The sequence below is a fragment of the Lathamus discolor genome, chromosome 5 (assembly GCF_037157495.1).
Source record: "Lathamus discolor isolate bLatDis1 chromosome 5, bLatDis1.hap1, whole genome shotgun sequence".
Taxonomy (NCBI): domain Eukaryota; kingdom Metazoa; phylum Chordata; class Aves; order Psittaciformes; family Psittacidae; genus Lathamus; species Lathamus discolor.
The window spans coordinates 93,827,504-93,899,592 of NC_088888.1; positions in this window are offsets into that span (position 1 = coordinate 93,827,504).

Genomic DNA, 72,089 nt, shown 5'->3' on the forward strand with positions numbered 1-72,089 from the left:
ACTTCACACTAAACCATGTCACCCAAGGCTCTGTCCAACCTGGACTTGAACACTGCCAGGGATGGAGCACTCACAACTTCCCTGGGCAACCCATTCCAGTGCCTCACTACCCTAACAGGAAAGAACTTCCTCCTTATATTCAATCTAAACTTCTCCTGTGTAAGTTTGAACCCATTACCCCTTGTCCTGTCACTACAATCACTAATGAATAGTGATCCCAGCATCCCTATAGGCCCCCTTCAGGTACTGGAAGGCTGCTATGAGGTCTCCACGCAGCCTCCTCTTCTCCAGGCTGAACAGACCCAACTTCCTCAGCCTGTCTTCATATGGGAGGTGCTCCAGTCCCCTGATCATCCTCGTGGCCCTCCTCTGGACTTGTTCCAACAGTTCCATGTCCTCTTTATGTTGAGGACACCAGAACTGCACACAATACTCCAGGTGAGGTCTCACAAGAGCAGAGTAGAGGGGCAGGATCACCACCTTCGACCTGCTGGTCACACTCCTTTTGATGCAGCCCAGGATACGGTTGGCTTTCTGGGCTGCGAGCGAACACTGCAGCCGGCTCATGTTCATTTTCTCATCGACCAGCACCCCCAAGTCCTTCTCCGCAGGGCTGCTCTGAATCTCTTCTTTGCCCAACCTGTAGCTGTGCCTGGGATTTCTCCAACCCAGGTGTAGGACCTTGCACTTGGCTTGGTTATATCACTTGGCGTATCAACCGGACCACACAGCTTGGTGTCATCGGCAAACTTGTTGAAGGCGCACTCAATCTCACTGTCCATGTCAGCAACGAAGATGTTAAACAAGACCGGTCCCAACACCAATCCCTGAGGGACACCACTCGTTACTGGTCTCCAGCCAGACATCGAGCTATTGACCACAATTCTTTGTGTGCCTCCATCCAGCCAGTTCTTTATCCACCGAGTGGTCCATCCATCAAATTGATATCCCTCCAATTTAGAGAGAAGGATGTTGTGTGGGTCTTGGACTCAGCACTGACTGGTTTGGTCTACTGGTGTAATCCTGATGCTCAAAAAACCTTTTTATTGCAAACTTAGCTCAAGTTCCCTTCGCTCTTTTGAGTTTTGTTGCTGAACTAGGATAAAAATTGCATTTGTCAGACTTCATAGGTGGTCTAACTACATTCTCTAAATCCTTTTTTTTGAATCTAATCCGTAATGACATTCAAGAGGATGTTACTTACAGATACTGTAAACTGCGGTGATGTTCAGGGCATTAGCTAATAGGGTGAGTGGAGAAAAGAGGACATATTCTTTTGTTTGGTTTTTTTTTCATACTGAAAAAGGAGAAGAAAATACCAGAAACAAACAACCACGAAGCGCCTCTCTTTTTCTTCCTAAATATGGGTTTTCATTTCTTTACTGCAAACATTTCACCCATGACTTGAGAAGTAGTAAAAAAAAAGAAGTTGATGTCTTCTTATGAATTATTTGAGGGATAAAGTGCTTTCCTAAGAAAAGGCAAAAATAACAAGGAATGTCTCATTTTCAGGTACCTTCTAACAAAATCTAAAGAAAAAAAAGAAAGAAATCAAGGGGAAAGCTCCTATCTAGCATATCCAGCCTTCAGCTTTCCCTGTGTTAAAGAATGAGCCATCAAAATCTTAGCTGAAAGATTTCTAAATGCTCTCTAAGTAGACAGAGGTCATTCAAACATCACCCTTATACAGTGTCTCATGTGACATAGCAACTAGGGCAGGAGGATAGCCTGTATCTGTTCCTGACCACTCTTTTGGTTGACAATTGGGAATGCAAATTAGTGCTTATTTTTAACACTAGCTCTTGCAGTGTGCGTATCTGTTTAATTGGTCTGAACTAAGACTGTTGTGAATTTTTTGGAGACTCTTGAAATATACTTTATACTCCAATAACTTTCAGACACTTCACATCTGAGCTTTATTTAGACCTACACCTCTGGTATATTACCAACCACTTCAATTCCTCATTTTTCATTTCCATTAGAAAGATAATAAGACATTTTACACTTTTAAAACCTCTAAAAATATTTTGAGGTGTTCATATTTTCCTTTTATATATAATTTTTACTGTTTGTTGCTTTCAGACTTTCCTTTATACACTGTAGTATACAGCAAAAAGACTCTGAAGTGATATGCTTTGAACAGTTTATACAGTAAATGGGGTAGAGAAATGAGCAGAGATGGTACCACAGGAGAATTAATAGCTACAACTTATTTCAATTATTGTGTTAATGCAGAATTTCTCCCCAGGATTGGATTTAACCCTTCTCATGGACAGCTTGCCTATGTTTTCATAGAATCGCTTAGGTTGGAAGAAACATTTAAGATCGAGTAAGATCACAAACCTAGCACTACCAAGCTCATCATTAAACCATGTCCCTAAGTGCCACATCTATAGGTCTCTTACATACTTCCAGAGATAGTGGCTCAACCACTCCCCTGGGCAGTCTGTTACCATGCCTGACAACTCCTGTGAAGAACTTTTTCCTCATATCCAGTCTAACCCTCCCCTGGCACAACTTGTGGCAGTTTCCTTTTGTCCCGTCACGTGCTACTTAGAAGAGACTGAAACCCACCTCGTTACAACCTCCTTTCAGGCAGTTGTAGTGAGCAATAAGGTCTCCCCTAGGCCTACTTTTCCCCAGACTAAACAACCCCAGTTCCCTCAGACAATTCTCACAGAACTTGTGCCCTAGACCCTTCACCAGCTTCGTTGTCCTTCTCTGGCCCTGCTCCAGCACCTCAGTGTCTCTCTTGTAGTGAGGGGTCCAGAACTGAACACAGGATTCGAGATGCAGCCTCATCAGTGCTGAGTACAGGGGGATGATCACTGCCCTGGCCCTGCTGGACACACTATTACTGATACAGGCTGGGATGTTGTTGCCCTTCTTGGCTGCCTGGGCACAAGCTGGGTCATGTTCAGCCACTGTCAATCAGCAACCCCAGGTCCCTTTCAACTGAGCAGCTTTCCAGCCACTCTTCCCCCAAGCCTTTAGTGTTCCCTGGGGTTTTTGTGACCCAAGCGCAGGACCCGGCACTGAGCCTTGTTGAACCTCATAGTGAATCTGCCATTGTGGTTGTAGTCTAAGATGTGGATCTCTATATAGCTTCATCTAACAAAGCTTGGCTAGTCCAAATCCGTTTGTCATCCTAGTCACAGGGAAGGTCTTTCTGCTTGTGTCTATTACTAAGGCATTCTGCATTTGTCCTTTTTTTGTTACAGGTATAAGAAGGACCATTGGAACAAATCATATGGAAAAGCCAGGCTGGCAGGATTGCTTTCAGATTACGACTGGATTTTGGTTGATCTCATGATTTGATAATATTGAGAGAGATACTGTTTCATTTTAACATACTTTACTGCTGAGTCTTGATATGCTTCTTCCCAGACGTGTATTTGGTTTCCCTATCCAGTCTCCTTTATAAAAATCTCCTACAGGAATACACTTCCCAAACAAATAAGAAATGAAATAACAAAAAACCAAACAAGTTTTGTTTACTTTCTTTCACATTATCCCATAGCATTTGTATACCATTCATGCCAGTTGCACAAACGGCTTACTAACCTTTACTTATCCTAAGTTCGAACATAGCTCTGGCTTCGCTTCTTTGCTGTTTGGGTCAGCAGGCAGTGATTTCTCTCAATGCCATTGTAGCCCAGCTGTCTCCTGGCCTTCGGCACACACACGCTTTACCTCTCCTCCTCAGAGCTTTCACAGGCTACCATGCCCTGGGCAGTGTTTCTCTTTCAATTGACCATGCTGCTTGGGAAGTCATGTCAGAGCTTCAAAAAGCTTCCCACAGCTTTATCGTAACGACGCTACTGCTTGGCTTGGCTTTCCCCAACCGGCTGCTTCACAGTTCCATTTCTGCAGCTGTCCATGCCCTACTGAGACACAGCTTGCAGCCTTCTCTTCCTCTAGGTTGTCTGCTTTGTGACACTGCTCCCAGCTGTGTTTTTCTTCTTCTGATGGCTGAAGTCACAGGAAAAAGCATTCTTTTTAGATGCAGTTGTATCTATTTAACGTCTCCAATGAATACAGAGCCCCTCTGAAAATACAGTGCGCAAGTAATTGAAATTGTATTCAGATCTCTTTGAAATAATTGTGCAAAGGTTTAGTTACAGTGCAGCAATTCTACTGTTGCAGGGAGGAGCACACCCTGAACAAAACTCTGGCATAAGGCATGAAGTCTGACAGTCGGCAGTGATCCCAGTATGGAATCTAAAAAAAGAGGCTTTCTTCTGCCTTGGTATTAAAGATCTAGTCACTATTTAAGATGGCAAGATTTATGCTGAGATAAGATTTTTAATTTTCCCTTGTTTCTGCTATATGCTTAAAATCAGTTCTGCATTCAGATCCATTTCTGACCAAGTTAAATTTAATAATTTGAACATTGACCAGTAATAAAATCTGTGTATAAAATCAACATATTTGTTCTCAAAGGTTTGTCATAGGTACATGAATGTTGCTTTGTAGCATGGAAATTTAAGTTGGTTTTGACCTAGTTGGTCTACGGTCCAGTTCATTTTGAGTATAGCTAGACAAAATTGTTGGTTTATTAAAACAAATAAACACAAGCAGAACAAAATATGTTAGTTATTTCTATTGAGATTTCCTCTTTTATAACGTGACACATCACGTATGTGCAGCAATATATATTCATGTACTATAATATGCTCTGTGGTATGTTCACACAGTAGGCATGGAGTATTACCTTCAATTTCAAATCTAGGATTAGATTTATGTCATTTCCTGGATTACTGCTAAATAAAACCACAGCTAAGATGTGCTTTTTAGAATGACATGTGGTAGTTACTGTTGAATTTTTAACATCTACCCTGGCATGGCTTTGTCTTCTGCCAACTAGCAAGCACTCTTGCTGGAGATGCAAGGCATGATTAAGAGTAAGCAATTTGGACAAAGACAATCTGTCTCCTTTTATCTGACACAGATCTCCAGCACCAGCATACTTTGTACCTTTAAATACTCATGACTGTGAATGTGAAATAGTTGTAAAAACACATTTGCATGAGCTTTCCATAGCCTTCAAAGCATTTTAGATCCTTTAAAATGAAGAAAAAAAAAAAACAAACCAGACCCAACCAAACAAAACCAAATCCACAAGAAATGCTCTCCTCCCATACTAGTAGAAGTTTACTGTCAGTTGCCTGTTCACTGTGCGTAAAACTAGTGTGACGCAAAAGTATGAATGCTACTATCATGAATAAATTGTTACAGAGACAGAATATTATCAAGGAATAAATTAAGAAGTAAAAAAATTTACCTGTATTTTTCCTTTTTGAGGATATTTAAGCAAAGATATTGAAAATGGAAGTAATTACCATACAAGAAGGGAGTTTATGCACAAGTAATGTGAAGACTGAAGGATAAAGAACTATTGTGCAAGTCACAGTAATCCCTCTTGCCTTGCAACTGGAAACCTGCCCAAAGAAGTTGTGAGCAAGAAGCTACTTGTCCTACATGTAATGTATATGTTTTGCTACATGGTTTTATTTAATCTGGCAACAAATCACTTCTGTTATGAAAGGAAATGTTTGGGATTTATTTATTATTACTCCCTTCTATCTACAATTATTACTACAACAGTCTGAGGACAGCACTTCTCTTACATCTCTTTGGCAAGCCCAGCAATTACAGAAGCTACATTGGACATCCTACCTAGTTGTGTAAACAAAGCTCATGGTCTCCATATCTTCATAATCTATCGCCTTGCACAATCAATTTCCTCAGTATGAAGTAGAAAAATATCAGAGGTCCTTCTATACATTTTGTTGTGGCTGAGTTAATGATCTGAGGTGGAAGAAAGCTGCATTTGCTCTATAATAAGAAAGCTTATAGTAGATTATAATTAGTGTGTTTTATTTTAAGACTCTAAACCAAACAACACTGGAAAGCAAATAAAACAAAGCAAAATTAAATACCTAGCCAAAACACTGCTATGTTGATTTCAAAGATGGATAATTAAAGCAGTAATATATTTAGAAGTGTTTTGTTCATCTTTCTTTTTTTTCTATCCACATATGAAAGCACTGCATAAATCACGGTTCTATATAGTATTTTTTTTATTATTATTTTACCAAGCAGGAAATATTGCAGAGTGGCAAAAAGGACTTGCTTCTGTTACAATCTGAGTAACAACCTCTGAGTTATAGTTGTCAGCTGCCTCTCCCAGATCTACTTCTACAGAAATGACAGTTGCTCAACTATTCCTTGTCTTGTGCAGTTATTCTTCCAGAAGTGCAAAGTTTTCATTTGTACATGTGAAACTTCATCCTGGTTTTTGTACAGTATTTTAGGGTAGATGAAATTCTAACATGGCAGCCCTTCCTTATTTGACTTACCACGTTTCTCATAATGTAATATTTGTAGTCTCTACTCAATCATCTAATGAAAATAATAATACCAGACCTACCTTAAGACCCTGTTTGCCACATCTGTCTGGTTGGAAAGGTGGACCACTGATAACTACTCTCTAAGCATTATTTTTCCAACAACTATGCATTAACTTTGTAGTAGATTATTTTCTAAACTACGTTTTGTCTGGTTTTATGAGTATCATCTGAACAGTGCAAAACCTGAGACACTAATGTATGACATCTGCTGTTCCTCTCCACAAGACTTGCTACCCTGTCATAAAAGTAAATCGGTTTGTTCTGACATGATAAGCTTTCAACAAGACCACCATGGATGCTATTCACCTCCTTGTGGACTTTTAGTAACTTTTTTTACTCTGATGAAAACTTCCTGACTTTTTCCAGGAACTGAAGTTAAGATAACTGATCTACAATTTCCTGGCCTACCTTCCTCTGTCTTCTACAGTTTCTCAGAAAAAAAATATTACTAATGGCTCTGAAATTACTTCAGCCAGTCCTCTGAGTATACTAGAATGAATTTTCTCAGGTCATCACATTATTAAATGATTCCGTTTATCTAAGATTTGAATTTGTTTTTTTCTTATTTTACCCTGAATTGACACCCTACTTTAGCTTAATATGGTGCATTAAAGGCACAGCATACATGAAAGAATGGATTTCTGAAGGCTAGATTCAGCCAGTTTTAAATGGAATTAGGTTTTCACCCATGGAACTTTGTTCCTTAATTCAGTATGACTTCTTGCAGAGTAAGAGAAACACCTCAAGCCTCACATACCTCTTGCATATGGCGAGTACACACTTTTATTGTTAGCTTCAGGGAAGAGGAGGCTAAGACTTCCTGTTGTGAGCAACTGGTTTGACCAGATAGAGGTCAAATCTGTCCCTTGTTCTATAGGAGATGATTAAAGGTTTTTTTCTTTATTCACTCCAAACATATATATACACAAATATACCCTCACACACAAACACATGCGCATGCATGCATGCGTTTGTGCATCCCTCTACATATGTATATGAGTATACATATTAATTCTATTTGAAAAATTACTTTACTAATACATGCATGCACATACAGTTCTTTTAGCAATGGAGACAAATTCCTCACTTTCCCTTTTTATGTATAAGAGCTTCTGCTTCCATCAAGCCTCCTGTCATCACAACTAAACAGAGCAGATGTAAACCTCAGCTTCAGGAGTCAGAACTATTTTCTCCCACTTTGACTTTTTCACACTGCCAGACATTTCTCACTGTATTTTACATGGATTCGATATCCTTGAAGTTTTGCTTGAGTTTAAAGTTTTCCATTTTTAAACTCAGATCCAGGCTTAGCCAAATCCCTCCCAAAATAAACTTGGTAAACAATCACATTAATTTTTATTTATTTTTTTTTCTTGGGGGGGGGGGGGGGAGGATTTTCCTCATTCCCCCCTTCCTGTAATTCCATGATATTCAGCCAAAATTTGACCCAGATTAATTTTACAATATCATAGATTTTGGTGAAATTTTCTACTGGTAACAAACATGAAATCTAAGAAAATATTCCCAGTGTCTTTTCTATTCTAGATTTTTGACATAGCTCTTGTAAAATCATATGACTTTGAGATAGATAAAATTCTCTTCTTGCATCAAGGAAGCTTAAAAATATCAACAAATGCACTTGTTGCTAAAGTTATTAAACACACTCTGTAAGTCCTATTAAACCAGTCAAGGGAAAATATCTCAAATTCAAATAATACCTTCTCTTCAAATTCACTAACAACAGAATTGCACAGCTTCTCTCACTTCCATCTTAAAGTCTAACGTGAAACATCTCTTTAAAATGTATTCCTGACACCAATAAAATCAGCATGCTTTTAATAACATTAAGTGAAACCTTCTCCATGCTCAACTTCAATGCATTAGAATCAAGAGTAATGCCACTTTTAATTAAACTAGGTATTGCAAAAGATCCGTCCTCTCGTGCATTTATCCTCATAACCTTATTTCATATTTTCCCACTGAAGTATGTTTATTAATAGTGCTACAGAGATTTTGGCAGCTGGGCTTCTCAGATCTTCTAATAACCTTTTGAGCCTAAGATTGCTTCTTTTCATACTCAACCAAATCCTCTACCTTTAAGGAATGTTTCGCTTTTTTTCAAAGCCTTTCTTTTTTCTTTGACTACCCTTTAATAATTCTTCTGTTAAAAAGTACTGATGAATTGCTTTTCTGCCTACACTATCTAGAAATAGGCAAAATGGGCCACAGACATACCCAGAGAAAAAAGTTTCTTTGTATTGTCAGTAATAGCTTCTCAACTTAAGTTTGTTTCAATGTATTCACACTATAATCTCAAAAATTTTTAATCTTCCATAATAAGCAACCTAATTAATAGATATATTTTCAGCAACTACCGAAATCATTGACATATCAGTTTCAATTTATTTATAACTACATTTGTTTAAAATGCTAAAATACTGTTAGAATCCTAGTTACTCATTTCCCACTACAAAAATTATAGGTAGAATTTTCACACCCAGACTCTTCATTCCCTCTTCCATTGCCCAAACCCATAAAGACCAGTTATAATGCTCTTTTTCATTCCCCCGAATTTGTGGTGAATACTGATCAGGTTCTCTCTCAGAGCTTCTCTACACCATGTAAATCCTGCCCCTATGAAGAAACAATGAGAACATCAATAGTCCAGTATGTCCTCTGCCTTCTAGAGGTCTGCTCTGCCCCACCTTTGGGCAATTCATGGCAGGAGGAAAGGTTTACCTGCTTTTTGTAGCTGTTAGTCTTCATCCAGGAAAGATAAACTTTATTACTTCTGTGCTTCAGAAGTCCATGTTAATACTATTCCAGGAAAGAGAGAACAAGAGAAAGAGAAAAGGCGAAGCAAGGCAAGGTAAGCCGAAGCAAGGCAAGGTAATCCAAGGCAAGGCAAGTTCTGATTTCATAACTGTCTCTGCTTAGCACTGGCTTGGACAAGAACATATTTAAAGGTCCTTTCAACATAAATTATTCTACAATTCCATGATTCTATAAATCACATGTTCATGTACTACTAAGCAGAGATGTCTTGCACTAACCATAGCTTAGGAACATAATTTCTGGATCTAATATCCTTAAGGAACTATAAAGATACGGCTCATACCTCTACTCTCTGTTCTGCAGTGACATGATGAATCATTTTTCCTCTTTTTTCAAACCCAACCATGTCCTGACAAGAAAGGATGACAAGAAAAAGAAACAAAACCTTTTTCAAAACAAAACAAAGCACAATAGTGTGGCATGAAGTTGGAATCTCTATCTTCTCTCTTTCTGTGGTTTAAAAATATCAGTTTTCTGCTCCTACATAGACAAACTGAGTGAATTTTGAGTTCTCTCAAAATTATTTCTGGGCTCATGTGGTATGATATTCTTCTCCTGAGTATCCTAATGGCTTTCTCATGAGACATAACATTGAGGTCCTGTCTAGCTAAAGTGGAAGACACACTTGCTCAGATTCCAAGCAACTGTGTGATAATAACTCTCTGAAGGAATCATTTGAGGACAATTTCAGGCTGAACCTACCTGTTGGTCATGTGTATGTTTCTGAGATGATCAGAGATGAAGATCTCTGATAACTCCTCAAGTAAATGCAGGCAGTTTTGACGGGCTTTTAAAGTTTTGTAACAAGACATGCTATATAAACAGGAACTCAGAACATAGCTAATTTTCGGCCATTAAAAAGTACATTTGTTTTTATGCCAGTAATACAAGCATATCTTTTACAGGAAATTGCATTCTTGTTTCCTTAAACCTTCTTTACCACTTACTCATTATTTGATATCCTCATTTTTAGAGTAGCTGTGTTACAGCAGTCTAGAAAGGTACATATACTAACAGGATTTTTAACTGCAACTTCTAGGGAGCAAAATAGGGGATAGAAAATTGTCCTGAAGTATATTTTAGACTCAAAAAGGTGTTCAAAGATAAGAATGGAAAGAATAGAAGTCACAAGTATATTTTGTCTGCCACCAGCTGCTCAGATGTCTTAAAATCTCTGGAGGTATTAGTTACAGGACTCAGAAAAGCCAGCCTAGTCTGAAGTTATTGTTGCTAAACACAGAAAAGCAATATTATCCAGCTTCAGCACACACAGAGGCAAGGATCAGCTCCTGTCTAAGGCACTGATCTGAGTGTCACTTTCTAGCTTTTTGAGTCTCTACATACCTTCCAACCCCTTCACTTTTATTAGTGTCAGCTTCTCAGTGCCAAGATGGTAACCTGCTGTTGCTCTACCCACTGCCTGGCATAGGAGGATACTGATTTTGGCTGGAATATCTAGGCACCACTGTAGTACAGATGATAGTAATGCTGCTTCATGAATATGTTCCATATGTATAAAAATGTCCCTATCCAACTTTCTTATGCTGCTGCTCTGGTATCAGTTGATCAAGGTCTGAGTGAAAAGTTGAGGATCACAGGAGGAAAAAAAACAACTTGGGAAACAAGCACTGTGCATACCATGTACTATAACTCTCATATTATGCCGGCTTAGGAAGAGAGAATGAAGAGCTTTAATTCAATTCAGGACATTACAGAAGAACCAGAAAATGAGATGTAAGAGTGAACGGATGCAAAAATAAAATCTTAAAAGGTAAATGATTTTTTGCAGCAAAGTATAATGACAACTTTCCATGCATATACCACTGATAAATGCCAAGACTGTTTGTTGCAGCATGTAGCATTAACTAAACAAAGAAACTTTGTTTAGCCTTAGTCATAGAATCATAGAATAGTTAGGGTTGTAAAGGACCTTAAGATCATCTAATTCCAACCCCCCTGCTATGGGCAGGGACTCTTCACGCTAGACCATGTTACCCATGACTCTGTCCAGCCTGGCCTTGAACACCGCCAGGGATGCTGCATTTACCACTTCATTGGGCAATCTGTTCCAGTGCCTCACCACCTACGCAGTAAGCAGCTTCTTCCTCATATGTAACCTGAACATGCCCTGTGTAAGTTTGAATCCATTGCCCCTTGTCCTGTCACTACAGTCCCTCATGAATAGCTCCTCCCTGACGTCTTTGTAGGCTCCCTTCAGATACTGGAAGCTGCTGTGAGGTCTCCACACAACCTTCTCTTCTCCAGGCTGAACAGCCCCAACTTTCTCAGCCGATCTTCATATGGGAGGCGCTCCAGTCCCCTGATCATCCTCATGGCCCTCCTCTGGACTTGTTCCAAGAGTTCCCCAGAACTGCACACAATACACCAAGTGAAGTCTCGTGAGAGCAGAGTAGAGGGTCAGGATCACCTCCTTCGACCTGCTGGTCACATGCCTTTTGATGCAGCCCAGGATCTGGCTTTCTGGGTTGCAAGTGTACACTAAAGCCGGCTCATGTTCATTTTCTCATCGACCAGCACCCCCAAGCCCTTCTTCACAGGGCTGTTCTGAATCTCTTCTCTGCCCACTCTGCAGCTGTGCCTGGGATTGCCGCGACGCAGGTGTAGGACCTTGCACTTCATTTTGTTGAACTTCATAAGGTTGGCATCAGCCCACCTCTCACGCATGTCCAGGTCCCTCTGGACGGCATCCCTTCCCTGCAGCATATCAACCAAACCACACAGCTTGGTGTCGTTGGCAAACTTCCTGGGGGTTCATTCTCCCACGGTCCATGTCACTGACAAAGATGTTAAACAGGATTGGTCCCAACACTGACCTCTAAGGGGCACTACTTTTTACATGTCTCCAACTGGAGTCTGAGCCATTAATGACAACTCTTTGCTTGAGGCCTTCCAGACAATTCTTAATCCACCTTGGTCCATCCATCAGATTGATATCTCTCCAGTTTAGAGACAAGTACGTCATGTGGGCAAGTGTTGAATGCTTTGTGCAAGTCCAGGTATAATATTCATAGTGCGTAAGTAAAAAATGCTAGACAAGTTTCTGATAGTGGGAGAAAACTCCAAGAAGGAAAACAGTTGTTGTATTTCTGGATTCCTTCTCTTTTTAATGTGCTTTATATTCCATGTGAAACAATGAACATGCAAATTTGATTATTCGTGCAACAGTTGAGTGGATTTAGCAGTAACATGACACCAACATTACAGTCTTTAAAACTTTAATGTGTGACTTCACAGTATAATAAGCCTGTGATTTAAACGAATCATACTTACTTTTAATTTCTGCAGTGAGGGTAACTGAGAAGAACTTCTACAAATTACTGATATCTTGTCAGCCTGTCAGGACTTGTCTACATGGGAAATTACTTACCAAGAATTCCAGATGATAATTTACTGGAAACTAGCTGCACTGAGCTAGTCTCTGTGCCTGTGCCAGGGTACCTGTGCAGTGTGCAACACGTAAGGTATCACTGCTTTTAAAGAAAGATAACATATTTCACAGGAAAATCCATCATACTATGACAGTTTAGAAGATGGGAATGGAAATATACAAGAAACTAGCCAGAAAGAGTGAGCTACAGTCAGGAAACCATACAGTTCTTGCAGAGATAAAGTGCGTCCATTTACTTGGAAAGCTTTTTAGCGTGGTCGTAATCTGTACTAGCACCTCTGTTTAACATTTGGAATGGGATTGGCTTGTTTGTAGCCAGTTCAGATTATGGGCAAAACAATAGATCTTCATCTGCATCAGACCTTGCAGATTTACTCTCAGAATTCAGTAAGGGCAATCACAGGAGACACAGAAAATGAAAGGCAACAAGACAAAGCAGCTAAAATACTATAAATTCATACCTAGTTGTATAGACAAATCCAAATTCATTCTTAAATACAGCAAAGTTCATAGTCTATGCTTACTGCTGGAGCTGTTGTTTGTTATAGTAATGAAGGATTTAAATGCCACTTTATCATTGTTACACAGTATAAATTCATAAACTGTTTAGCCGCAGGAATCAGTGAATCCATCAGTCTAATAATATTAAATCATTGTATTATCTTTTCTGATAAATTAGAGATTTAAAAAAAAAACAACCCCAAACCAACATGTTCTTTTGTTTCAACTATGAAGAAACCAGTTAAAGACATCTGTGGACTAAAACTTGTGAATAATTTCAGAGTGCATACTTAGGATCAAAGTTTAACTCAACTCAGTGAAAACACTGCAGTTTTGATGTCCTGTTGTCTTTGATACTTGGGAAATGAGGTGCAGAATACAAAGAATGGAGACACTTGCACTGACTGAAAAAAAGGCAGAAACTGCAAAACCAGAATAAAACACAGGCAACTGGAAGACTCTACATGACAAGCACAAAAGATGAAAATGCAAACATGAGATCTAATCAGCTCATTTATAAAGCCCTGTGTAGAAGGGCTTCATCTTAATAGCATATACTTATACGCAAAGAAGTTATATGTTGGTTAATAGAAAATTGCTCTGTTTAGTTCCAAGACTATCAGCATTTCTGACACACAAGCAATAGATCATTGCCAATTTATATATGAGCCTTCATAAATTCTGTATTTTGAAAATGTTTTTCCTCCACCAAGCAGGTAGCAATATTGTATTACTTCACTGCATATCATACATGGGTACATACAGAAATGCAATAGAGTTGTAATTAAGAGAGATATGTCTAGATCACAAAAAAAGGGATGTAATTTTTGTTCTATAAAAAAATCTAAAATAATATTTTACTAAATATTATTTAAAAATTGGAGTGGGAGGGCAATAGGAATTTTTATTTAACTTAGAATGTTTATAGCATCTTTGAAAGTAGTATTTCAAGTTAGAAATTGGGACTTTTATTCTAAGTGCTGAAATAGAAATTTTTGCTATTTAATAAAATAGAAAAATAAAAAATTATTTTTAAATTCATCTTCCAGCAAATATATTTAAATGGCATTTTCACAGTAAAAAATATTTTAACTTAAAAAAAAAATTGTATTCTGGTATACTGAAGTTTAATAGGATTGCTGAAGATGAAGCTGTGAATTTTAGCTGGATTGTGTTCATTTTCAGGGCCCATTATGCTGTCTTCATAATGCTTCTTATCCTATGTCTCGTATCAGGAATGTAATTTCCAGCCAACTGATTTTGAGGCAAGACAGAATTTCAAAAAATTATTAGTGGCATTCCTTATACTTCAGTAAATATCTCCAAAGTATCTCACTTTCCTCTTATTTAAATTTTACAAATTACCTTCTCACTTCAGTCACATGTCAAAGCAATATTGCTCATTATCTTCCTCATATGTGCATGTGCTGAATTTCTGACACTGTAATCACTGTAATTGAATATAATTAATTATAACCATTGTAAATACCAATATGAAATAATCTAAATTTGCCATGGTCATTTGCCAAGGTAACTCCAGAGAAGAACCTTCAACACCAGTGAGAGGGGAAACTGTGCCCAGGAGCCTCAGTTAAGAGTGGTGGGAGCCACCGAGGGAGCCTCAAGCCCTTAACAGGCCTTGCGCAGGAGCCAGCAGCTCTGCTGACGTGAGCATCTGACCCTCAAGGCCAGGCTGGAAGGAGTCTTGGGTGACATGGTCTAGTATGAGGTGTCCCTGCCATGGTAGGCGACTGGAACTAGATATCTTAAGGTGCTTTCCAACCCTGACCATTCTATGATTCTACGAAATTAAGATGATAATAACAATCTGGTGCTGGATAACAGTAATTCAATATGACATTGGTTTGTAAACTTACAAATGGATAAAAGCCAGAAAATCATACCTTCTACTAATTCAGGATCACTCAGGGTCCCACCTAGAAAAAAAACCTTCCCAAACCAAAATCAAATGCAACGTCATGAATATTGTTAATCTCTTGGGTCAAAAACTGGCAGAGAGGAAAGAGGTAAAGCTCTTTATAGCTTGTGAGTTGCAGTTACAAATATGGAGGGAAAACAAAGGAAAGTCCATAGTGATGATTATTTCATAGTGTTTGCATTTCTGTGCTGAGTAAAGAGATTCCTACATAGTGGGTATATGTTTGCACACGCAATCAAGGAAAAAGACACCTGTTAGAAATATATGCGTTTTGCTAAGCATATCATCAGTACAAGTGTGAGAGTTTGGGTAATTCAGCTTCACTGCTTTATCCCTAAATAATAATTCCAGACAGTGGCTGGATATCCCTGGGGTCTGAGATCAAAGAATGTGGAATCATAATAAAGTTTTCAGAAATCAGAGTGGGATCTAAGTGAGACGTACTTGCCAAGGCTCTTGTATTTTTGATGATACTTACTGCGGGCTGGCTGTGCCTCAAGTACCAGGCATCCCACTGAATCAAATACACATCTTTCCTGTGATATGAGTAACTGCTGGAATCGGGTAGTTATTTTCTGTCCTTATTTGTCTTTTTCTGATAACTCAGCAAATATAAATTATACTAAGAGAACAACAAAACACCTGGCTTCCCTAAAAGTGTGGATCAGTGGTTTAAGTAACTATGATTGTGTTATATTTTTTTAATTACTCAGAGTTGCCTAACAAACATATAAGATAATAGGATATTACCCTCCCTATGGTAAATTGTACAGCATTGCTTTTCTACTGTTTTAGTCCTGTAGACACTAATCACATGAAAAAAAAAAAAGATTCTTAGTTTAGTCTATATTACTATTCTGCTCCTTTAGAGAAACTTGAAAATTGTTGTAACGCATTTAGTGAAGTCCTTTTAAAGGGAGACAGTGAAAATTATTATCTATATGTGTATGTGTGAATCTGTGTGTACACAGTGTTTCCAAAATGAAATAGCATATTTGTGCAAAATGATTGCTGAGTTGGTGCTGAGTACTGGAGTGTGTTCAAACTGTAGTAGGGAGAATCTCTTTTACTTCATTGTAAAATACTCTCATTTTTTAGCTCTGTGAAGTTTTCTAGCCCATCTACTTTTAGACTGATTTTTGCTCTGAAGCGCTCAGGTTTATATCTTATCTAAAAATCATTTGACTCTCATTATCTGTTTAAATACTGAAAGCAATTCAAAGCCTGCAATGCTTCTGGCCTCAGAAATTTAAAACCATAACACAATGAGAAGTTACTCACTTTCTTTGAAAGCATTGATCAGCTGGGTATTCCATAAGTGTGATGGGTTATGCAGAGGCAGTATTTCCCATTTTTTTGCACTCACATGGCAATGTTTTGGTGGTAATTATATTCTAACTCTGTAGTTCATTATTGAATTTCTTCACTTACTTTTGATACATTATTTTTACTCCAGGGTGCTTTTATCTGTTCAGATTTTTTCATTCATTATTTATTGTTATATAGTAGCATTATTAGGATTACATTAATTAAATTCTATGGTTCTTATAATAAATTCAAAGTTTTATCACAGGAAGAAACAACACATAGAAGTAAAGAACTTCTAGACTAGGAGAGTTAAAATTAAACTGAAAGCACATTGTTCCTTGGTGTCTAATCTGCTACATTTTTAATGTTTTTTTCAGACAACTTGGTTAAAGCTTAATCCATTAAAAACCAGTGTCATTCAGAAACCTATAATTAGACAGTCTAATAGTATTAGTACACTCTTTAAGCTATTTCTTACAGCTGCTCTGTTTGAAGTTCCATTTACTTCTAGAGCAGAATCCAGGATAAGAATGCAAAGATCAATAACTGATAGATTTACAATTTGCAACAATAATTGATTGGAAAAGAGGAATATAAATAGTTTTATGCTGCTGTTAAATACTGCCAAAACACTGATAAAATCAATCACAACTTCACAGCTCCAAATTCCTTTCCATAATTAAACCTTTCAAGACACACACTCTCTCTTTCTCTCAGTGAGCACAGATGAAAAATCTGGAGAAAGATCTTGTTTTGATTTCTTATCTAAATGACTACTTCATTCACTGCAGGAATGTAGAGTTTCAGAACGAGGTGAAGAAGTGATGCACTGGGAATTATTTTCTAAGTTTCTCCTCCCACAGAGACCCTGTTTCAGTAAGGTCTTTCAAGGAATTTCTCCCCATTACATCTGGTTCAGCAGTTGGTGTTCTTGTGTCTGAAAATGGGTGCAAGCTTATGTATAAAACCAAAGTATGACTGTTTAATATCCTGAATGGAAGTACAATGTCTAAGCAGCTTTAGCAGCATAAAACCATGTCTATGCCTTTTTCTACAAACCAGGGTAAATCATGCAGTTACTAAATCAAGAAACAGCAGCAGTAATGTGGCTCTGCTAGTACAATGCTCTGCTGAGGGTATTACCTAGTGTTGAAGCTATCATGAGTGCATGTAAATTTTCCAGCTAGTGCAGCCAGCGTGAGTTTGTGGCTTCCCCCCAGAAAAAGTCCTGATAGATATAACTTTAATCTTACCAAAAGCTTTTGGCCTATAGGGACTGTGGAGATTGCACCAACTTTCAAAATAAGATATATAGTCCTGCATTATCTGAGTATTTTGGAGTAGATTTGTGACCTTGTTAGTAGCACTTGAGTTCCAACCGAGTAATGTGATGGAAAGATGTTGTTTTTAATGGCTGTATCTGGTTTAGTTTTATATTTGACTGTAAGCTTATTTTAGGAGCCTCAATTAACTAGCTTATAGTAAAGATATTTTTCTCTCCTCAAGTGTGACTACAAGGCACAATGAATGCAACTGTGTAATTCCAACCAAGAATGCATGTTTACAAGTTTTGAAATCAATGATTATTGTCAAAAGCATGACTGGCATATTTCTAGTTAATATTGACATAACTACAAGTAGTGTCTGTACTCAGTAGGGATTAATATGTCTCTTGAATTAAGACCATGCTACATCCGAAAACTAGAATCTTGTTATCAAAAGTATGCTTGAAAGTTTGAATAACAGAGATAGTTAACAAATTTCGAAGACCTAAAATCTGTAAGAACATACAGTACAAGGTTTTGGAAATTAGTTTGTAAGACCACTTTGGAGAAATTTCACTGAGCTAAGACTTCAGTGATTGGATCTCAATACATATACACATGTACATAAGATGGGAAACAAAGTTCTGTCAATTTGATGGAGTTATTTGAAAGGACAGATTTTATTTTTTTAAATGTTTTTCTCCTTCTAATGACTTTTCATTTCTGTAGGTTATATTTTGTGTTGTTGATATGATATACTATATTACCAGCTGAAAGCAGAAATTTTAGAGTCACCTGTAATTATCCATTATATTAAATTTTCTTCTTGGAAAATGAGGAATTTTGGATTTAAGGAATTTCCTAACTGGAAAAGAAAATAAATCTAAAACTTGAATTTTACCTCTTTATGCCATTATCAAAGTCTGTCAGTTCATAATGGTTGACTACTTCCAGCAGAAAATCAGTTGTGATGCCTACTGCGAAAAGTGATAGCAGATACCAGATCCCAAAATTAACTGTCATGTTTTATGGCATCATGTCATGTAAAAACACATTCCAGGGTGCAGTGTTATACACAATCAAGTGAGAACTAGCACTAAGTGTTTTTCCCACCTCTCCTTACATTGGATTTCCTTTAGATTTATAGTATTGTTGCGGTTAGATCAACTTCAGGAATCATCTATTCCAATCTTTTTCTGAGTGATTGCCACAAAGCAGACAGCAAGCTGCCTGTTTGCAGTGCCTGATATGTGCTCACATTATGGTGACTATTCACTATGAGAAGTCCAGCAGTCCCCTGGTGCATGCTGTACACTCAGCAGTCTCACTTCTTGTGGTCACCCACTTTGCAGTACAAGGTAACATAGGCACATCTAGTGTCTAGACAAAGACACCTCTGAATTAGAGAGGCATACACATCTTTTACTAAAAACATCTCCTCTGCAAAAATAGATGACACCTGACAACAACATCTGATTTTGATGTGGTCTTAGAGCAATTAGACTTTTGAGTGTTCTTAAAAAAGCTCCTTGCTCTTTGCAGTTCATAATCTGATTCAGGAAGCTACCAGGATTTTATACAAAATCAATTTAGATTTCATTTGATACAGTAAATAAAGAGAGAAAACTCTGCTGTGAGTTGAAACTTATAAAGTTTATTTTTAAAGCTTGCTTTAACAGGAAGAGAACAAACTTTAAACTTCTGCCTTCTTCTATTGCTAAGATGAGAGTAAGGGAATTGATAGCAGAAAAGTGTATTTGACTGGTGCAGTTTATGGGATTGGATTATCTGTTTAAACATGGCGCTTTCTTTTGTAGCTTTATCTGTAAGTCTTGATTTTTCATTTTGTATACATTTTTGTAGACGAAAAGGTTTTGTAGAGCTAATGAAGGATTCTAAGACATACACTTCTGAAGAGACATAACCAGAGAAGGACTGGTGTAAAACACTAAAGCTGTTGCAAAGAACATGCACTGGAGCTTGAACCTAGACTACAGCTGAGTTCTCTATTGTATGTATTAAGCTCCTTAGAACAAGATGGAGAAGGTCCCTGTTAGCAGAGGACAAAATATAGCATAAACTCAGAATAAATTTTATGCTTCTAAGCAGATCAAAACTTTTGAGCTTATAATTTATATTTACTGAACTTCATTGTGACAGTTACAAATAGTTGTGCCTGATACATGTGTGGCATTTGACTGGGGACTTCATTTATAAAATCATAGAATCAAAGAATAGTTAGGGTTGGAAAGGACTTTAAGATCGTCAAGTTCCAATCCCTCTGCCATAGGCAAGAATGCCTCTTATTAGACCATGTTGCCCAAGGCCCTGTCCAACTTGGCCTTGAACACCGCCAGGGATGAAGCATTTACTTCATTGGTCAATCTGTTCCAGTGCCTCACCACCTACACAGTAAGCAGCTTATTCCTCATATCTAACCTGAACATGCCCTGTGTAAGTTTAAATCCATTGCCCGTTGACCTGTCACTACAGTCCTCATGAAGAGTCTCTCTCCTGCATCCTTGTAGGCTCCCTTCAGATACTGGAAGCTGCTGTGAGGTCTCCGCACAACCTTTTCTTCTCCAGGCTGAACAGCCCCAACTTTCTCAGCCTATCTTCATACGGGAGGTGCTCCAGTCCCCTGATCATCCTTGTGGTCCTCCTCTGGACCTGCTCCAACATCTCCATGTCCTTATGTTGAGGACACCAGAACTGCACCCAGTACACCAAGTGAGGTCTCATGAGAGCAGAGCAGAGGGGCAGGATCACCTCCTTTGACCTGCTGGTCACGCTCCTTTTGATGCAGCCCAGGATACGTTTGGCTTTCTGGGGTGCGAGCGCACACTGAAGCCAGCTCATGTTCATTTTCTCATCAACCAATACCCCCAAGTCTTTCACAGAATCACAGAATCCCAGAATCCCAAGGGTTGGAAGGGACCTCAAAAGATCATCTAGTCCAACCCCCCTGCAAGAGCAGGGTAACCTACAGTACATCACACAGGAACTTGTCCAGGCGGGCCTTGAATATCTCCAGTGTAGGAGACTCCACAACCCCCCTGGGCAACCTGTTCCAGTGCTCTGTCACTCTTACAGTAAAGAAGTTCTTCCTGATGTTAACGTGGAACTTCCTATGCTCCAGTTTACACCCATTGCCCCTTGTCCTATCACTGGATATCACTGAAAAAAGCCTAGCTCCATCATCCTGACACCTACCCTTTACATATTTGTAAACATTGATGAGGTCACCCCTCAGTCTCCTCTTTTGCAAGCTAAAGAGACCCAGATCCCTCAGCCTCTCCTCATAAGGGAGATGTTTCTCTGCAGAGCTGCTCTTTGCCTAACCTGTAGTTGTGCCTGGGATTGCCCCGACGCAGGTGTAGGACCTTGCACTTCATTTTGTTGAAATTCATGAGGTCGGCACTGGCCCACCTCTCACGCATGTCCAGGTACCTCTGGATTGAATCTCTTCATCGTTCAAGATAGGAGCTGATCAGATTGCACTTTTTCCTAGAACAAGTCAAACGCAACAATTACCTAAGACTGTTGCTAAGGCATTTAGAAGAAATTCAGCTTTGTTTTCTGCTGTGAAGGGAGAAAAACCTCACTAGTTAACTATATCTGTAGTCTTTATATTAAGAAAAACATTTCTCATATCCTCCAAATATCTAATTTTTTACTTAAACCCCATATTTTCATTTTGTACTGATTGTGGAGGAAACTCACATTACCAATTGGTGTAGCCATTTGGAGAGAGGAAAATTAAATGGACATTCAGACACTGCAAAATTCTTTTTTTAAAAGTGTCCCATTGCAGCAAAGAGAATGTTCCTCAGCAGTGTAATGATATTCAGTAGAATATCATCATTCTTAATGATATTCTTCGGAGGTAACATTTTAAATATATGAATTTGAATACTGCAAAAAAGATCTGAGGAAGAATTCATGGATCATTATGTTTTTTTATGTAACTGTATATACCGCAAAAAAAAAGGAAGTTTCAACTCTAAGTCAGAGGCAGCCTATTAGATAACTTTAGTGATAAAACCATTTTACCTGTAGTTTTTATTCTGCAGGATAATAAATTCTACAGGGTTTATAAACTACCAAATAATATAAGAGGAAATAACATGTTATCCTTCATATTCTATTGTTTATTGTCTTCGCAAGATAAGCATCACCTTTATGTAAGCTTATTGCAGGAGTTACATATTGAGATGCATACCAGTGAGATGGTGAAAGTTCCACCAGCATAAAACAGTCAGAGAAATAATAAACATTATTATATTATGCATCTTTTCTTTGGCAACTCCCCCTATTAATGGCAATCACTTGACAAGCAAAAAGGACAGTATGTGGGTATAGGGTCATCTCTGACAAAAGTGACTTATATGTTACAAAGTCTGTCCAGTAATCAGAAGTGACCTGAACATATATACAAGAACTGACATTTTTGACTTGTCTGAATAGAAACTTTGACCAGATAATTTGACCTTTTTGGCATGAAGGGCCATCTACTCTATATGCTTTATATACATATATAAATCTTGAAGAGCATTCACAGTCATAGGTCACCAATAATAGTTGGCATTGCTGGGTTTCTATAACCTAAAAAAAAAAAAAAAAAATCCGGAAGAGATTTTGAGGCTTGTTTGCTTTTCTTTTTTTTTTTTTTTCTTTTAAATTATGAGATACAGTTGTTCATTTGATGTGATATAAGGTCAGTACCTAGGGAGTGAGAAGCTGAGACCTGCATCTCCATCTGTTTAATCACAGGTGTGCTCCTACATCTTGTGTTCCTGCCTATTGGAGAGGGTGTCTGCAGGCTAACTAACAGTTTCTCTGCCACAGCTAAAGCCAGCAAAAAGCTGCACTTCTTGACAGGAAAGATGCTCATCAGGTCTAAGGCAGCTTATTTTTTTTCCTGCTGAAGAGACAACAAAAGGAATATGTAGATACATCTTTTAACTGCTGTGGGATGATGGTGGTGGTAGCATTTTGGGGTATTTTCTCTTTTCCTTTTTTTTTTCCTTTTCTTTCACCTTCTGGCTTTTTCAACATTTTTTTGGTTTTTGTAATTTTCTAGTGGTACCTGTCAGCCATCAGACCCCAGAGTGCTCAGCAAGGCCAGTTTCCCTACTGAACACCCTTCGTACCTAGCATCCCACTGGTCTGTGTGTGGAGTATTCACTAAAGAGCTGATGTTGCCTTTACCTCTGTATCTTGCAGATGGCAGGCATCAGCACATCCCACAATGGATTTGAAAGGTATATAGCAACATTACTGTGCTGCTACAGGGCAGGTAGAAAACAATCTCGTTTTCTCGGTCCTTTCTCAGTCTAGCTATCTCCTACAACAAAACAAAATGGTGTTCAAAGGTCAGACCTTAAAAGCACTGGTAGAGGACTAACACTGAGTAATCATCACTTTCACTTACAGAAAAAAAGCTGGATTTATGTAAGATCCAAAAGTGCTATGATGATAGTTTTATGGAATGATATAGATCATTTACTTTTGTAAGTAACAAGCTGAGCTTCTGTGCTTTGTCTCTGTAGTTCTAAATATGGCAGGAGAGATGTGTTAATATGATGGTTGATTGTATAGCTACCACTTATCACAGGTTTTGCAAATTTAGAACTGTCTGTAAGTGAACTAAAAACACTACTACTGAATAATCCCACATGTAAAGTTCTGATAATTAAACCCCTCTGACAATTACATCATACATTATCAGGATTAGCCAGATCCGTTACTCATCACTGGTGCCTCAAAAAAAACAAAGCTGGTACGTTAGGGACTGTCAGCTGAGCAGATGCTCCTATGGAAGAAAGGAGCCAAGCACTGTTTATGTAATGCGAGCACCAGCATGCTGGAGAAAGATACTGCTTCAGTTTGCACAGTGTTTCTGGAGTTTAGAAACTAGGAAAGGCAGAAATCTGAAAGCACCATATTGACTATACCATATTTGAATACCAATTTATTTCATGTTCTGCTTTTCTGCTATAATTGCGCTTTGCTGAAACCATTTCGTACGTATATAAAGCACCCAGCTTTACATTTCTTCTGTTTTTGAAAATTAGACAATAATCCACAGAACACAGGAGAAAAAAAGGGAAGAGGGTTATTATGAAGATATATTGTGTTAATTGTAGGAGTTTATATTGAAGACTGGGGTTTAAAATAAAATGTACAGAGACATTTTTGCTAGCACTTTAATGCTGTGGGGGTTTGTTGGTGGTGGGGACTTGGGAGGTTTGGGGAGTTTTCTTGTTTGGGTATTTGGGGGGGTTTTGTTGTGGTTTTGGGTTTGTTTGTTTTTTTTTTTTTGTTTGTTTGGTTGTTTGTTTTTTTTTTTTTTGCCTAAATTGAAAGATAATTGGAAAATCTAGTAATACCAGGAACATAGTATTTCATATTGCTGTTTCTCCATACTGCAGAACAAACTTTCCAAACAGGAGGTTTCCGAGAAACTTTCCAACCAGCTTTTCACTTTCTGAAGCAAAATGTTTTATTTGAGAGCTTGGTGAGGACTGTTGTAAAGCAGGTAAGTCTAGGGGACCTGCCCAGGTAGGGATTGCTCTTTAGGATCTAATACAGATTAAGCATCCATATTTCAGACATTATATCTTATTCTGTCCCCAGCCTGATGAGAGTATGAAATTCTCTTCACAGAGTAATTGAGGGCTCCATATGACAATGTGTGCGTGACACCTTCTCTTTTGTTGGTGGTTTTTTTGCTTTAAGACAGTTTTCATGTAACCATAGTCCTTTGGGCTTCAGAGAAATTCCAGAGATGTGTACAACTGCTAAATAGTAACTACTGAAAAATTGGAAAGAAGTCTTATATTGAAGGGAAAAATTGAAAAGGAAGTAGTTATTTATCTATATAAGCATTGGACACTGGGAGATTTAGGATACATTCCCTCCTAAAATCTGGAAGATTTTTCAGCTGAAATCCTTTCAATAAAAATATGTCCAGCCTTATAAAGGATGAATCTTTTAATTTTAATTAACATTTTCATGTAAATATTTATTCTTTTATTTGTTTTGGGATGGTGGTAGCTTCTCATTGCCACTAACATGGGCCCTAGGAGTCACAAAAAAACCAGTACATCTGAGCAGTTTGGAATGTAGGATTTGGTAAATCATAGAATCATAGAATGCTTAGGGTTGGAAAAGACCTTAAGATTGTTTAGCTCCAGCCCCTCCTGCCAAGGGCAAGGACACCTCACACTAGACCAGGTTGCTTGAGGCCCTGTCCACCTTGTCCTTGAAGCCTCTATGTCCTGTGCCAGAACAGGGATGGGAAAACCTGAGATGCTGCAATTCTCATACTAGTGTCTTTAATGTAAAACCATCTTCAACTGTAGGTTAAACTGACAGGCTGTGAACTGTGTTGGTTGGAGTGCATCTCATGCTTAATTTCAAACTCACTTCTGTGAGGGTGATAATATATGGTAGAAAAATAGGATGAAGAAATGAGCATAATTTTGCCATTAGCCACTGTACTTGGAGAAATGTAGCTGCATTTACAAAACCTCAAATCTCCTATGACTGGAACAGTATTTTTCAGTCATCCTGGTGTTGCAATTATTATGGAGCCTTCTCCCTGTTTACAGATGAAGTCATAATGCTATTAATGAAGAGGTAAGAGTGAAGTAGAAAATTATCAAATACTCTTCTAAGTACGAATAATATTTTGCATTAACGATTGCAGAGTCTTTACTAATTTTATAAACCACATCCATATCATACAACAATGCGCTCATGTTGCTTTTTGTTTAAATACTGGATGAATACTGAGGGAAAAAAAAAAGAAGGAAATTTGTTTGTCACTCCATAATGAGTCATATGTTTGGTATTTTTTTGTGGAAATTTGGATTATACTTGTTTGGGGTGTGAAACAGATTCTCAGGATTATAATCAAGTATGATCTGATCAAGTATGAGTGCTTGTAAACAGAAGTTTAAAATTCTTTTTTTGTTATTTAGCTTTCTTTTTCATATCTAAAGTCATTGCTATTAATTTTTCACCCATATGTGGTGCACTGTGGATCTATTTCTGTTTGGGGATCTGGATATATGCCTTGGATTCAGTTATGTTCACTTATATTAAATGTTGCACAAGATCCTACTGTACACCAACATTCGCCCTGCTATCTTCTGCTCTTTTTTTGTTTTCCTAGTGATAAAACCCAAATATACAGAGATTGTAGAAGGATTGTTTGTCATGTGGGCTATTTATAACCTCAGATGATTGCACACATGATTTTCAGTTTAGAAGTTGAAAACATTGAGGAGAGAAATCACAGACTAATTTCAGCTACTTTAAGCAAGGTGTACCATCTAAGTTTGATATCTGCACTTTCTCTAATCAGTGGTTAGAGGAAAAAGTCTTCAGATAGCGATTCTGCTATTCTAGGGTAGGTATTTCAGACAAAACAAGCCACTTACTTGGATATGGCTCTCTCACTTCACTGACTACAGATAAGTCTGGATGATGAATTTAAATCAGGCAACTAACTTTCAAACTGTTAGATGAGGTGAATCTCACCTGCAAATTATTGCACAGTTACAGAAAAGTAACACAGCAGAAATCAGGAACAATTCTGAATGGCTGGTGACAGACGTAGGTAATGAGATTTCAGTTAAAGCCTGAGTTAAAAAGTGGAGCAATACTTTAGTTAGTATTACAGGGCTGACTGCCCTCAGTTCCCTGCCTCATTCTGGGAAGTGGCACATCACAGCTCGTATGTGCCAAGAGCAGGCTGCAAGTTCAGGGATGTCTAGAGAAGTAAAACACCCTTCACTTGCTTCCTCAGCTTGTTCCACCACTTCCTCTGTGTTTTCTAGCTTGATAGAAAGTAGGCTTTTAAAAAGGCAAATATAGTTCACATAGAAGTTAAATTTCCTGGGGCTTCTTTCCATTCAAGCATGACTGTGTTCACATGTAATACGATTTTGTAGTCTCATTGCTTGGTGCAAGCTATGAATAACGTACAGCTTAGCCAATAGTTGTGGGAAGAAATGCAGTTTAAACCTTTGCTCTTGCTATGGTGGCATCTCCTGAGGAAAAATCAAATGTCACATTTTTGGGAAGGAAAAAGACAGAGTGCATTCTCTTGGCTGTTTGAGATGATCCTATGTCAATATGTAGCAGCCAAAGTCACCATCCAGCTGCAAAAAGGTGTCTTAGACACCAGAATGATGCTCCCAGAGAGAGTTTTTCTGTGCTCTGCATCTCACCTCACTTCCGTCTGTGCTTATGAAATGCGGTTAAGCCCAATTAAAAACATGACTGGAGGGTGTTGCCAGAAAGAGCAGTTTAATGCCTGCAATTAAACTGGTTGCTAATTATGTGGTAGGACTTTTTTTTTTTCCAGTGTTTAATTTGTTTCACACAATACAGTTTGTGCACACACGTGAAAGTGCTTCAGTGTATGCAGAGGAAATACTGCTCTAAAAATCCTTTTTTTTTTCTCTTTTAGCTGTCTCTTTTTCCTCTTTGCTTCCCCTACTTCTTAAACTGTAAGTTACACTTATTCAACAAATGTATCATAATTCAAATTTACACCAGCATCATTCACAGAATTTTTACTTTCTTGTACCAGGGCTGCTTTAATCTCCTGGTGCTCCTCCGTGGAGGTCAGTGTGGGCCTCTAGTCATTTAGCTGCATGCTAATCTTGAATCCTTCAGTGGACTCTGGACCGTTATGGATAATTTTCTTTCTATTGTTGTTTTTTAATTAAACAGAAAATGATAAATTGTTTATGTCTATTGTGCAGTCTACAAATACTCACTTCCTGGTTCATTACCATTATTATATGACATGTGAAAAGAATGGAAAGGGGTAGATTAATGGTGCTGCATGCTGATCACAGCTTTGCTTGAAATCACAGATATCGGCACTCTGACAGCTGTTCAGAGACTGCTGTCTGGCCTGATCAGATGTCTGAGCTTCAATCAAAACCCAGCAGCTTATTTTTTTTAACAATACACTTTCCAAAATTATTTATCAAAGAGACTATTGATCATTGTTATAAGAAATATAATAAAGGCAAAACTACTTAATTTCAATAATGTCAAAAAGACTACAAAATACAGGATGAAATCTTTAGACAAAATAAAAGCAAAACTGCCTTCTACAAAAGACATTAAACGTTAGTCAGCAGAACCATAGCCACAGCAAAAAAAAAATCTGCTTTCTCTGATGTAGAAAGATTGTGGGGAACAAGAGTGTTTGGAGAATATTTAGGGCTCTTTGAAGGTGCTTTTCACAGTCAGAAAACTGGGTTCTGTCCACTTATCTAGCTTTTTATTCTGCTTTTGGCTTTTTCCTTTCCATTCTCCTCAAGCACCATCTAGCCTCTGTTCTGTGGTTGGATGAACTTCTGCTGGTTAGTTTGCTCTTACATGTTATTCTATTGAATGCTAAGAATGTGAGTTTCCACTGCAAAAGTGTTTACACCAGTACAGGGGGAGTATAAAACTTTACTGGTTTGACTTGGTCATATTTGTGTGTTGTGGTTTAAACCCAACCACAAAGCTCCTTCACTCACTCCCCCCCCCCCCCCCCCGCCCCCTTCTTGCCCTCTCCCTGCTCCCGGAGGGACGGAGAGGAGAATCAAAAAGAATGCAGCTCCCATGGGTTGAGATAAGAACAGTTTAGTAACTAAGGTATAACACAAATCACTACTGCTACCACCAATTATAATACTGATGAAGGAAATAACAAGGGGAAAAAGTATACAACACCTCAACACCAGCTGACTGATAACTCGCCCCACTCCCCCCATACCTCCTCCAACCCTGCAGTCCCAGCCCTTCCGGGTAACTCTCTGTTACACCCTGGGCATGACGTGCTGTGGTATGGAATACCTCTTTGGTCAGTTTGGGTCAAGTGTCCTGTCTCTGCTTCCTCCCAGCCTCCCCTCCTCCCTGAGAGAGCATGAGGCTCAGAAAGTCCTTGGCCAGACCAAACATTTGAGCAGCAACTAAAACCATCGGTGTTATCAACACTGTTCCCAGGCCAAAAAAGTCAAAAACACAGTGCTGCACCAGCTGCAGCTAAACCCAGGACATTGTGTAAAGGAAGAAAGTAGGAAAAGAAATCCAACAATTGCAAAATCAGGATTTTTAATGGGGATTAGCAGTGACGCATGTTTATCTAACATGTAGGCAGTGACCTGCTTTTCTTTCCACCTTTCCCTGTTTTGTAAAAGTATTTCCATCACTAATGTGCCTCTGTTTCTGGGCCTGCCAGTGGCAAATTCAAATGGTCCATTAACTGTGAAGTCAGTTGTCAGTTCTCTCCTGCCTCTAGTTTGGCACACGTCGAAGTAACTTTTTTCATTGACTGCACAGTGATTCTGCACTGCATAAATGAACCTTGGGGTTAATTCAAGCTATATAGTATTTTCTGTCAGAGAAGTTGGCACATTTTTTCAACAGAAGCAGACCAGCACTGTATGCCTAATGATAATTTGCTATAATAGGAAATGTCCAAGTTTATGTTTAAACTAAGACAGGCAAAATAAAGGGCAGGATTTTGCGGGAGGGAATACGTATTCAGACAGGTCTTTCTGAGCTTAAGGGACTGTGGTTGTTGGATAAACATGTGATTTTGTTGTGCAACTTGAAGATATATGTGTTTGGTTACATTTAGTAGTTACTTCATGTTTATGGGAAACATGAGAATTAAATGCAATTTCAATTCCTTCCCTTACTATCTCAGATCTTATCTACACAGTTCCATGGTACAGAGTAAGGTTGTTTCTTACATTTAAAGTAGATCATCAGAGAGCACTGAGCTATACTTTAGAACTGATTGAGAAATAAAAGAAGTGTCTTCCTATCAGTGAATTTCAAAGTGACTTTCTTCCCTTAGATGGCAGTTCGTTGAACTTACTGATTTTGTGCTGCTTTTAAGTTTCTTGCCTTTCCCCACATCCTATAAGTGCATCTGTTTAGGATGGATCTTTCTTCTCTTTTTTCCAGAAATGGTTTGTAATGTTATTGCACACAACCCAATCTAGCAGTAAAGTGACTGAAAAAAATGATTCCCATGTACACTTTGATCCTGCAATTCACGGTTCCATTGTCAGTTTGGTTTGTTTTTCACTCTAGGCCACTGTTTTCTTGATTGCTTAAAGCTTGCAAAGTGCTCTGTGCCCAGGATCTACCCTAAGGTGAACAAAAAGAGACAGACAATAGAGACAGAAGTCAGGTCTAGCACAAGAACTGTGCAGCAAGCCTTTCTCCTTGGCATGGACAGCAGCAATACTTTTTAAATAATTCTATCAGGACTTGGTATTGTCTGAATGGTCTGTAAATCAGGCTGTATTGACTAATTTTCTGAAAATATTTCAACTTTAAAAAAAAATACTGAACTTCAAGTGTTGTGATCTTTTCCCAACATGAATGGGAAAACATGGAAAACTTTGAAAACCGAAATTTTTGTATTTATGGCTTTCATGATAAGTACAGAGGAGGTAGATATGGGAAAAAATATCCACATTAAAACAAACAACAAGAATACTTTCCCCCTAATAGTTGGTTTTGCTTCACTTCCAAATGCTTGTATAAACACAAAGAAATAGGTAGTCTCTTCCATTTGTAATTAGATATTTTAAATACTGTTGTTATGATTATGTGTTTTATATACAACAACAGCAGTAGCAGCTTATTCAAATTGTTCAGTTTTTCTCCTCATTTTCAGCTTTCTTAGGAAAATGTACTTTAATTGAATTGGAAAAGCAATCTCTTTTCCCACTGATGATAGCAAGATTTTGGAAGCTGTCAAATGGCTAAGAAGAGAAAATTCCTCTATGAAAACAGCTTTGCTCAAAAGATTGTTTTAGTCCTAACCATTGGCCTTTCCTGCTCCTCCTACTCTGACTTCCTGCAGGATATTCCTGTCTCGAAGACTTTAAAATTAATAAATAAGCACACTTTATTTTGCTCCTGCATAGATTTTTTTACATGAGCAGGGACATTTAGATCACAAAGGTGTCATTTCACTGTTCTGCACGTGTCATTTCACTGTTCTGCACGTGTTATTAAATTTATCTGCTGCCTGTTGAAAGTTAATACAGTTTGTCTAAACATTGCTCAGTGATGTACAGAGAGAATTGCTATAGTTTCAAAATAATCCACCTCCTAATAAAGAAAATTATAATTCTGTGTTCTTTTGCACTGAATTTTTGTCTGCTTTAGAAAGGTTGTTATGACCCATGGTATTGATGGGTAACATAGGCACCCAAAGGTGCAACTGCAAAGGGTTTCATCCTTAGGTGCTGTTCCATTTTCATTTCAAGTAAGTTGTCATATAGTTAATCCAGGACTTAACTAACAATTTATTAATGGTGGGGAGAAATAAGGAATTCTACTCCTTAGCTGAGGATGTGTTTTAACACTTGTCTGACATGCAGTGTAGTTTACAGGAGAAATCGTAGCTATTTTTTTTTTTGGACCTTATAAGTAAAGACCTAGGAATACACATACACTAAGAAAACTTCTCTCCTAGTCATTGTTATTTAATACGAATATAAAATCCCCTTTCCAGGTGCCTTCAAAACTTCCTTGCTGAAGATAGAGATATATCTGGAAAACAGTAGTTCTGTGGAGTATGAGGGTGTCTTCATCTTTTTTGTGAAGGTAAGTTTGCACCCTTTTTGTTCCCCATGGCCCCCTATTTTACTCAAACTTAAGCATCTTGTTCCTGGGGTCAGTATTTTCCTTGTGGGATTACACTGAAAATGTTAACTGTAGCGCTGACGGGGTTTATTTTTGGCATGACACTCAAACCAATATTTTTCTCCAGAGTTTTGAAAAAGCCTTTTGTTTCTTTTTCTTCCTTAAACAATTTAGTTATTTCACTGTGCTATTATTCTATCCATAATGTGTTTCTCCTTCTCTAAAACTGATTCACCAACTAAGAAGAAAACAATCTCAGACCTCTACAGGGAACATATAATGCAAATGGCCAGTTTGCCAGTCTCTTGTTAAAACAGTCCTATCACATTTGGTTTTGATAATGCAGCAAAATTGTGGAATACGAGTTAATCTTACAATACATATTGTGTGAATGCTATCCATATTCTAAATTTTGTAAGCAACAATACAGTTGAATTTAGTTGTGAGTTTCAGTCAGATAGACAGACTCAAGAAAATAGTGCTATCAGTGAATGTGCCTATGACTGCATCTTCATGAACTTTCAGAAAATGGCATTAGGAGGATTTATCTTTATCTGAGAGAGCAGAACTGGTTTTGATATCTAGTTTATCTACATTTACAATTTATTTTGCATAGATGTGTTGCTAGGTTATGGTAATATATGCAAAATTACTTCTAATTAGTTAAGTACGAAGATATAGTGCTCATATGTGATGACTGTAGGGTCAGATTCTGATCTCCCTTACAATTGCTGACAAATTTAATAAGGATGACTAGGTATAACTGAAGGTAGAAGTTTTTTTGGTTCTTTTTCTTTACACTTCCTTTTCAAACTCTGTATAAGGTATCTGTTAAATTTAGCTGAGCTTATTAGTCTGAGGCTGGATGCAAGGTACTTCAGAGGGGGACTGGAGGGAGATGCAAGAGAATAAATGACCATTTTTCCAACACATGACCTGGGATGTGTAGGTGAAAGGGGTAAGAATGGAAGGAGCTCTCTCTTCTAGCAAATTTTTGTTTCAAACCTGGTTTAAAAACATTTCATACACAAAGATTTATGTGTAGGTCCACAACAATCACCTAGTCTTACATTGTCTGTAATAAAGAATCCATGAATTAATTTCCCTTCTGTCTGAAGAATGTCTTTCAAAAAACAAGTCAAACATGTCTAGCTCCAAACTCATTGTGAGTTGATTTTATAGATTCAGAAGACTTCTTTTTAAACTTCTGCTCTACGCGGGCACCAGAAATTTAATAAGTTATATATAATGTGATCAAGTAGTATTTTGTTGTTCAGTTTTTAAGTCAGACTGATCATCTTTTGACTTTTACAGTGACATTTTTCCATTTTTTGGTATGTCCTTGAAACTTTGCTGTGAGGCCTTTGCAATCTATAACATCCCCAAAATGTGCTCAGACGAAAGGAGCTAGCATTCCAGTGCTAACTGCTACCAATTGTAGATGCAATCTGACCTCCCTGCTGCTGCTTCACCTTCTGTAATTATACACCCAAAGATCACCTTTTTGACCCTACCATTTCAATTGACTCTGCCATCAGCAATTCCTTTTCAAAGGCCGCATCTAAGCTTACTGCAAGAGAACACCAGGAGACACCCCAGATCCTGCTTGCTCCTTGGATAATGAGATTGTGTGTTTAGATTTCACCTACATGGAGACAGGGATGTGGGAAATGGCTGGTGAGTACCTAGACAGCATGCTAATGGGAAGTCAGGATGCAACAGGGGCCAGCACCTGCATCTGGGAATTCAGAAACACTCCTGGACTTCAGGTTACAGATATAATCAAAGAAATTTCTTCCTGGGATTACCTCGTATATTCATTAATTCTGGATATATTTCCTGAACTGCTTACTACTTCTTAAAAGAAATCTAGGGTTTGTCTTCTGTATTATTTACCTTTGTTCTGTGTTACCTTTGATTTTCTATTTTAGAAACAGTGATTTTCTAGTTTAGTTCAGATAACTTCTACAATTTCTCTTAAGTGTAAATACATAAATTAAAAGTCCATACATTTAGTAGGAATTCTGCAGCACATCTCAGAATGTCACAAAGTGTAAGTTTTTAAACATGTTTTTCTTTGGATTGCCGTGTCTATTTAATATTCCTTTAATTTAATCAGAATATCCAACATTACCAAGTCAGATGCTGGCAGAAGCATCAATACGCATGCATTCATTAAATATTTTTAATCTTTTAGACAAAATAGCAAATTAGTTTGACAAGAGTAATTTTTATAAACCATTGCTGATTGGCATTAATTGACTTTCACATCTTTAATTTTTTTATTAATCAAGTCCTGTATTATTAATTACATCATTTCACCTGCTTATTTAAGTTTCATAGCCCTACAGTTACTTTGGTTATATCACTTAAGTAGTGTCACACTTTTTTCCCAAGGTCTTTTGGAGATTGTGTCCCAAGATGTACTAAAAAATGGACAGTGATGGTCCACATAGCTCCTTTCTATGATCCTTCTTTTACACATGTTTTTCAGACCTGCTGATCCTACATGTTTTTTAACCTAGTGTTTCATGTTTCCTTACTAATGGCTGAAATAAAAACCACCTTTCAAATCTCATCAAGCTTTTCCCAAGGACACAAGAGATTTATTTATTGAACTCTTCAGCCCTTCCTAAGGTCTTACAATTAATAATGAGAATTCTAACAGCTTTAATAATGAACCAACACCACTGTTAGTTTCGGTTTTTTGTTTCTAATATCCCCTCCATTCTCCTGCTGTTATCTCTGTTGACTATAGATTTTTCCAGGAGCTATTTTGTTTCCTTTACCTTTTTCGTTCTACATATCCAGTTTTCTGATCTGCATTTACTACTAGTATTTTTCTTTTTCCCGTTTTCTTAGATTTTAGAGCTATCACTAATTCCCTCTAAATTAGATTGGTTTATTACTGTAAGTTATCCTTTGTTTGCTGAGTATTTAAAGAAGTTCCAGTCATCATCAGTTCATGTATTTCTGATTATTTTCTATTTTCTCTGATGATGTGACATATATTTTAAGACTGGTTTATTTACTTTATTTAGAGCAACAAATTTAAGTATTACTGATAAGGACTTTGGTCTCTTAATGTGATTATGGTAGGAACACTGTACTGAAGATGTTACTGCTCTTTATTTTTGTGTTCAGCTGTTATCTAAGTCAGGGGAACTAATAGCATGTTTTTGCATGACTTGTTTTGGAAGTCATCAAAATTGTGGTGTGCGCAGAAACAATAGCTAACTGTAAGCCTGGCATGTGCCAACCTAATGTTCTGTGTGCTTCTGGGATCTTAGACAGAAGTGACACAGCACTTATGTCCTCAGAGCTGACATGACTTTGAGAAGCATTGTACTCTGTTATATGAATCGATTCTAAGATACCCAAAGTGTGTCATTGATATGGCTTCATTCCTGATAGAAAAATAGGCCTCAACTGAAAAATATGAAAATATCTTTCTGATAATCACCTTTTTTTTCTAAAATACTCTCATTCTTATGTGCAGTACAGTGGAGGTTTCAAGAAAGGAAATGTCCAAGTATCTAATTAATATGTCATAAAAGCAGCAAAATATTTTTCAAAGTTTTTCTCAACAGGCAAATACTCATAGGCTCAAGGAACAGCAGAAACAATCCATGATGGTCATTGTTAGACAGTGTAGTAAGTGTGGATTTCAGATTCACAACTGATTCATGTTTGATGTAAGACCATTTATAGTAATCACTAGGTTATTACCTGAGATTTTTTGGGGATGACATCTTAAAACACAGTCCAGTCACATGAACATTACCTTAGATGTGTAAGGGTCACCATTGAGGTACTGGGAATGCGATGGAGGACTGGTCCAGCAGAGGATCAGAAAGCAGTTTTAATCAAACAGTTTTTTTTCTTCAAAGAAAGGAAGAAATCCATTGCTTCGTACACTGTAGACTAACATGAGTTTATCAAGTAGTACCTTTTTGCTTAAAAAAGAATCCTTTTGACATTTTTTTATGCTATAAATAGGGGCTCCATCATGCTCAATATCTTGTCTTCAGCAAGTGATGGGCAGTTTGCTAACGGAAGTCCAATAAATTTACAGAAGCTGCAAGGTTTCCTTGTGTAATCTGCCAGTTTACAAGCTGAGAGAAGAAAAACTGTTTTCTACTACTATTCTAAGGCTTTACTACCAACACAGGGACAGAAGGGTTTTTGAACCAATGCGAAGTGTGACCTCCTCTTCCTACTCCTCCAATAAACCTCCCAAACCTAGTCACTGTTTAAATTCAAATTTTCTTTTTAATCTATGAAGTAAGTTAAGTTTGATGTGTGCAATATTTGACAGGTAAAAAACTCTGTTTAACATTAAGTTACTTGATGGGCCACCATATGGAACTAAGAGGAACTGGCCTTGAAACAAACAGAAAGGAAGCGGTTTCTTCTGCAATGGACAACAGATCTGGGAAGCTCATCATCAAAGGGTCCTGTGGGTGCAAGGATCTTTCATGAGATCCAAAATATACCCTGAGATGAAAACAGATGTTGGGAGAGTACTGGGGAGGTGATGAATTAAAACATGTACTTGTTCTGATTTTATTCTTCTGCAGTTATTCAGTAATGCTGCTGTTTGAGACAGGAGACAAGGAGATGGACCCTTTGACAGTGGACCCTTAAGACAGTGCAGCTCTCTTAAATTATGTCTTGTAGGTCATGGAGACAATCAGCAGTATCTTTGTTTCATGTTGTCACCAGTGCCTAATCTTTCTTGTGACAACTCACGTCCAAAACCTCTGACTAAATTAATTTAGCCTTGATCACACACATGCTTGTTAAAAGAATGCATTTTAAGTGTTTGAGAGCTCTCTTAAAAATGCAAATGGATTTATATTACATTTTGCACTCCCTTTCTTAAATGTTGCTTGTCTAACTGATATCAGAAGGTTTATAACGGATACTGGCATTAAAAGCTTTCACTTCCTAAAAGAAAAAAAAAAGAGAAAGCAAGATATTATCTACAAAAACCACAATAATTTAAATTGGGCTGTCTGAACTGTCAAAAAATATGAATCAATTATTCATAATTTTCAGCACCTGTGACCAATTCTGATTACTTTTTAAAAAAATAATCACTTGATGTTTAACCATAGTGAATTGTAACATCTCTATATGGGAGAAAAACTAAAACATTCAAATGATCTCACTGAATTCTTCTGCTTGGTATGATTATACAGATTGGAAATTTGTGATATGCTTCTGCACAAATAAAATGCATCCATGTAAATGGGCACGTGCATGTGCATTTCTTTGCATGAATGTGTTCATATACATATAAATGCATATACTTCTGGAAATATTGCCATGCTTCATAACTTTGCACTCTGACTTTCAAAGTTCACATTGAATACAAGGCTAATGTGAAGGAATTAATACCTTTCCTGATTTTTGACAGGGAGAAAGAAAATCTATGTTCACAATGAGCCAAATCATATATTTTACTGAAAGTGAGATATGTAGAATGGTTTTATAAAAATAAGACAGCCATTGTTATCTGATAGAGTTCACTGTCATATGGCATCAAATTAATCTTTTATTGATTACTGTTTGTGGTGTTGGCTCATAATGGTTAGTGGTTGTTTTCTTCAAAAAAAGTAAACTTTTGTGAAACACTGGCCATGAGTGTTGCTGCTACAGCAGCTAAAATAAATTCTGCTGCTTGGAGCTGATAGTGTTGCCCGTGGGTGATTCTCTCAGGCCAATTAAGCCCTGTTGGCAGCTACCCAAAGCGTTTGACACTGTCCCACACCACATCCTTCTCTCTAAATTGGAGAGATATCAATTTGATGGATGGACCACTCGGTGGATAAAGAACTGGCTGGATGGCCGCACACAAAGAGTTGTGGTCAATGGCTCAATGTCCAGCTGGAGACCGGTAACGAGTGGTGTCCCTCAGGGATCGGTATTGGGACCGGTCTTGTTTAACATCTTCGTCGCTGACATGGACAGTGGGATTGAGTGCGCCCTCAGCAAGTTTGCCGATGACACCAAGCTGTGTGGTCCGGTTGATATGCTGGAGGGAAGGGATGCCATCCAGAGGGACCTTGACACGCTTGTGAGGTGGGCTGATGCCAACCTTATGAAGTTCAACCACGACAAGTGCAAGGTCCTACACCTGGGTCAGAGCAATCCCAGGCACACCTACAGGCTGAGCAAAGAAGAGATTCAGAGCGGCCCTGCAGAGAAGGACTTGGGGGTGCTGGTCGATGAGAAAATGAACATGAGCTGGCTTCAGTGTGCACTCGTCCCAGAAAGCCAACCGTATCCTGGGCTGCATCAAAAGCAGCGTGACCAGCAGGTCGAAGGAGGTGATCCTGCCCCTCTACTCTGCTCTTGTGAGACCTCACCTGGAGTATTGTGTGCAGTTCTGGTGTCCTCAACATAAAAAGGACATGGAACTGCTGGAACAAGTCCAGAGGAGGGCCACGAGGATGATCAGGGGACTGGAGCACCTCCCGTATGAAGACAGGCTGAGGAAGTTGGGGCTGTTCAGCCTGGAGAAGAGAAGGCTGCGTGGGGACCTAATAGCAGCCTTCCAGTACCTGAAGGGGGCCTATAGGGATGCTGGGGAGGGACTCTTCATCAGGGACTGTAGTGACAGGACAAGGGGTAATGGGTTAAAACTTAAACAGGGGAAGTTTAGATTGGATATAAGGAGGAAATTCTTTCCTGTTAGGGTGGTGAGACCCTGGAATGGGTTGCCCAGGGAGGTTGTGAGGTCTCCATCCCTGGCGGTGTTCAAGGCCAGGTTGGATGAAGCCTTGTGTGGGATGGTTTAGTGAGAGGTGTCCCTGTCCACGGCAAGGGGGTTGGAACTAGATGATCTTGAGGTCCTTTCCAACCCTAACTATTCTATGATTCTATTCTATGATTCTACCCCTTCATGTCATATGTCTGCTGCCAGTTAGCACTGGTTGAATTGGTGTTCAGTGTAACTCCAGAAACCCAGGTGCCCAATGGGATGCTTCTTGGAAAGGAAAGCAGAGAATTCTATTAAGGACACATTGTCATTTCTGCACCTCTTTTTGAAATTTATGGAATACCTGGAGCACTGGGGGAAGCTTAAGTATCTGTTGTAAAGACCAGTAAGATCTTTCCTCAGAAAGACTTGAAGAACCTATCACCTCTAAAAATCAGACCACTGATATGTTTTTCCTTTAGACTTTGTTACAGGTCTAAATCTAAGTTTTCCTGTTTGGCAGTTTCCATAGCAATCTTTATTTTTGGCCTTTTCATAGGGCAGGTATTCCCTCATCTCTTGTGACAGTCCTCACTGGGTTAGTGTCCCCAACAGGGACCAGGACTCCACTGTCTCCACAAAAATAGGCAAAGCTAGTTGTATCGAGACCAGATAGATAGTTTATAAAGTATGCTTAACTTTATGTAGTACATTATTATAATGCAAAGGTTTCAACTTCTCTGCTAAATCATCTACCTTGTATAGAGACAAGGCTGTTTTTTATGGAAGGAAGAGGAGGAAGCAGGAAAACAGTGACCCCAGGTTCTATGGGTCTTGCAGGTTTCAGGATGGCATTTGCCACTGGGCTAAATGTCATCCTTGTCTCTTGGCTCTGTACAGGGCAAAGATTCTTCCTTCTTACTTCTGAGACCAGCTATATTCAAAACACAGAACTCATCATGAAAGTATATTAGTTTGCCCATGTGTAAGAGAGCTCCTACCCCTTTAAAAGCTCAAGGCTGCATATCCCTGTTGAAGTGTATATACTCTTAGTCTGAAAACCTTTGTTTTAAAGGAAGGAGAACCTATTGCACTTGCTGTCAGGATGCCCTGTTCTTCCACACGCTCCAAGCTGTAATTAAGGATATAACTGAAATTTGCAGTTTGACTGATTACAAAGATCAAGAATAGCTTTCTTGATACTCTTTCTCCCCTAAGCACTAGGATGACAATTCTCATATCCAGTCACTGTTCAACCTGGTATCACTTCTGATTTTCTCTTAAACATTGCAGTTGAACACCAAAAAGATTGAAGAGATGTATTTTATTTTGTTGTCACAAAAAAAAAAATAATTATTCTTTTAGCTAAACAGCTACTAAGAAGTTTTGAATGCTTTGTTGCAATGGTTATCAGTACACTAAATAATAAAAAAATAAAAAATCTGGTACACAAACTTCTTGTTTTTTTTCTGGATTAAAAACTAATTTTAAGAAATAAAAAGAAATAACAGGCTTGTCCCAGAAAACTGGTAGTGTTTTGTCTTTTTAGTAGTGATTCAGAAGGTTTCTTTTATCCCTTTCTGAAACTAAATTTTTAATGCATTTAAATCCCTCCTAAGTAATCCTTTCCATGATACTTACAGTAAGTTTTAAAACTGATAATCCAAAGAGTTTTAGAAACCTAATCTAAATTGCTCAGAGGACAGAATGACAACATTAACCATATAAATCATCCTAAGACTAAATTGTCTTTTTATTCGGAAGAGTCTTCCTTGTATATTGTATATTGTGCCAAACTGTACTAACAAGCTATGTCTTTATCTGACATAATTTATAGTGTTATGATCTTTGCCACATCATACATCCATCATCTACCACCTCCTTCCCATTTATTTTAATTTATCATTTCAACCTCTAGGTTGGCATCCTGTCTTATCAGCACTGACTTCTTCTTGGCTGTATGAGAAGTTCCCTTGCACATGGTACTGCTGTCCACAAAGTTATTCCCCTGCAGTAAGTGTGTTGTAATCAGGCCCAAAAGTTTAACAGCTGTGTTTGAGGTCAGACCATGCACATGTGGAAGACATCAGAAAAAGACAAATTCTCCCAGATTTAGGGTGAAGTCTTCGTCTTGCTATTCAGCCAATGGCTATATCCATGTTAATAAATTAAATAGGGCCAGAGAAAGTATGGGTTAGAGCCTGAATGATATCTGTGATTGTACATACTGCTTGATTAGCATTATGCTGGCAGGGTTTTGACCCATGCCAGCTGGCATTTTCCTAAGTCGTGGCTAGACCTGACATACAGACACTACTTCTGGGAGGCAATATGGACAAGGTCCCCCTTCTCTGGAGGGTGGGAAAAAAGAGCATTTCCCATGCCACTTCTGTCTCAGGATTTGCCTTCACCCCACACTTTATTTGCTACTACAGTTGCAACTTGCATCTAGAAAAGTTCTGCGTACCCTTCCATCCTACGTTGTCTAACAAAGACAACAGAAGAAAAAGAAATTTTATGCTAGGCTGAACAGGAAAGGAAATAATTTGCTATTCAGGCTATCAGCCCTCTCCAGAGCAAAAGTGTAATGGAGTCATGCTTAAGGCCTCCTCCTGAGGTAAAACACAACATGCTGGGGGCACATAAATCTCATGTTACAATTTTGTCCAATAAGCTCCTTTTTGCAACATGAAAATGTAAAAAATATTTAGGCACAAGCTGGGAAGTTTCTTAATTATTGTGCAGATATTATTCCCATGTGACAATTTTTGTTGTAAAGCCATAACATTTATACCATATTTTAATTAAATGTTCCTTTTAAAGGTGCTTAACAAAATATCCATACATGCCCACTCTTGGGATTACTGACTTTTATTACCTTAAGCATGTCATAGAGGCAATTTATGAGAGAAATTCAATGTTTGGGTTCTTTTTATTCCCTTTGTGATTCTGGTTTTGATAATCATTATTAAAGTACTGTTCAGCTTAATGGCTTTGCAGTAAAAAATAACAATGCAGTGGAGAGAAAAAGACATTTATTGGAACCACAATACAAATAAAAGGTTATTGTAAAGTTTGGTGTTTTTCTAAAAGCTATGTCTATACTAGTAAATAAAACGGACGACAGACTATTCTCTGTCCCTGAGGACAAATGATAAAACACAACTCACATTTATACAGCTAAACACTTTTAACTCTCAAAACAAGGTAACTACATCCAAACTGCCTATTGGGAGCAGTCCTTTGAGCATGCTTATCCCTGAACCATGCTCCAGGACTGCGTGGGACAGTGTTATTTGGTTTACATCCAAAAGTCTGCCAGGAGCTGTGCTAACAGGGTAGATGCTTCTGTGTCCCTGCACAGACTCTGTTGCCTATTAGTATAGTCACAGCCTCATTTCTACAGAAAAGTAATCTTACAGTAAAGTCAGTGATCAAGGGCTATGGTAACTGCTCATGGCACTTGTTCAAGTTTCAGCTCACTACTAGGATGTTTAACTCAGAATAAAAAAATTATGGATTCGAGCAATGATATTCAAAATAAAACACTTACTTGGTTTACAGCATCTCTTTAGACAAAGGGGTGAACTCATGTCATGTAGCTGAATGATGAGCTGCCCTCAGAAGATTGCTAAAACAATGGATAAAGAGAAATTCCCCCCCCCCCCCGAGCTCTAACATTACTAGAATACCTTTATTTTTAATATTACAAACACTCTTAAGGGACTCTGTGAAATCTAAGTCAGGCTTTTAAATGCAGCTTGGCTTTTATTGCACTTTAACCCTTAAACAAGAAGAAAAGCAATAAAAGAGGCAAATTATACTGCTTAGAGCTTGTGCTTAGGAAGTGGTCTTGAGCTAGGTTTGCTGAGAGCTAGCTATGGTGCTTCTGCACTGTGGTGAACTGTGCAGTACAGATGCAACCCTTGCAAGACATGTCATTCCCTGCTCACCCACCACTTCAGGAAAGAAGCAACTTTCACACTGGCGGTATCAGCATTCATGCTGCTTCGTAGGCTGAACCATGGCATGCTGAAGTGTGATGAAGGTCAGGCAAACACCATCTCTTTTGTACTGCTCAGATGAGCAGGTAGCCAGGCTCTGAGAAATCTGCAGTGCGTATCCCATTTGAGAGAACAGGGCAGTTTATATGAAAAACATTGCCTGCAACTCAGGAAAGTGCTTGAGCCTATACTCAGTGTTCAGCATATTTGCATCTGACTGTATGAAACACAATCTTGCTGGTTTCCTGGACTGGACTCTGAATAGGCAAGGAGTAAGGAAAATCTCCTGAGGAGAGATAAAGGCACCAGGGTAACAGAAAGAAGACGATTATGCCAGCCTTTATTTTAAAACACTGGGCTATAAATGTGAGCAAGAGCAAAATGGTAAAGCAATTCAAAACACTGGAGGAGGCAAGCAGCCAAAACATTTGTCTGAAAATGTAGCTTCCTTGGTACTCATGGGCTAGAATGGTTTGTGTTTGTAGCTTGCTCTGAATTTTGCTTGGGTTGAACATGATTTTGCTTTTGCAGTCAAAAGCAGCCCAAGGCATAATGGATTTTTTTTTTTTTTTTTTTTGCAGTCTTCTGTTAATAGAAATATATAGCAATTTGTTGGGGTTTTTTTAGAATTGAAGAACAAATTGGTCGGTCCCTTCAGTGAATCTGATGGACTGAGTTATTTCCCCCCCACCCCCCGAAAAAATAAGCGTATTGCCCTATGACATGGCGAAAAGGAGCAATGTGCACATCTCTTGTTGGTACCCTTTTTAGTTAGATTGGTTACAGGTTAATTCAGATGTATTTCAGAGAGCTACTCCAGTAGAAAATCTCCAGATTCTTTCCATAACTCTGGACAGAGAGTCAGTGGTTATGGAAGGAATGACAGCCACAGATGTGACAGCTAGCAGAGTGTGCAGGCTTCGATGCTATGATACAGCCCTGTTCAATGCCCCTTATAGTTATTGCTAGGGCAGGTTGAACAGTTACAGATTCCCCAGTGCTGAAGAAGTCATTTTACCCACAGCAGTTCTTCAGAGCTAGAAGTGGACTTTCAGCTGAGGAGCACAACAAAAAAATACAACCTTTGGTCACAAAATCAGTGAAATTCCAGCTCAATATATACAAAAAATGGATCAGGATGATCACAGAGGCAGTACAATCTCTGCCCTTTAGGATTTTTCAGACTTGACAGGACCACACTCTCTCCATTTAACTTTGAAGCTGACCTGTTCTAAGCAGGACATTTGACTTCGAGAGATCCCTTCAAACTTAAATCATGCTATGATGTTCATTTTAATATATTATAGAAACACAACAGAGATAAAAAATAAATAACTAAATAGAAATAAACTATCTTTTTCAAATCTGTTTTATTTATGAAAAATATTTTCTGCATTTTGTTTAGAAACATAAAAAAATCTGGTCATAATAACTCAGTGTTTCCATAAGTTTTATAAATCATACAGATAAAGACACACCTGGATGAAACAATCTTCAATTGGCATTTTACTGGCTCCAGAATCTATTTAATATTGTCATGGAAAGACACACCGACACTGTTTTTTAAAGTATATGTTAAAAGGTAAATTACACCCAAAATGCTGGAACATTTTGCAGGACCTCAGAGACATCCAGTAGTTTTGATACCACATACTATGAATTTCTTTTTCAGCTTGAAGCTCTGAGCTTCAGGTTTCAGCAAATTCCAAATTCAAAGGAAGATTAAGGAAAATTACAACGTTTTCTCTGCTTCTTTGTCAAAGCCGTTAATCCTACAGAGGTTTTCATAGCTGCCACGCTACAACAGCAGCTGCACTGAAAAAATTATTTTATTAAATCAATGAAAATGTTAAAGAAGGGGAACATGAAAGAAAAGGATTCTGCTTTAACAGATTTTTAATATGAGCGTTTAGATGAAAGAGAACCACGCACACACACAGGCAGAAAGTAGGCCGAGTGGGTATCACAGCAAGGTATTTCTCAACAGCTTCATAAACAATTGCATCTCGTTTACATGGGCTTCTCATCCTCCCACAAGCAGCATTGGGAAGCTCAAGTTTAAAGGTGGCACTGAAAATTTCTGAGGGTGAAAATTTCTGAGAGCGAAGAATGAAAAGCCTCGTGACTAGTACAGGCACTCATTCATCAGACAAATCAGGGGATCTAACAGGTCCCTGATGGTCATCAGCATTGCAAGAGCCTCATTCCATGGCATGATCCAGGGTTTCCATGTAGGTAAAGAATTTTGGCTGGTTTTTTTTTAAGAAATCCAGTCCTTAATCATCAGTCTTCTTACTTTCTGTAATGAAAAAATTATGTTTGCTGGTGCCATGTTAACTTTTAACTCATTTCTGAAACATAAATAAGCAAATAAATGTGTGGATGTGTGGGAAAGCTGCAGAATGACTGCATGCAAAGGAGAGAGTGGATGTATTTGGGATTAAAGTGGTTTAGGTGACTAGGTGAGTATATGTATATCATCTTTCATCATTGCACTGTCACTATTTATAGCACTCCAAAATAAAGTTCTACACTTCTATCAAAACACTTTTTTTGTGTAGCTTTAATAATCTGCCAATTTATTCCTGCTAAGAATCTGACCCTTATTAATGCCTACCATTATAAATAAATTTCATATGAATTTTCTCTGCTCATTGCTACATTTAATAAATGACAAACATATTTCATTTCTATAGAGCAAGGTCAGCTTTCTGTATGGTTCATAGCAAGTCAATGTGGAAAAACAGTATCATCCATCTTTTAGGTGTGCTTCCTCATTAGCTACATGGGTATTGCTGTTGTTGGCTTTACAGTTATCCTTGAAAATTTTGCCTAGTTATTTTGGTCTAATATAAATATCATCCTCATTTGACTCCTCATGGAAATGATAAATATTTATGCTGTTAGAGAATATTAATGTTTTGCCTTTAAAAATAATTTTATTTTTTGAGATCAGCAGATGATACCATTTGCAACTAAGCACATTCACAGAAACTATGTTTCTAGCACAGATGCTTTGGCAGGTGATATAATCTGCTTGACATTCTGAACTGGCATCTTTTTCACTGAATCCTTTGGCTTGGAAGTGTCAAGCTGTTACAGAAAGCTTTGGTGGTCCCCATCAATTGCTTTAATGTGAACTGAAAATAATTTTTTTTAAGTGTAATAAGATCATAGCATTTTGATTTTCCAAATGAAATGTAATTTATTGTGAGTATTATTTAGTGTTTTCCTTTATTTTTAAAAATTACATTCCAGATTCTTATATTCAAGGCAAACATTGTAGTTCAGGGGAAGCAAAATTATTTTTTTTTTAGGTATTTGTCTCATAGAAAGTATTTTCAGCTGTCTTATTTTAAAGCTAAACAGCACAGCTTTAATCTTAACAGGATCTTTAGTAATGCAACATTACTAAATTACAATTACAATTACAAACCCAACATTACTAAATGGTCTAGTGTGAGGCATCCCTGCCCATGGCAGGGGGGTTGGAACTAGATGGTTTTAAGACCCTTTCCAACCCAAACTGTTCTATGATTCTATGATAATGAGGGCAGCTGCTCACTAGAAAAATGGCTTTCATTTATTCACTCATTTCATCTTGGACACCTAATGTGATTGACAAATGTGTCTATTCAGGTTTTTCACTTGTTCTGACATCCTAGTGCTGGCAGAACTGCATTGAATTTCTTGAGAAAATCAGACTCTGTTGCCACAAATCAACAGGTGCAAACTTATGAATGTTGTTCGCACCAAGCACTGCAGAAATAATCTTAAAAGAATAATTATGCAAGAAGTGATGATGTGTCTTTCTAACAGAGAGCCAGCAGCCAAGTCATGGATAGTTTGCAGTGGGTTACTGGGATCTGACTGACTGCCCAAAGACAGTGATGGTCCATGAAAATTCTGCTGCATTGGCTCTGGTACTCTGACTAGAATATAGCATTTTATTTACTCACTGACTGAGCTGATGAGATGCCTTAACGTTTAGACTATGTAGCACCTTGCTTGCTGGTGCATAAATTATCAATTCAGGGCAGTTTTGTTAGATAGCCAGTTAGTCAGTCCTTCCTTCCTGGACCCTAGCCATAATCCTCATGGTGTCTCAAACCTGTGGACTGGTAATTCATGGAGTGCAAGAGAATAAGGCAATATATTAAATCTGGGTAGGCAACTATAAAACTCTAACCACATAATTCAAAGTCTATTTTGCCAAGATTTCTTCTTCCAAAGTAAGTTCAACACATCAATCATGCCTTTTTCTTTAACCAGGATCTTCAGGGGCCCCTCTGCTCCCTACAGGATTATGTTTCACAGGCCATCTGTAGAAAATCAAGGAAAGCCCTTATGCTTCCTCTGTCCTAGCCTTCCTCTTGCAGGATAACACAGACACAGGTCACAGCTGAAAACTCCTGAAAAAATCTGTTTTCTGATGCTTTTCAGCTCACTCAGGCTGTTGCTGACTTTTATGACCCAGAGCTCTTCATGCTGATGTTTGACTATCCTCAGCAGTAGCTGTACTCTAAAACACAAGTAGGTGACTAGACAAGCAGCTGAAGTTATACTTCTATTGACTTTCTTATAACAGGTTTTACTCTTAGGGACTGTTCTCCCAGCATGAAAAGTCCTAAGAATGAGTTTGACAGAAAACTTAAACTAACCTTATGGAAAACACAGAGCTAACAATAGAGGAGCTATTATTGAACTGTGTAACTAATGAGAGAACCTTCCTGATTTTGCTTATTACTACAATAATCATTTTCCATGCCTGATCTAGAAATTATCTATATCACCCTGTCATTGCTCTTCTACATTGTATTTCTGCTTTCCTTGATTTTCACAGGAAGACTCTCATCTGCACACCGGACTGACCTGATGGCAGGAAATTTCTGTTTTCACAACAATGGGAGTACTTAGACAAAGTCTATGAGCTTGAAAGACATAGCCATTGCAAATGATGCTGTCAGTTATAGGTAAAGCCAGAAATGATAAAAGCATTCAAACCAGAAGAGAGATTGAAAGTGTATGAGTTTGTGTTTACATAACAGCATTAGTTTTCTAGGAAGTACATGAAGGCGGGAAAAAGAAATAAAGGACTTTAACCAGAGCACCAGAGCAGTTGGCACACCTTGCTGAGGATAAGATTGAACCCTTCATTTGGACCTGTCAAAGACGCAGATACACAGTGTGATGCATGTGGTTTTCTTCAGGAAAAAGACCTAAAAAAAAAAGGTTTTGCTGGAAGGAATGAGAAAAAAAATCGTTGTTTTGAATAGCAGAGAACTTCCTGTACCGCATGGCTATGGTCCAGCAAAGCGTGGAAAAAATTTGTAAATGCAGCCATGGAAGGAATCAGTATACCACTGTAAAGCTAGAAGTCAGGTGTCTGTCTAATTGCTTTTTTGAACTAAGTCTAGGGTGCCACACTTCTTTCAAGATTAAGCCAAAAGGTGAATGAACAAAGCGAAATTTAAGCTTCAAAAATACTAGTAACCATCTTAAGATTTTGTGAAGCATATATATATATATATATTGCCTATGTAAACAATATAAGAAGGACTATTGTTAGGCTAAGCAGTTTATATCAAGCATCTTACCCTTATTCAGTTTGCTATCAAAGAAATTGTTTGATTTTAAATCGTAAGGTTTAAGTAATAACTTATTTTAATTACTTTAAGCAATGAAATATATTTATACTTTTTTAACAGTGATTTCTTAATTAGCATATTTTCATTAATAAAAAAATGAATAATTTAGAAGCACAGTAACAGATGAATTATGCTAAGAGAGGTTTTGTCTGTGAAGAACAGAACCCATTTTGCCCATATAAAGTACTGGGCACCAGCCCAAAATCTTTGTTGTCTGCACTATGGAAACCAAAGGGCTGCAATATCCTTTAGTTAGCTCCTTTGCTTTGAATCTGTTAATACAATGGTTTCTGCTGCTTCCAGATTCCTCCAGCTAAGACTGATCGAGGCAGCTCTAAATTGCAAATGGTGTACAGTCCCAAAAGTAACACAGAATCACAGAATCACAGAATCACAGAATCCCAAGGGTTGGAAGGGACCTAAAAAGATCATCTAGTCCAACCCCCCTGCAAGAGCAGGGTAACCTACAGTACATCACACAGGAACTTGTCCAGGCGGGCCTTGAATATCTCCAGTGTAGGAGACTCCACAACCCCCCTGGGCAACCTGTTCCAGTGCTCTGTCACTCTCACAGTAAAGAAGTTCTTCCTGATGTTAACGTGGAACTTCCTATGCTCCAGTTTACACCCATTGCCCCTTGTCCTATCACTGGATATCACTGAAAAAAGCCTAGCTCCATCATCCTGACACCTACCCTTTACATATTTGTAAACGTATGTCTCTCTTGCAAGGAGCCAGTGCTCTGTGGGAGTGTGAGTGGTTGCTTCCATCTTTGTCCTAACTGAGCATTCTGCATAGTGATAGTTGATTCAGAACTAGGATAGGCAGCAAGACTCAAATTCTGAATATCATGGTTTCTGAAGTGGGATTTTGATGCACTCACCGCTTTAAAAATATGAAGTAACTTACGTTACTGAGGTGCTGGAGCACATCTAAAGAAGAGCAACGAAGCTGGTGAAGGGTCTAAAGAACAAGTCTTACAAGGAGTGGCTGAGGGAACTGGAGAAAAAGAGGGTCAGGGGAGCCCTCATCGCTCTGTACAACTACCTGAAAGGAGGTTGCAACGAGGTGTGTGCTGGTCTCTTTTCCCAAGTAACAAGCGATAGGATAAGAGGAAAGGGCTTCAAGTTTTGCCAGGGAAGGTTTTGGCTGGATATTAGGAAAACTTTCTTCACCAAAAGGGTTGTGAAGCACTGGAACAGGATGCCAGGGAAGTGGTTGAATCACCAGCTCTGAAGGTATTTAAAAGACATGTAGAGTTTAGGGACATGGTTTAGTAGTAGATTTGGCAGGGCTAGGTTTACAGTTGATCTCAGTGATCTTAAGGGTCTTTTCCAACATAAATGATTGTATGATTCTATGATTATGAAATAGAAGATTCAATCCCACAAATTCACACACAGTGCTGTGTAAAATACATTATCCTCAAATCCGTTATCTTTCCTTCTTAATTATAGATCATACTTCATTTCAAGAAAAAGGAGCCCACATGTGCTCTACATGATAGTTCCATAGGAGAGAATGAGCACAACAGCAGCATGAACACACTGCAGGATCAGTTATAACTGATGCCAGACAGAAATCAGTGCAGATTTATGCCAGACAGAAGTCGGTGCAGATTTATGCCATCTGAGAATTCAGCTTATAAAACTTTATGAACTAAAACGTGAAGCAAATTGAAAACATAAAGATGCAGGTACTGATATCAATTAAGATATTGATAAACTTGCACAATGTCATTGGTCTTGATTTCCTTCTTGTACAGTTTTAAAGAGCCAGGTCAGGTCATTGACTCAAAATTTCTCAAGATTTACCCATGTATTTCTGGAATTGGGAATAAAGTGAAACAAAGTAAAAGCTTATTTAGATTTATAAGGATCAAACTGAGGTACTCTGATTCAAAAATATATCATGAAGCCCATTAAAGACTATTCTTTTTCTTTCCAAATAAACTCAAGATAGAGTCTTTTATATGATGATACTGTCACCCAGTCAGTGCAGCTGCCTGCTCATGCGAGAGAAGTGTTGTGCTGTTAAAAAACAAGACACTTTATTACAAGATGCTGTGTATCAGAAAAACAATGATGTAGTTGATAAAGCTTTATCACCTCCAGGACTGGCATTATATAAATTTACAAAGTTTCTTGGTTACTGCAGTTACATCCAAGATGACAAAAATACTTTGATTGAGTCATTTAACCCAGAGAGCTTTCTTGGCAAGGACTCAGCGTTGTAGACAAATCTTCTGAATCTTTCTTTGTGTCACTGGTCAGGAGAAAGATGGGAAGAGTTAAAGTGCTCACTCTTCCACATTTTAAGCACTCAAGCAACTCTTGAAATCCAAAAGCAGATACCTAGGGCAAGAGGCAAAACCACCATATTTTCCTTTCAATGTAGTTCAAGGCTTGCTAAGAGAGAAAATAGATTATGATTGTTTTTTAATGGAAAAGTAGCTTCCAGAGGAAGACAGAATATACAAGGATCTTCTCCTCCACCACCAACCAGTGGAACACATAGACAACAAAGTCAGATGTGGTCCAGAAATTGCCAAGTTTAACGATGTCAAGTGAAGAGCTTAGGCTGTCTCCGTCACAGGAAAAAAAAAAATCATGCAACATCAAGACAATACAAATTTGGCCGAGTTCTTCAAAATCACATCTGTTCACCATGTATTAAGTTCAGTGACAGAAAGAACAAACTGTAAATCAGTATGTAATAAAACAGCGTAAGCACGGCAAGTTGGTTGACTAAGGTTGCACTGGTAATTAGGAGAACTTGTTTGTTGGTTGTCATCATGTTCTCCTATAAGTCATATGGACCTGTGATGCCTAATATTTAAAAGATCTTTGTGCATCAGCTTATACTACATCATTGTTTCCTATTGCTAAAACTGTGAGAGCATTGTCACGTCATTATGCAATAATAAAAGATGCCTATTATTCTATTATCAGTTACTACTACCTTCAAAATGCTTTTTTTTTTTAATAGAAAATATAATATTATCAAAATATTAGTATTTTTTGATGCAAGGCTTTTCTTAGTGACTTGTGGATGAAAAAAGAAATTCTTACTTACCTTTCTGTCATTCAGTGTGGTGCAGCATCTAAACCAGATTATTAGGAAGTACAAGATTTCTCTCCAGCAGTTTTCATGCAGCTTTTCCAATTGTCCTTGTCTTTCACATCTGTATAATCAGACATTAGAAAATAAGGAACTGAGAAGGGAAGGAACTTAAAAGAACTCCGCAAAAAATACAGATTGTTTACTGAATTATGCCTTCTTTTATTTATTTGTTTTTAATTGTTCTGTGGTTTCTCTTTGAAATTACAGTTTGGGTGTTTATTTTCCTGGCTGGTTCTAGGATACACCTCACTACACAATACATTACTGTCCTCTTAAAGTGAGGAGCACTCTTGGCATTTCTGGTTATTGTAAATTTTAGGGGTGTATCTAGCTGAGAACCAAAACCACTGAGATAACTGTAACATAGATCTCAATGTAACTTTCACTAAGTGCAAATATTTGTTTTCAAATATTTATAGTACATTTTGAAACATGAAAACAATTACTTATATTTAATTAAACATGGAACCGCAGTCCTCTGTCTCTAGACAGAGTTGTCCTGTTTTCCTAAGCAACTGATCACTTGTACTAAGGGACAGCCTGAGTTATGCATAAATTGATGTGCTACATACATGCCATTGTCACATTACAGTCAGATCTCATCAGTTAGTGAATCCAGCTGCAGCAGTTGTGAGGCTCATCCTTTGAGTTAGAGCTCACCACACTTCCAGTGGGAGAGGGATTTAACCTTTGAAGATTACTGAGGGGGAAAAGGCCAGTGGGATAAAATAGTTTTGTATTTATTCTGGTTATCAAACAAGTCAAACTAGGCTGACTTCCAGCACAAAGCACAGACATCTTGCATCAAATTTGTTAAAGAACAAGGGAAGGCAGGTCACTTTGGTACACAGTAACACTGATCTCCCCTGCTTCTTCAAAACTCTGGGCTCCCCAGGTCCCTAACTAGCCTATTAACTGGGCCAGAAAAATTCAAAATATACACTAGCTCCATTTTGCCCTCAAAAGAGGTACATTTCACTGCTGGATAAAATGACTGCTCTCAACACATGAGGTACTTTTCCTGGATAAAAGGTGCTGTAAGCCATAAAGGCAATCAATAGTCATTATTTTCAGGTCTCTTTCAAATCTGTCATGACTTTTAAGTCCCCAAAGTTCCCAGGTTTGCAAGAGGATCTCTCCAAATATGCCTCTCTTTAATGAACACTCTGAAAATAATAAAGGCAAGCATGTAAACACGTTCCAAGCTTTCAGTCCAGTTTTTTGCTCAAGCCAAGAATATATTCTTGCTCAGTCAGATATCAGGGACAAGTTAGCTTACGCATTATAGCAAGTACAGGGTTAATTGTGTTCCTCATCCTTATTTAATGTAAACCAAGCTTTGGCATTGTAAAAAGGGAATGTGGGAGGGAAGGGAGTTACTCCTCTGAAGTGTAGAAAGAACATAGAAAAGGGAAATGCTCTCAGAGATAAAAGAGCAGAGCCTGTCACAGCACATAGAGAAAACGACAAGCAGAGGAGGAAGCAGGTGGTGGGTTTTAGATTTCAATTGAAATGCAGGACAATTCAGTGACCTGTGAGAATGGTTTAGCACTTTTCATGAGCCTGAGAATTTTTGTAGTTTATGTTTGCTACTCTTACACCTTATTGGCATGCATGGTGATCTTTGAATTCTGTCAGCTTTATTTATTCAGAATAAATATTTTGTGATGGGTTTTAAGGTAAGGGAAGACTTGTTTCTATATTGCTTGTATCATGTAGACAGTTTGCATGTTTTCTGGAGTAATTACAGTGAATGATATTGTATATGTAGAAAATCAGAGAAAAAATTAAATGTTTTAAAAAGCTAGTCTGGAAACATTTTTAATATATGCATGTACTGCACCATAATTCTGCCTGCAAATGCTTGCAGAGAATCCAGGAACATTTCCTGCACATATTTTGTATCTGCAATCAAAGCTGTATGTGTATGTTTGCTTTTGGTCACTGAATACTGATTTCTTGGTTTTAAGTATTTTTGATACTTCTCCTTAGTTCCATCCTTTCCATCCTTTGTACTTCCTGGGAGAATTAAGTTCTAATCCTTAGTTAGGAACTAGGCAGTGTATCATGACATTGACACCAGCCAGCAGGAAATTTGCACCAAGACCCCACTAGTGTAATGGAAATCACTTTAAAATCCAATAGCTTTTTGAGTGCAAATATCGAGGCTGTGAAGCATAGTTTTCTGACGTACTTTTCCCCTGCTCTGAACATTCTTGACTCCTATTCTTTTGGGCAGAAAGGCAACAGGAAAGCTTTCCTGCCATGAACAAATCCCTTATACATTTTAAATCCTTTGTGCTAAATAAGTTCATCTAGCCAGCTATGTATGCTGCAAATTATTCTTTGATTCTGTATGGGTATTTTTTATGGAAAAGCAAATACATCATTAGTTTGAAAACCAGTGCAGCAAGGGTGTAATGAGAGAGCAAATTCAAAGGTCACACAAGAGTTTCTTGAAACGCGTTGTTTTGTATTTAAGCAGTGAATTTACTCTGTAATTTTAAAACTTCTAATTTGCTAGTCAGCAACCTTTGTTCTGATTATTTGTGCTGCATGCAAGTTCTTTAGGATTTGTAAGCATTTCTCTTCAGAAGTATGTTCATTTCTATACACTCTCTTGAAGTATTCAGACTTGTGAATGGTTACATTAGATATTAGGAAAAAAATCTTCAGTATCATAGAATCATAGAATCATAGAATAGTTAGGGTTAGAAAGGACCTCAAGATCATCTAGTTCCAACCCCCCTGCCATGGGCAGGGACACCTCTCACTAAACCATCCCACACAAGGCTTCATCCAACCTGGCCTTGAACACCGCCAGAGATGGAGCACTCACAACCTCCCTGAGCAACCCATTCCAGTGCCTCACCACCCTAACAGGAAAGAATTTCCTCCTTATATCCAATCTAAACTTCCCCTGTTTAAGTTTTAACCCATTACCCCTTGTCCTGTCACTACAGTCCCTGATGAAGAGTCCCTCCCCAGCATCCCTACAGGCCCCCTTCAGGTACTGGAAGGCTGCTATGAGGTCTCCACGCAGCCTCCTCTTCTCCAGGATGAACAGTCCCAACTTCCTCAGCCTGTCTTCATACGGGAGGTGCTCCAGTCCCCTGATCATCTTCGTGGCCCTCCTCTGGACTTGTTCCAACAGTTCCATGTCCCTTTTTATGTGGAGGACGCCAGAACTGCACACAATACTCCAGGTGAGGTCTCACGAGAGCAGAGTAGAGGGGCAGGATCACCTCCTTTGACCTGCTGGTCACACTCCTTTTGATGCAGCCCAGGATACGGTTGGCTTTCTGGGCTGTGAGCGCACACTGCAGCCGGCTCATGTTCATTTTCTCATCGACCAACACCCCCAAGTCCTTCTCCGCGGGGCTGCTCAGAATCTCTTCTTTGCCCAGTCTGTAGCTGTGCCTGGCATTGCTCCGACCCAGGTGTAGGACCCTGCACTTGTCGTGGTTGAACTTCATAAGGTTGGCATCAGCCCACCTCACAAGAGTGTCAAGGTCCCTCTGGATGGCATCCCTTCCCTGCAGCATATCAACCGGACCACACAGCTTGGTGTCATCGGCAAACTTGCTGAGGGCGCACTCAATCCCACTGTCCATGTCAGCGACGAAGATGTTAAACAAGACTGGTCCCAACACCGATCCCTGAGGGACACCACTCGTTACCGGTCTCCAGCTGGACATCAAGCCATTGACCACAACTCTTTGTGTGCGGCCATCCAGCCAGTTCTTTATCCACCGAGTGGTCCATCCATCAAATTGATATCTCTCCTATTTAGAGAGAAGGATGTGGTGTGGGACAGTGTCAAACGCTTTGCACAAGTCCAGGTAGATGACATCAACTGCTTTATCCTTATCCATCCATTCTGTAGCCCCATCATAGAAGGCCACCAAATTGGTCAGGCAGGATTTCCCCTTAGTGAAGCCATGCTGGCTGTCACCAAGCACCTTGTTGTTTTTCATGTGCCTTAGCATGCCTTCCAGGAGAATGTGCTCCAAGATTTTGCCAGGCACAGAGGTGAGACTGACTGGTCTGTGATTCCCTGGGTCTTCCACTTTCCCCTTCTTGAAAATGGGGGTTATTTTTCTCTTTTTCCAGTCGTCGGGAACTTCACCTGACTGCCATGATTTTTCAAATACGATGGACAGTATGATGGCGGTGAGACACTGACACAGGTTGCCTGCAGATGTTGTGAGTGCCCCATCCCTGGAAGTGTTCAAGGCCAAGCTGGATGAGGCCTTGAACAATGTGGTATAGTGGAAGGTGTCCCTGCCCCTGTCAGGGGTATTGAAACTACATGATCTTTAATGTGCCTTCCAACCCAAACCACTCTATGATTCTATGATTTTATGAATCACATATACCCTTTTTTTTTTTTTTTAATCTAAAACCAGGTTAAACCCAGCTTTTAAATTTTGTTCAAAACCCTTTTTCAGGTCATTTTAAGTTAAGGTAGTGAAGATATTCCTGTAAATGTCGCTGTGTATGACTGAAACGCACTTTTAAAAATGCAAACACTTGATTCAGTCTTTACCATGAGGAAAAAAATAAAAGTACAAAATATTCAAAGGAACTCTGTCTTCCATTGTTGAATGTATCATGAAATGTCTACTGTAAAGCAAGACACAAACAGTATTTCAAAGTGGATGGTGTAATGTAAAGTAGCATTGAGGAAAGATGCCCAGCACAGACGCCTGTCATCCTCAAATTAGCAGAAAGATTAATATATGTTGTTGAAATTCTTACGGATGCTTCATTTCGTTGCTGGTACATGAGAGTCATTGTGCAAGAACGATTCAAAGCTACGATGCAGAAATTTGCATAGAAGACTTGGTTCTTGTGTGGACTCCTTCCGAAACCATCTTCCAAAGCAGGGGAGATGAGGCTAGTGAACAGTAACAAATGGAGAATATGTTATTTGACAACCCTAGTTGGCCTAGCTTTAAATTCTGGAGAGTCAGACCAGAAAACAGAAAAGGGGATTCAGATGCGGATTTGGTGCACCAAAATATATCAGAGTGTTTTCACCCAAGTTATGATTTATTCTAATAAATGGTAAACTTTTGTCAAATTTAAGATCTTGATGATGATGTGGTTTCAGCATTTTGGTTCTGACTCAACTCAGTTTCATGTTGCTTAAAGTTGTAACTCATTCTGCTAAGGACTATGGGATTATTGTGTCATGGGTGCAGTATCTTCTGTGTTTACCAGGTGAGGATAAATGCTGGAAGGGTAAAGATGAGTGTGCATATTTGGTTCTGAAGGCTCACCACAAAATTCTTTTCACCATAGAATCATAGAATCATTTAGGTTGGAAAAGACCTTTATGATCATTGAGTCCAACTGCAAACCAATGCAAAAGCATTATTTCATGTACCTGTGAACACTCTGAATCACTGAATTGAGATATGCTGTGGGTAATTCTTTCTGTTCCTGCTTTTGGTGTTTCAAAGAGTAAAATTTACCCTGGAAAAAAGGTACAGACAAAAATTTTTTATAAGTAAGTGTGCAGATCACAGAGGTGAATTGAGGTGGAATGAGTGAATGGGGGCCTCTTCATCACAGTTGGGAGCTGCTGTGAGAGCACAGTGCCTGTGAGCCAGTGGGAGAACACACTGAAGCAAATCCTGTGGCTCCCACATTCAATGCAGTTTGCAGAGCGGCTGTGGATGATCTCTGAATACGGTGACCCCCAACACTTGAATAGCAAATTCAATTTGCTGTTGCTGTGTTTATGCCTCTGAGCAAGTTGGAATCCCACCTCACTCCATCTGCTTATAGGCACAAGAACAGCTAAAGAGAATTCAGTTTTTCACTTAAATGAATACTGGTGGGAGCTCGAGGTATTCACTGTGCACTGGTGAAAGCCTGGAAGCTGTTCAAAAACTGAAGAAAAGTAAAAGACAAAGTCTGTCTCATTTGGATTGCTTTTCAAGGAAACAGGAGCTACAAGAAGATTAAAACTGTGATGATAGGGTAGGAGCAGATGTTCACTCTTGAGGGCAATGATGGAACAATAATTATAACATATGTCGGTATCCTATAGACAAAAGAAGACTTGTACGAGTAACTGTAGCTTGATAGAACAAGACGTATATGCCAGTACCACTCATCTTTATGTTCATTGGATACGTAGATTGGGAACAAAAGAGAAAAATAGAGACACCACCTTTCACATACATGTAAAACCTCTGAAAAAGAGTGACATATAATTCAAGAAAGACAGGATTATAATAATCTATTTTTCTTTTTAGTGTAACAAAGAGGAGAAAATTGATATTTAGTGTTGGATGGTGGGTAGAAGAGGAAGCTTTTGTGAAGGTACTACTTTCCAGTTACTTGGGGAGGAAGGAACTGGGTGAATCAGTAAAGATGACTTGCATCCCAAATATATTAAATCAAAGGTTGCTCTCAAGTAAAAAACTTACTAAAGATCTGGAGAAAAAAATTGGAAAGTAAGATAGACAAGAAACTGAACATAAGCCAACAGTGTGCTCTCACAGTCCAGAAAGCCAACCATGTACTGAGTTGCATTAAAAGTAGCATGACCAGCAGGTCCAAGGAGGTGATCCTGCCCATCTACTCTGCTCTCATGAGACCCCATTTGGAGTACTGTGTGCAGTTCTGGACCTCATAGCAGCCCATAGAGGGACTCTTCATCAGGGACTGTAGAGATAGGGCAGGGGATAATGGGTTTGAACTTAAACAGGGGAAGTTCAGGAAGTAGTTCTTTACTGTGAGGGTGGTGAGTCACTGGAATGGGTTGCCCAGGGAGGTTGTGAGTGCTCCATCCCTGGCAGTGTTCAAGGCCAGGTTGGACAGAGTCTTGGGTGACATGGTCTAATGTGAGGTGTCCCTGCCCATGGCAGGGGGGTTGGAACTTGATGATTTTAAGGTCCTTTCCAACCCTAACTATTCTATGACACTATGAAAGGGTCTGGAGAATGAAAGTTTCACTGAAAAACCATCTTTGAAATGCAAGCCAGGCTTAACATACTTAGCAGGGGACTTCAGGCTCCTGGTGATACTTCTCACTTCTGGCTGTGATCCTCAATTGTACAGCTGAATTTAACCCTTATTTTCAGAACTGCTGATAGAGTAATGCTTACATATGCCTGATGCAAATCATTGAATATATGTAAGTGTTTCGTCTTGTAGTTTGTCATGTCTGGTCTAAAATTTCAGCAGATGTTATTTGTTTATTTAATCAAAAGCAGATTTTATCTAACATTGGTGTAGAGCTTCCAAGTATGCATATACTTTTCTCTCTGCAAAGGGACACTGCTTTCACTGGGGAACTCTAGAAAGCTGTTCCTGATGAAGCCAGTGTTTTGATAGAAAATGCAGTAAGCAAGGAGTATCGCCCCTGGCAACTTTATGTAGAATTTTACTGTATACTTCAGTGGAACTGTGATTCCACTCTGTCTCCTTATAAAATGTCTCTAACTGTACAAAAGAAGAGGTAAAGCAAAGATTTCCAAAGACTAAAAGGTAGCACTTAATTTTCTTAATGCACCTTGCACAAAACCTTTCATTTGCTGTCTTTTTGCATCTTTTTGGCATTTTCATCAATGTGGGTCATTGTGACAGAGTTTAGGATTTGTCTTGGGTGTGAAAGAGAAGGGTGAAAGTGGGACATCTAACTTCATGTTGCTGGGAAATAATACTCTCCCTGTGTTCTTCCTGCCAGTTGGCCTGCAACTCTGCCATTAAACAATTCAGCAGTGAATAATGAGAAAGATCAGAAAGAACTGAGCTTGAATCAAAACACCATGGAGAATATCACAGGATGACATTATTTTTAAAAGACTTGTTTCCTTTGGTTTCTAAACACATTATTCCATGTGCGTATAGAACCTATATAGGGACAGCAAATTATAATACATCTAAATTTCTCTAAATGAAAAGTACTAAGCTCTTTATTTTTTAACGCAATGAATAAATAAAAAGAAAATGAACAGAAAGTGTTGAAGAAAAATAGTATAGATTTTCACTGCAGTGTTTGAAGTTTTATGAGAATGTTTAAGTCTATCTCTGCTTTTGATTCTTCATTTGCTCACAGGGTTTATATTATCAAACACAGTTAGAATAGCTGAAGCACAAGTTACTGCAAGACTGGTAAATACACTTGGTTTGTCATAGCTATAGTAGAAATTTGATGGCTTCAGGTGGGTATCTGCTCCACCATGGACCTCCATTTGCTGCAGGGACACAGCTGCCTCACCATGGGCTGCATCATGGGCTGCAGGGTAACTTCTGCTCCATCGCCTGGAGCACCTCCTCCCCTCCTGCTTGACTGACCTGAGGGTCTGCAGGGCTGTTTCTCTCACATATTCTCACTCCTTTCTCCAGCATTGCTGTTGGGCTCGGCTTAGGCCAGTGGCAGGTCCATCTTGGAGCCGGTTGGAATAGGTTCTATTGGACATGGGGGAAGCCTCTAGCAGCTTATCACAGAAGCCATTCTTGTAGCCCCGCCACTGCTCAAACATTGCCACACAAACCCAATACAAAGTAGAATTCATACCTCTACTTGGATCTTACTTTACTCAGTCAGTCAGCAATGCTATTGCACTGGTTTGTATTGTTTCCCTGACCTTTTATTCTGGAGACAAAGAACTTTGTCTAAAAGTAGATTTGCATAGCAGTAGCTTTGCATAAAAGTAACTTGAATCCAGTAGATTTCATCCTGTGTGTCCTGGACTAGAGAGGAGTACAGCTCTCAAGAAGTATAGTTTTGCTTATGTAGTATTGTGCTTTAAGCAGAGACACTTTGGGGTCCGGGGGATTACTTCATGATCTGGATAATCTGCATTGACAATCTCACTGCAGGTAAACTACAGAGGACTAGAGTGTCAGTATATTTGAAATACAATGGTGTCTGCAAATATTCAGAAGCATGGGTTCTTTATCCATTTCGTAAATCTGGAGACACAGTCATTGACATTTAAATTGAATTTACTTGTCCTGTGCAATACTATTTTACATTAAGTGCAGTTTTTTATATCTATGAGAAAGAGTGACCAGTAATAAAATGTATGAAAATGCTTTAGATGGTCTTGAAAGTCTCTGCTTGTCTGCTTGGGTATATAAAATATGAACTTGGCTGAGTTTGACTGCGAAATAGAGAATAAGAAGAAATTAAGAATGCCAGATATTATTTTTAAGTATCTTTTTTAAATGTCAGATAAAATATTGAAAACACTAAGAGGGATGAAAGTGGAAGATAAAAAGGGAAATGAGCAGAATAAATTAACATGAACAGGCAGATGCCCTGAACATGAGCCCCAGCAGGCTTCTGCAGGAGCTAATGCTGAGTATTGAGGATGCGCAGCTGGGCTTTTGTGTGGTACAATGTGCTAGACCAATCTTTGCTTCACCCACACACACCCAAGGCTTTGGTAACTTAATTTTGGTAACTTAGGCATCTTCCCTGGACTCTCCTGGTTATCTAGTCATACTGGGTGGCATAAGGAAAGCTTGATCTGGATCAGCCACATGGCTTTAGCCAGGGCCACCTCAGGCTGCCTGGTGTCAGGGCAGCTTTGTGGCTACAACACTTTAGAACTGAGAAGAGCTTATCTCTGTGGAAGTGATATGTGCTATGCCAGCTGGCTTTGAAGCTGGAGAACAAGACTTGGTCTAGTAAAGCTGCTAGCACAGAGCTCTGGCACTCAATTTTATTGCTGAACTCCAAACTGGGCTAAAACACACAGACTGTTGTATATCCTTTGAGAGTTTTTTGTACCTTTTTTAACATGAGCAGTGCACAGACATGTCGAAAATAATGAGCACACTTACAGATATTACTTTATCAGTTTCCTCTCAACACTCACAGGAGTTTTAGCCAAAGACAGCATCCTTTCAAGATTCCCTGACTCCTCTTTCCTGTAAATGTGTTTCTTTCCACTGAATCATGTTCTTTCACTCCCTCCCTTTGCTGCAGATTACTTTTCTATGATTTTGGCTTGCCCTGCATTTACAAGAGATTATTTTGCTATGAAAACATACATTAAGCTTCCTGTCTCCCACTCTAAAGCTTATTGACTTGCTCTTCGAGTCTTTCAAAATTATATGTGCTATCATTCTTTTGTTCAGCCTTTGGGTATTTTCCACTCTCAACTTTTTATTTTTCAGAAGTAATTTGGAATTACTGGTTCTTTTGCCCAGTTCAAGGTATTCCTAACAAAATGAGATGTAAGGAAGCCAAATATTACCCTGTTGTTCCAGACCTTGGATACAGCAAAGACAGTAACTGGCTTGTTCCATGGTGAAATAACTTCATAATCGGAACCAAAATTCATGTATTTAGTTACTTCCTGTAAAAGGAAGTCTCTGTCTTTTGTTATATTTGGTATATTTATGAAATCCCCAAATAATCAGTTTATTGCTCAGTGGGTGAAAAATGAGGCCTGGCATTACAGGATAAAAGGATAAGCTTTTTCCAGGGAAAAACTCTGAATAGAATATTTATAAGACAACTAAGAATAGTTTAGAATGCATTCAGAGCTCTCCAAGTATCTATAAAGATCTGATCTCTGCAGTCACTGAAGCCTAGAGAGCAATTCAGATGAGCCAGTAATTTATAATAGGCTGAATTCCCCTTTTCTCTCCATTGACTACAGTGAGTGTATATCCCTTGTCTAGAACTGATGCTTCTCCATCTAGCTCATGTAGAAAACCATGTTATGAATGGCTAAGTTTATGTGTGTTACGTACCTATGCTGTCTGGCACCCTTTGAAACAACATGGGACACGGCTTCACTAAGGGGAAATCCTGCCTGACCAATTTGGTGGCCTTCTATGATGGGGCTATGAAAATGATGGACAGGGGTAGAGCAGTTGATGTCATCTACCTGGAATTGCGCAAAGCGTTTGACACTGTCCCACACGACATCCTTGTCTGTAAATTGGAGAGACATCAATTTGATGGATGGACCACTCGGGGGATAAACTGGCTGGATGGCTGCACACAAAGAGTTGTGGTCAATGGCTCCATGTCCAGCTGGAGATCAGTAACAAGTGGTGTCCCTCAGGGATCGGTGTTGGGACTGGTCTTGTTTAACATCTTCATCGCTGACATGGACAGTGGGATTGAGTGCGCCCTCAGCAAGTTTGCCAATGACACCAAGCTGTGTGGTTCGGTTGATATGCTGGAGGGAAGGGATGCCATCCAGAGGGACCTCGACACACTTGTGAGGTGGGCTGATGCCAACCTTATGAAGTTCAACCACGACAAGTGCAAGGTCCTACACCTGGGTCGGAGCAATGCCAGGCACAGCTACAGACTGGGCAAAGAAGAGATTCGGAGCGGCCCTGCAGAGAAAGACTTGGGGGTGCTGGTCTATGAGAAAATGAACATGAGCCAGCTTCAGTGTGCGCTCGCAGCCCAGAAAGCCAACTGTATCCTGGGCTGCATCAAAAGGAGTGTGACCAGCAGGTCAAAGGAGGTGATCCTGCCCCTCTGCTCTGCTCTTGTGAGACCTCACCTGCAGTATTGTGTGCAGTTCTGGTGTCCTCCACATAAAAAGGACATGGAACTGTCGGAATAAGTCCAGAGGAGGGCCACGAGGATGATCAGGGGACTGGAGCACCTCCCGTATGAAGACAGGCTGAGGAAGTTGGGTTTGTTCATCCTGTAGAAGAGAAGGCTGCTTGGAGACCTAATAGCAGCCTTCCAGTATCTGAAGGGGGCCTATAGGGATGCTGGGGAGGGACTCTTCGTCAGACTGTAGTGACAGGACAAGGGGTAATGGGTTAAAACTTAAACAGGGGAAGTTTAAATTGGATATAAGGAGGAAATTCTTTCCTGTAAGGGTGGTGAGGCACTGGAATGGATTGCCCTGGGAAGCTGTGAATGCTCCATCCCTGGCGGTGTTCAAGGCCAGGTTGGATGAAGCCTTGTGTGAGATGGTTTAGTGTGAGGTGTCCCTGCCCATGGCAGGGGGGTTGGAACTAGATGATCTTGAGGTCCTTTCTAACCCTAACTATTCTATGATTCTATGACTGGCTTTTCAGGATCTCCTCCAGAAGGCACATGTTTTACACAGGTCTTGTGTCACATCTGTCAAGCCCATTTAGATAACCTCAGAGATATTCTATAGCAGACCAAATGGCTACAAACTCCTATTCTTAGGCAACCTACACCCGAGTAAACACCTGAATCTGGAGAGTTATCCCACCACTTCTGTGACTGTCTCCAAGTGCTTTAATTTCTTTGAACTTAATTCTGTTTAAACGAAGGTGACCAAATTGGCCAATTTGGAAGTCTCATGGGAAAGTGTACTAGGCGGTAAAGGGGCTCAAGATAGTTGGTTAGCATTCAAGGACCGCTTCTTCCAAGCTCAGGATCGGAGCGTCCCACTGAGTAGGAAATCAAGTAAGGGATCTAGGAGACCGGCGTGGTTAAACAAGGAGCTGCTGGGCAAACTCAAGTGGAAAAGGAGAATCTATGGATTATGTAAGGAGGGGCTGGCCCCTTGGGAGGAATATAGGACAGTTGTTAGAGGATGTAGGGAGGCAATTAGGACAGCTAAGGCCTCCTTGGAACTCAATCTTGCTAGTCGGGTTAAAGACAATAGAAAGGGCTTCTTCAAATACATAGCAAATAAAACTAACACAAGAGGCAATATAGGCCCACTGCTGAATGAAGTGGGTGCCCTGGAGACAGAGGATATAAAGAAGGCAGAGGTGATGAATGCCTTCTTTGCCTCTGTCTTTACTCCTGCAGACTCTCCCCGAGGGCCCCGGATTTCTATAGCCCCAGAAGGAGTCAGGACAAAGGAGGAGTTTGCTTTGGTAGATGAGGATTGGGTTAGGGATCAGCTATGCAAACTGGACATCTGTAAATCGATGGGTCCAGATGGAATGCACCCACGGGTGCTGAGGGAGCTGGTGGAGGTCATTGCTAGGCCACTTTCCATCATCTTTGGTAAGTCGTGGGAAATGGGCGAGGCGCCTGAGGATTGGCGGATGGCAAAGGTCACACCAGTCTATAAGAAGGGCAAGAAGGAGGACCCGGGTAATTATAGACCGGTCAGCCTTACCTCCATCCCTGGAAAGATGATGGAACAACTTATTCTTGACTTCATCACTAGGCATATCAAGGACGAGGGGGTCATTAAGAACAGCCAACATGGTTTTATGAGGGGGAAGTCATGTATGACCAACCTTATAGCCTTCTATGAGGAAGTGACTAGGTGGAGGGATGATGGTAGAGCGGTAGATGTAGTTTTTCTTGATTTCAGTAAGGCATTTGATACTGTCTCCCACAGCATCCTCATAGATAAGCTAAAGAAGTGTGGGCTTGACGATCAAGTAGTGAGGTGGATCGAGAACTGGTTGAAAGGAAGAAGGCAGAGAGTTGTGGTCAATGGCGCAGAATCTAGCTGGAGGTCTGTGACTAGTGGAGTTCCTCAGGGGTCGGTGCTGGGACCGGTGCTGTTTAATATTTTCATCAATGACCTGGATGAGGGAACTGAGTGCACCCTCAGCAAGTTTGCTGATGACACAAAACTGGGAGGAGTGGCTGACACACCAGAGGACTGTGCTGCCATTCAGCGAGACCTGGACAGGCTGGAGAGTTGGGCGGGGAGAAACTTGATGAAATTTAACAAGGGCAAGTGTAGAGTCTTGCATCTGGGGAAGAACAACCCCATGTACCAGTACAGGTTGGGGGTTGACCTGCTGGAAAGTAGCGAAGGGGAAAGGGACCTGGGGGTCCTGGTGGATAGGAGGATGACCATGAGCCAGCAATGTGCTCTTGTGGCCAAGAAGGCAAATGGCATCTTAGGGTGCATTAGAAAGGGAGTGGTTAGTAGGTCAAGAGAGGTTCTCCTCCCCCTCTACTCAGCCTTGGTGAGGCCGCATCTGGAATATTGCGTCCAGTTCTGGGCCCCTCTGTTCAAGAAGGACAGGGAATTGCTTGAAGGAGTCCAGCGCAGAGCCACAAGGATGATTAAGGGAGTGGAACATCTCCCTTATGAGGAGAGGCTGAGGAAGCTGGGTCTCTTTAGCTTGGAGAAGAGGAGACTGAGGGGTGACCTCATCAATGTTTACAAATATGTAAAGGGTAGGTGTCAGGATGATGGAGCTAGGCTTTTTTCAGTGATATCCAGTGATAGGACAAGGGGCAATGGGTGTAAACTGGAGCATAGGAAGTTCCACGTTAACATCAGGAAGAACTTCTTTACTGTAAGAGTGACAGAGCCCTGGAACAGGTTGCCCAGGGGGGTTGTGGAGTCTCCTACACTGGAGATATTCAAGGCCCGCCTGGACAAGTTCCTGTGTGATGTACTGTAGGTTACCCTGCTCTTGCAGGGGGGTTGGACTAGATGATCTTTTGAGGTCCCTTCCAACCCTTGTGATTCTGGGATTCTGTGATTCTGTGGCCGAGTGGTCTAAGGTGCTGCGTTCAGGTCGTAGTCTCCTCCTGGAGGTGTGGGTTTGAATCCCTCTTCTGACAGTTGCGTTTGAGGCCTTGTGTGGGATGGTTTAGTGTGAGGTGTCCCTGCCCATGGCAGGGGGGTTGGAACTAGATGGTCTTGAGGTCCTTTCCAACCCTAACTATTCTATGATTCTATGAAATTCACATCTATTTCCTGCTTCCGTTTGTCCAAGAGTTCATACGGATTTCTATTTTATTGTTGACATGCCTGGATAACTAATTGATGTTTGTTAATTTTTTCAAAATCTTTCCAGGAAAACAAGGAAAGCAAGACTCGTACTGCTGTTTAGAAGGAGCCAATGGAGCAAGGTTTGCTGTCTGTTGTTTTCCTACCCTGTCAGCTCTCTCAGGCAGAAAACCATTTCATTTAGCTTCTCTCACCTTTTTTGGTTAAATGCATGTAAAGTAAAGATAATGAGTCAGTTCTTTCCTCACAATGACCTGCTTGCTTCTCCAGGGCCAGTAGTATCACATTTTTCCCATTCAGGGGAGGAAAAGACTTGATAAAAGCCATCTGACATTTTGTTACTTGAGGATTAATCATCTGAAAAGCCCCTTAAGTGAGATAGCATCTAGTGGGGGCCAATACAAATGTAAGGTAGACTAAAATGTGACATTTTGCTTAGAAGAAAAGGAAACAAGGCAGTGTAGAATCAGCTTTTCTATCCACATCTTATATTTATAACTTACTCCTTCCACTGAGGAAGTTTGGGTTTAGTTATTTGCACATTGAAACAAATGCATTTAATTTACCAGTAGGAAAAGTTATAATTCTGTAATGCTGTGGTTAATATGTGAGAAGTAGTTCAGCTCTGGGAAAGTGTCAGAAAATCTGGAGGGAAAAAAGAAAATGCTCAGAGATTCATCATAATCTTTCAATTCAATCATTTTTGCACTTTTTTTTTTTTTTTTTGTTTGGTTCAATTTTTGGTCATCAAATTGGAAACTGTCAGGACAGCAATTAATGTTGTGTCTCCAAATCTTTACGTATGACGGAAGGAAATCACTCATCTATATTGCCAACCCTGGGGGAAGAGGGAATGAAAACCAGAGAGAATCTAAATTCTCTTAAACTGCTACAGCAAATAATGTTGGATCAATTAGTGTGATTCTCACGAATGTGCAGCGGGGCCTCCTGGCAAAATGCTGTTCTCAGTGTGGGTCTGAGCAGCAGTTCAGTAGTGTAGTGCTGCTTTTGGAAAAGAGGACTCTTAAAGTGCCTGTGTATCAGTATAGAATTGCTTTTGCAGGACAGAATACTAACTCACTAATTGTAATGTGGTTTTTTTTTCCAATTTTCTCTTCACATCTGTCACCACTTCATTGACTGGAAAAGTGCCTGTTACAGTCATTGTTGCTTTCCTACTGATGCCATTAATGTTTTCTAAACATTTGACATTCTGTTAGCATGAATAGCATTTTACTTGTAGAACAATGTTTATATAATGCCTTCCATTGCATCTAGTAAACTGTGTAGAAATGATTTTTGTTTCTTTACAGGTGCACTATAACAGTGCACTAAAATGTCTGGGTTTGGTCCTTGGTGTTTTATGGCAATTCATTTAACTTCCTGGAGTTTCAGTCATTCTGCTTGCACACCACTCATACATTCTCAGCAATGCCCTTGCTTTCACCTACACAGTTTCTGTTGCAGTCAGTAGTAGAGTTGATAGAAATAATTGAAAACTTTTTTCCTCTGGAAACTGCTGCATTGAATAATTATTTTTTTTTCATAAAATCATATTGATATGATCAATATTTATTAAAATGGAAAATATTTTGAAAATAAACGGGTGTCATGTTAACATTTTAACAATGATAAATTTTGAGTCTTAGCTACAATTTAAAAATATATTAAAGCAGGCAACAGTAAGAATCATTTGTAATTTAGAAAAATAAAATGTTTAAATCTTATCCTAGGAAAATGTTGCTACTTTGACTGAAATTTGCCTTTTTACTTTTTTTCATGACTTTTGCTATTTTATCAGGAGTCGTATATATATATCTGCCAAAATTTTTCTAACACAGAGACTTCAGTTTCATTTGTGCAATAACGATTATCTAGGTGACTGGCATTCCCTGTGATTTCACTTCAATGCCAGAACTGTGCGGTTTGGGGTTTTTAACCGCTCTAAATCTGAAATACACATACATTCGTTAGGTGATCTCTGCTGAAGGAAAAGTTTAATATTCCTATAAAAAACACCTTTAAAATTTGCGGAAAGTCACCTTAGTAATTTACAATTTTTTTCTTACGTTCACTTTATCTCCTATTTTATTTTTTTGCCATATCTTTGTATTTATATGCATACTCTTATATAACACCTTTTAAGGAAATGATATCAGGAATAGAAAAATTAAAAGTTGTTTCAATGTTCATCTGTTCATGGTTTTCTGTGTTGCATTTGGTAGATATTCTTTCAATTTTCTCCTCAGACACAGCCTTAGTAAACTTCATTCTACCAATTTTTTACTAGGTTGCTCCGTCGTATCTGCTGTTTTGTGAGTTTTTTTCACTGACAAAAATAAACTCTTTCATTTTTGTTAAAGAAAAGAATATCATTATACTCTTTATAACAAGACAATGAACTCCAGAACTGGCTGTTGTCAACTATTCGATTTTAAGGCACTGGGCAAACATGGGTGCTGGTTCAAACCCTAGACTAGTCAGAATAAGTTTTCTCTATAGGGTGGAAATATGGGAACACTTTGAGACCCAGCTTCAACCTGGACCTAGATTTTAAAAGAAGTTAAAAAATGGATAGCCCCAAAAAATTCTCATCCCTGGGGTTTCATATCTAGATTCAAAAGTTTTCATCTTGAGATATGCATAATGTTAGCATAAAAACTACCTCATTTATGAGTGATTGTTAGTTCTCTTACTACACATTTTTCAAAGTGAGACTTAAGCTCATTTATTATTATTATTGCCATTATTAATTTCTATTGTGGTGGTGTACAGAATCCTCAGTCACTCTGAGGTCCAAACGAAGTAGTAGAGGAAATATGGAATAAAATGCAAACTGTTTTTCTAGGCATTGCCAATTATTGCTGTTATCAGCAAAGAGTTCTCATCACTGATTCTTCTTCTCGGTCTATTTATTAATAGTTTGGTTTCTTACAAGCATGCAGAAATATTAAATATAAAATAATAACAATAAATTATGATTAATGCGTAATAATTATTATTATTTTGGTTGGTTTTTGTGCATTGTATATCACAGATTTTCGTTTCCTGGGTTTAGACAAGTTGGTTTTACTCTTGAAACTGTTTAACTGCATAAACAATGCACAAATGGTGTCCAGTACGCAAGAATGTGAAGCATACAGACTTGTCTAGTAGGCATCTCTGGAATAACATATGTCCTAAAAGTCAGCTTGCCATCACTGGGGAAATGGTGACATATCTGAGGCACTACTGCTGATATTGCATGAGGTTAATGAATGACAGTGCCAAAATGCTAGCACTTACCTTGTCACCGCCAAAGAGCTACAATTAAATTGCCCCTTAAAGAACTGACAAGTGACGAAAGGGGTTTCAGTGAAGGTCATGAGTATCTAAGATTTCTGTTCCTTTGAGCACTGCTGTAATTTCTGATTTGCCACAAAGAAATCACAAGACAAATATCCTTTATAACCCAGCAGTCTTCCCACAGAATTATTAAATTACTGGGGCACAGTTAGTATTAAACCTGTAATATTAAGACATATTATATGGCACCACAAGTTTACACACTAAAACTGTTCTGTGTCCTAAGTTATATTTCTTTCTTGGCCAGCAGTATCTATAAGAGGAGAAGAAAGCCCTCTAAAATGCATTAGAATTTTCCTTTTGAAAGAGCACAGATTTTTTTCTTTTTTTTTTTTTTTCCTCCTGATTTATGATTTGTATTACCCATACGAAGGGAGGATGGGTACTGTCTAACAAAGGCTTGACTGTTACCCAATGACAACAAAGGATGGAATGAATATACCTCTTGTGCTGATATTAATTCAAGCAAATATTTCAGTCTGTTTTTTCTTTTTTTCATTAATCAGGAAAAAATCCTATCAACAGAGGTCACAGAATTTGGTTTCCGGGGTTTACATGAGCAATTTCAAATGAGCCTCATTTTTTAAAGCCCTCATCTTCTCTGCGTGGCAAAGGCAAACCACACTCCAAGAGCATGTGTAAAAATTTATTTACATATATCTCATGTAAATGACTGAAACTATTATTTGCTTTATATTAAATTTGTCATGTGTAGGAGTCCTTGCAATACTAGAAATATATTTTATTCATTTAAGAGAAAGGGAATTTTATTTATATTTTTAGATATTAATTGTGAGAATGCTTTGGACTTAATAGTATGAACTCAAAACTGAAAGGTAGATAGAAGAAATAAACATAGTATTAGGCAAGCTGGCAAAAGAAATCCTTCTGATCTTTGAAATAATGTAAATGATTTTGAAATAATGTATGTATGTGGAACGTCTAGAAAGAAAGGTGGGTTTCTTTCTCCTGAGATGGCAGAAGTTACCAACAACAGAAGTGCCCATGAAAAAGCAGTGATGTGAAATAAGGAGATGGAGGAAAGCCACTTTCAGCTGAGTGACAGAAAGAGGCAGAGAGGAAGGCAAAACCAGTTAAACACACAAGAGCTAGTCCATGGGAAGCTATGAAGTGCGGAGAGCAGCTTTGTATCTTCCAGGAGGCCCCAAACGAACACTGAACATTGTGACACTAGTTGTTGAGGTTCCTGAAACTGAAGCATCCTGCTTCAGGAATGGAATGAGCATTTATTGACTACAGTGGAAATACTCTGAAATACTGAGCTTTCTCCTGCCTGGACTTGGGGTCTTCCTGTAGTCCTGCAGCTAGAGCACATGATGCAATTGCTCCTGAGGATCCAAATACCCATTCTGTGTTATGTTCGAAAATTGTGATGCTGAGTGACTCTCCCAAAGCTAACTAATGTGAACGAGTATCAACCATGACCTCAGCTGTGCCCTCTGAGCCACTTCTGAAAAAGGTAGAGATTCAGCCATAATACTACATTAGAATATTTTAAGTACGACACAGGAATGTAAGAAATGGTCCAGCTATTAAAAATGAATATTCTGGACAGCTGTTTACCATACCTAAAGCCAAGCAGTAGTTCTGTCTTTGCTTTTCAGTCATAGAATCATAGAATAGAATCATAGAATAAAATCATAGAATAGTTAGGGTTGGAAAGGACCTTAAGATCATCTAGTTCCAACCCCCCTGCCATGGGCAGGGACACCTCACACTAAACCATCTCACCTGAGGCTTTGTCCAACCTGGCCTTGAACACTGCCAGGGATGGAGCATTCACAACCTCCCTGGGCAATCAGTCAATCGGATCACCCTATTTGCAATATACTGTCAGTCTTTCAGGGCCACCCTTACATTTGCTTTAGAGCATAATTTATTTCTTATGTCTCATATGTAGGAAAAGTGATACATATCTCCAAATGTGCCTACCCTTAATTTCAAAATCTTGCTTGTTAATTTGCAATAATGAGGTGTAATGAATATTTATAGAAGATTTTATCTATAACTATTAATTTACCATTGAGTGCCATGTATATCTCTAGATTTTGAGTTAATAACACAAGGCAGAATTAAATAGAAGTCTGGTAAAACTTCTGTTTGCCACGTGAGGTTTGAATATTCTGTTTAAAGGGTAATATGTTCTGTATAAATGGGAGTTCAGTATGTAGTTTATAGGCTACATCATTGAGAACTGGGTGATGCCATAGATGTACAGGTCATCATTTTTCCTCTTGTATTGTAGGTATAAGCTAAAACCGCCTGTATTTCTGCATTTAGTAGAAACAGAATGTTCTCACTCGCAGTGGTTATTGTGAGACTCTCAAGAAATCTTTCACTTGGATTAAAGATCAAAGGAAAAACTGTGATTATAACTCATACGGTTTTCACCATGGTCTTTGATAGAAGGCTTCAGTCTCACCAATGATTACATACTCAACAACATAAGATGCTATTTAGCCTGGCAGTGTTCTTCTTTTTTAATTATAACTTTATATATTAATTTTGTTGCATAGTTTCTATAAAGAGGAGTGATTGAAAGGTTTTAATTTAATTTTGTTTTATGAAACAAAAGCTGCACAAAATTCTGCAATGTGCTGAATTTATTTAATGTGAGTCTTCAAAATGTGAAAATGTGAGTAGATGTATTCAAGAGAAGAGCAATAAGGAAGAACCAACATGTTCATAACATTTTATTAACTTTTTTTTTTATGATTTGTTTTTCTTTGTCAAGATAAGAGTTCCCTTGGGATTTTTAGTAAGTAGAGATGTGGAAGTAAGTTATGGTCTTCAAAATTCACCAGCATTTTATACTCTGTAATGGTGCTTCTCACATGAGGGAATAATTCTAGCCAAATCACTTAAGCTCACCAGACTAAGCACTTTGTACTGTATAAAGTTATTGAGTTTTAATACATTTACAAAACATCTGCACCTAAAATTGGTGTATAACAGGGTTCATTTGTGCTTGTACAAATTAAGTAATAATAATGATGGTCCATTACTGTAAATCTAATGTAAGGTTTTTGTCTGTAACTACAAAAATATATATATTGCAGTAGAAAAGTCCGAATACCAAGCTGACACTATCCTGATTTTGTTACACTATAAAGCTCAGCTCTAACCACGGCTCTCTGCTGCATTCTGTTAGTTCTCCACCTGATTAATTCCTTACACTATTGAATGTTTATCAGCACTAGCAGAAAAATTTGGGTGCCATTATACAGAATTCAGA